Raw genomic sequence first — 72089 nt, 5'->3', positions numbered from 1 at the left:
CAGTAGGCTTCTACCAAAAGGTTCTTGATGTACTAGTCAGATTGGTAGTGTAGCCGTCAATCAAAGACCTCAGTGAGAAGCTGGGCCTGGACGCCCCCAGTACCGACTTCCTAGGGGTGCTGTGCACCAGGCCCTGCGTGTTGCCAGGAACTGGGGTGGTTGTGTTGCCCCAGGAAAGTGGCTCAACCTGTCTCTGGTCTTTGCCCACTTCCTGTCCCTGGCCCACTTCCAGGCCCTCTCTCTGGCTAGCTGGGACTCCGGGAGTGGGGTGAAGACCTGACCGGATGTGTTCTCAGTGGGGTGGGGGTCAGGAGGGGAGAGTGAGGGGAAGGGGAGATGGGGAGGTGGGGAGCGGCCAGACCAAAGGGGCAGGTGGGGCCGTTAGGAGCGCAGGGAGGTGCCCTGATGCAACTGAAGAAGCCCTTCAGTTGTCTACTGTGCCACCATGAAGTTCTTCGCCTCCTGGAAAAGGAAGGTTGAGCCCCACATCCCACCCGCTGGCTGGGCCAGTACCCGTCACCCCACCCAGCCAGGCTACGATCTCCGAGATAAGGATTTAAAGAAACTTCACAAAGCTGCCTCAGTGGGGCATTTGGAGAAGGTGAAGGAGCACCTTCAGCTCAAGAAACATGATGTGAATGTACGGGACAGAGAATACAGGTGACCAGATGCATGAAGGCCACCGTGGAGTGGAGGCTGGCTCAGCAGGAGCAGGATTTGTCTGGGCCACTTCATCGGCTGTCCCTCCAGGTTTCCCATAATGGGGACAGAGGTCTGGTAACCACTGGCAGAGGGTCACACTCCCAACTTCCAGCATGTTCTTTTTAAAAATGTTTAAAAATGGTATTTGAGGTCATTGGTGTCCTCCCTGATTGCCTCCTCTCCTCTCACCACATTAATCTCCACCTGGCACTTCACTCTTTACCCAAACTGCCGTTGTTGTTTTTGTTTTTAATTTGCTATATATATTGTCCCTATCCACCCAAGATGTACCATACTACTCATGTGCTAATAGGAAAAAAGTAGAGGAGACTTCCCAGGGTAGTGGTTATTAAGATTTTAAGACATTGAGACAGCAAAACAATTGACTTTTTAATGTGGATCTTCTATGATTTTTTTTTTATTTTTGCCAATTGCTGAGTATCTTCAAAAAAGCCCAAAAGCAATCACTTACTGCAAAAACAAAATTAATTTTATACATTAAGAAATGAAGACGTTACGTGTTTGGCGTTAATAACAGAAAATATGTACTGTCTATGCCTACCTTAAAATCTTTTGGGGAGTTTGAAAGTCATAGGGTATGAAAAACATCATTTTTCACCATAATTGGGTAACTGGAAGCTATGGTTATAGAGAAGGTTCATGCCAGTTTGCTAATAGTTCTATGTCCTTCCCTTTGACAAAAACACAGTTATCTAAATGTATCTGACTTTTATCCTACACCACCCCATTGACTTACTTTCCAAGGTCATGTGTAACCTCAACACCACTTCATTCAGTGGTCAATTCTCAGTCTTACCCAGTGGGCATCCCGGCCCAATATCTTACTCGCCCTGTCAGTAGTATTTGAAATACTGTCTTGTCTTTCAGGACACTTGGTGTCTTCACCTGGCATCTCCTCTACTTCTGTGGGTGCTTCTTTCCAGACTTCTTGGCTGATTTCTTTTCCTGTCTGGTAAATATTTGAGGGCTCAGAACTTGAAATGATTCTCTGTGTCTTACTCTTCACTTGCCCTGTGAAGAGAGATTATCTATAAATGTCTATATTCCAGTGCCTTCCAACAGCTTCTCTCCAGCAAGCTCTCTCCCCTGAACTGCAGACTCCTATATGTAAATACCTACACTTGAACGTGTATATCGGATAGACTATGTGTCCTGGCAAATGTTTAATAGCAGCCTCTTAGTTGACGGTGGGGGTAAAGCGAAGGGAGGAGAAGCCCTGATTTCAAGCTACCAGTGTGATGTCATTTGGGTTGAACCGTTCCTGCAAATTTAACACTTGGCTTGTGAGAGCCACTAGCGCCATCACATCACTCTTTAGACATCTCAAACATCCCCAAACTGTGCTCTTGTTTTTCCTCCTCAGACCTACATCTCTCTCTCTAGAAATACCAAATTATGTCTTTCAGTTGTTAGGTCAGAAACCCTAGAGTCATTCTTGACTCCACTCTTTCTTTCATATCACCCATCTTGGGAATATTTTGGTTCCACCTTCAAAATATCTCTAAAATCCAACTATTTCTTTTTTTTTTTTAAGATTTTAAAAATTTATTTCTTTGAGAGAATAAATAGAGCAGAGCACAAGCAGAGGGAGAGGCAGAGGAAGAGGGAGAAGTAGACTCCCCTCTGAGCGGGGAACTCGACAAAGGGCTCCATCCCAGGACCCCAGGATCCTGACCTAAGCCACCCGGGTGCCCCTAAAATCCAACTATTTCTTGCCAAGCTCACAAGTTACCTTTCTAGTCGAAGCTTCTATCATATCTTAATCAAAATTCCTGCAGTGGCCTCCTAACTAGTTTTCTGTCTTTTAACCTTTTCTGTTTATTCTAAATGCAGTAGCCAGAATGATCCTATAAAGTGTATGTGAAATGCGTCGTCGTTCCTTGCCTTAGCAACTTCCACTGGCTTTCCATTTCATTAGGGTGAAGGCCAAAGCCCTTCCAATGGCTCGTTCGGCCTTACAGGACATTTACCCCCCACCCTGCTATCTCTAGGATCTTGAGACCCACTCCTTTCCCTTTCACTCATCTCTAGCTTCCCTGGCCTCCTCAGTGTTCCACAGAAATCCAGAAATGTATGAGGGCATTTGGCCCTGCTACTCCCTTTGCCTGAAGTGCTTTCCCCCCAGATATCTACATGGCTCCCCCCCTCCCTTCCTTCCTGCGTGTATTTAATTATATCCCCTTATCAGCAAGGGCTTCCTTGGCTTCCCTATGTACAGTTGCGTGTTCTCTCCTTGCTGACATTTCCTACTTGGCACACTGTCTGGCATGCTTTCTGTTTTAAGCTTTTTGTTTACTTCTTCTTACTCCATAAAAGCAGATATTTTTGTCTATTTTGTTGCTGCTGTCTCCTCATCACCTAGAATCCTGCCTAGCCCTCATAAATGCTTACTAGACACTTTTTTTTATAAATGCGTACACAGGTATTTTTTGACTCATTATAAACTTACTTTGAAGTGAAACCAGTTCAGCATTTGATCTTAAGGGCATTTGCATGGCCCTTTTAATACAGTAAAAAACAATTGTAATTAATATAACTTGTATATGAATATCAGTAAGCACACGAAGCAAATATCTTAACAATATATGATCTGGCATGTTCTTGGGTATTGTAACTTCTCAAACTAAGACTTCTAACTTTGTGTTTTGTTATATTGATGTAGAACACCCTTGCACCTGGCCTGTGCTAATGGATATTCAAATATTGTCTCTCTCTTAATTGAGCAACAGCGCAAAATAAATGTCTGTGATAGTGAAAACCGATCTCCATTGACTAAGGTGTGTTAATTTTTCCTTTTCAGTTGGAATGCATCTGAGTTCTTCTGGTTAACTTTTGTTGGATTTCATAGTTTAAAACATAGTATTAAACAGTTTTAATATGTCATATCCTGAGTAATGGGTTGGTTGCTCATCTGTTCTTGTTGTCTTGACAGGCAGTACAGTGTACTAAGGAGGACTGTGCTACCATTCTTCTAGGACATGGTGCAGACCCGAATCTGGCAGATTTAGACGGCAATACTGCACTCCATTATACCATCTGTGGCCAAAGTGTCTCCTTAGTTGAAAAATTTCTTGAACACAAAGCTAATCTTGAAGATCAAAATAATGTAGTCTATTGAAAATAACATATTTTAGAGAAAGCAGTGGAAGAAGGTATTTATTACAGATAATTCATATCTGATGAAACACATGTTGTATGAAGCATGAATTTTCCAAAATGAAATTGGGGAAAAGGAGAAGAAGAATGAGATTGTAAAATACTGGTAAGGTTTTCCTTTTTTTAAAAGTCTTGGTCCAGGGACTCCTGGGTGGCTCAGTGGTTGAGCGTCTGCCTTCTGCTCAGGGCATGATCCCACGTCCTGGGATCGAGTTCCTCATCGGGGTCCCCACAAGGAGCCTGCTTCTCCCTCTGCCTATGTCCCTGCCTCTCTCTCTGTGTCTCTCATGAATAAATACATAACATCTTAAAAAAAAAGTCTTGGTCCATTTCATTTCAGACTGTAACACTGAACCCCAAAACAATGCTATACTTAACAATGATAAGTGTTCAAAGGCCCATATCAAATGGGAAATATCTGATTTCCCTATAAGTTGATATCAGTTAAAAACCATAAGTCTGCATTTTTTCCTGTCTTAACTTATATACTCACAGATAATGATAATAGGGTTAAATTGGAAAATCACTGTCCTAAAAGGAATCCAACTCTCCTATTGAGATGAGTTGTTGTTATTTTCTTGTTTAAGTGTCCTAACACTTAAGGTCACTGAAATTTTCTCTCTATGACAGCCCAAAATAAATGCCAACCTTGGAGGTCTAAATGCAATTGATGGTTTGTAATACTTGCATGAAGCGTGTGATGTGTGTTGCTTAAATACTCCAGGCTGCTCTTGTCTACAATTCGAGTTAGGCCTAAAGTAAAAACGTTAATTTTATTTTTGAATGACCCAACTCCAGTTTATTTTCTTAGTCTCTGAAATCATATTTTGTTATATATCAAAACTTTTTAAAAATTAGAGTGTCTTTTAGATTGAACTTAAATCTAAAAGGCCTATAATGTACGTACAGTATTTTAAGTAATCATTTTGAAATCTTTTTTTCAGGATGGGTATACTCCACTGTTACTTGCCATTATGGAAAATAATGCAAAAATGGTACAGTATCTTCTGAAAAGAGGAGCAGATGTGAATGATTCAGATAACAATCAAAGGTATAATACATGCCAAATAAGAGCATTTAACAATAGCAAGTTAAATTAAGCTATAACTGTAGCTTCCTAACAAGACAATGTGTGTGTGTGTGTTTGTGTATATTTGTAAATATATTTTGTGATATTGATAAAAGATCTGGCCATATATTTCGGCCAAACTACCTAGATTCCCAGGATGTATTTTTCTGTAAAATCAAACAGTTGGACCAGATTGGTAGGTCATTAATAGTAATAGTAGTATTTATAACCTTAGAATTTGAATCTTACACAGAAAATCTCTAAATCCCACTTGCTATAGTTAAATGGGGGTAGGGGACCCAGAGCCCCAGGTATGCCCTTCCCAGTATTTTGAGACATCTTGAAAACACCAGGGTTCCAGGGAACAAGGATTGAAAACCATTGAGCGAGCAGCTTCCTAGAGACTCTTTTATTTTTAAACTCCATGATAATCTGTGATTGGTGCACCTTTTTTTTTTAGCAAATCTGCCCCACCTTTTAATCCTTGCCCTAACTCTTTCCCTGTTAGAGATTCCACATTTGAATAGTAAATTTAGAAGACTTTTTTTTAAAAAGTATAAGATATGTCTAAGATCCATAAATACACATTCATGTGTCTCTCTTGCTCCAGAACAGCCCTTATGATTGCTCTAAGTGATGAACCAACAAATTTAGTCGGTCTTCTTCCTCGGCAAGAAGTGGATCTATCTTGCCAAGATATTTATGGATTCACAGCTGAGGAATATGCCTCTTTTAATGGTCTTACTGTGTAAGTGATACTGCATATCTTTTAACAATTGCATGGGATTTGATCATAAGGAAAGAACCATGAGCCTCAAAGTGCAACCACAGCTGAAATAGACACCACAGTAGGGCGAGCCGTATTATGGATTCTGATCCCATGGGTCCAGGGATCCTTGATTTCACTTGTTTGTAGGGTCCAATCGATATAAGAACTGCAGGTAGGCTGAGTGTACAGATGAACTCCCGGTGGCACTGGAATTTGAAGTATTTCAGGACAGTGATTTCAGCAAATAGTGACATAGCCAATAACAAAACATCTGGGTAATAGCGTTGGGCTAAAGATGATTCATCTTTACAAGACTCTTTCATTTTTTTTAAGTATTAGTAATGTAAAAATTTTATTCAAATTTTGAATATTGTTATTGTTTTGTTAGCTGTTTTAGTCTGATAAGTTTTCAGAATTCTTAAGTATATTCTTATTAAACTAAATGGCAAAACTTTTCACATATAAATATGCATTTCTAATTTTAATAGTCAATGAGAAAGTAAGATGCAATGAACAGAAATTTACATTACAGCTAATGAAGTCAAAACAACATAAAGGTATTTTCCTTATAATTTCATTTTAAGGCAAAATTTTAATTATACATAGGTACTTTTCTAGTTTTTTGTTTTCCTATTCTTCTTCCACCTACTTTATTCACATTTTAGTAATATATTTTAATCACTAATTCCATATGAATACTATGGGGTGAGGGAGAGAAGAGAAAGAAGAGAGAGAAATAATTTGTATACATACATTCAGGTGTTTATTTTTAAAGTCTAAATTGAACTTTATAAACTAAAGGATTCATAATCCATTAAATATATGAACCATAGTTGAATACAATATTTTCTTTGCAATACTGGACATATGTACCTTGCTCTATCTTGGTTTAAGCAAACCATGTGTATAAAAATTTAAAGACATAAATTACTGATGAATATCTATGCTCTGAAAGGATCCTTCATTTTATAAAATGAGTTCCTGTTCCTTTAAATTTTCTTCATCATTTAAAAAGTTTGGATACAGGGGCTCAGTTGATTAAGCAGGCCAATTCTTGATTTTAGCTCAGGTCATGATCTCAGAGTCCTGAGATGGAGCCCCATGCCAGGCTCTGTGCTCAGAGGGAGTCTACTTGAAGATTCTCTTTCTCCCTCTCTCCCTGCCCCTCCCCCGACTCTCTCTTTCTCAAATAAATAAATAAATTTTTAAAAAAAGTTTGGGTATATGCAACTAGGAGATACATATATATATGCTTAAAATATCCATTGGTCTAAAAACAACACTGTATATCTAAAATAACTTGTTTACATTTATAAATCTTGTGAAGCTACTTTTGGCTAGTTCGATGGGAAGGAAATCTCACCGTCTTCTTTCATCTCCCCCAAATGACTTTTTAGAACCTTCTTTTTTGTAGTTTGCTCGATCATTAATTTGAGAAGAAATAGAATCGTGTTGACCACGGACTGTTTATCCTCTCAGTATTATTTTAATGTTTTCAATATTGAAAATTCTAAGAGCATTACATTTCTTTTTTTCAAAGAGGTAAAAGCGAAGAGAGGTAAGTAACTTCCTCACGATCAAGCAATAATACCTTTAGGATGTGGGAACTATGAACATTTAATAAAAATTGCAAATAACTCTAAGCTCAATCTAATTCTTCCTGTTCTTTTTTCTGTTTTTGTCTCTCTTTTGTGATGGGAATGAAGCTTCTGTCTGTAATTGCGACTCTTGTGGCTTGAGTAGCTGTGGCCTATCTACCACATTGAGCACATAGCCTCTGCTTATCAGCACCACCTGTTAGCTCTCTTCTTTGGTGAATGGGTTCTATAACTTAGTAAAAGTGGGTTTAGTAAATAAAAATATTTATTTACTATATTTTAGTAAATAAAAATGTTTATTTCCACTTATTTAAAAAAATAAGTGAAACTGTGTTAAATGAGAGAACTATATTTAGATATTTATTTTACATTTAGCTTTAACTTGCACATTGCCTCATTCCTCTCACTGAAATTCTGAAACCATTTGTCTATTAATAAGTGATGGGCTCTTTCAGGCATGGGGAAAAGATCTATTATTCTTTACTGGATATGTTTCAGTCCCTGAGTTAATTGTCTTCACTTTGCCAATTTGCTGTTAAACCCAACTGTTATGAGCCGAATTGTCTGCTATTCCTCCCTCCTCAAAACTATATGTTAACATTCTAACCCCCAGTACCTCAGAATTGGGATGATTGTATTTGGAGAGAGGGCTTTGAAAGAGATGTTAAATTAAAATATGCAGTAGAGTAGGTCCTAATCCAGGTTGACTAAGATTAGGGCATAGAGACACCACAGGTGCTTGTTGCCAGAGGGGCAACTTTTAGGTGAAGAGTCAGCAAAGCACTGTCATCTCCTAGCCAGGGAGAGAGCCCTGGAACAGATCCAACCCTTACGGGCCTCAGAGGAAACCAACCCTCTTGGCACCTTGATCTTGGACTTCCAGGTTCCATAACTGTGAGAAAAATAAATGTCTGTTGCTTAAGCCGTGCAGTCTGTGGTATTTTGTTACAGCAAACCTACCAAACTAATACACCAGCGATAACCTAAAGCAACTTTTTCTCCCTCTCTAGTTGTTTACTTGTGATAGCAGGAAGAAAAGCACTGAGAATGGGAGTATGTGAAACGAAAATGGGGTCTGTAGTGGAATTGGCTTGAAAGGAGGCTTGAAGTCAGCAGCCAGTGTGTGGCAAACTTAGGAAGGTATTAGCTAATGTCTAAGGTTTTGACTTGATGATTATGTGTTATGAATATAACTATTTGTAATGCTGGAACTCATATACATTTTCTCTTTTTCTCATTATGGACAGATATCATCCATTAATTGCCACTTATGGAAGAGGGAAGGACGTTGAGCAGATATCTAACTCTGAAGATACAACCTCCAGCTCTACATTTGATACAGAAGAACTGCAGGGATGGTAAGAAGATACAAAACTGAACAAGTAGTTTTAATGTTTTTTATTTGTTTGCTTTTTAGGAAGGGACACAGTTTTCTCAAATAATATTTAAATTTGAAATATAAATTTTTCTCCTATTTGAAATGCTAACTAGTCTTAAGAACTGTTCTTAGGAAAATTTGTATTTAAAATATTCTGACACTGTGTTGACTGAAAATGTAAAGAGATACTGAATGATTAAGATAATTTTTATCCATAGTCTAGTTATAAAAAAATAAAATATGACTAGTTATAATAATAATGACTCATTATAAAAACAAATTTTAAAAATAAATATAAAGCTATTAGTAAATTTTTAATTTTAGTCTACAAACATTTCAGGTAAGTACATTTGATGATTATTAATATAATATATACTTAATCATTATATAAAACTTAAGCCTAGATGCAATTTGTTAATTAAAAATACCATGCACTATTAAAATAATTTTTGGTATTTATTTTTTTAAAAATACCATATAGTTATTTAGGTCTGTAAAACATAGCTTTTTCTTTTGGGGGGGGGCAGATATTCTTACATTAACCTTTTTTTATTGGATGACATAAAAATTTTTACAGTTATTCTCTGTGAATATACCAGCAACCACCTTCCCCCCACACCCTTCAATTATAGCGTAAAAAAGAAGAGAAAGAAAACTTAAGGAAGAGAGGGAACCTGATGGCAATAGATCATATGACTGTCACAACTATTCAAATACTCTTCATCCCCTCAAATCTATCGTTAGAACAGTGCTTGGTTCTATGGCCTTTAGGTAAGTGGATTTAAGAGAGAATTTGCCTGAGTTTTCCTTTATAACTTAAGCTTACACACTCAAGAAATTTTGTTTTTTGCACTCTTGTTATTCGTCTTTATATGCTCCTCTCTCTATATGCTCTCATCTCTATAATCTTCATGTCCTATAAGCATAAAGAATTTCTGGGATTTATACTTCACTTCTTCGGGGAAAAAAAGCAGTAGAAACTTAAAACTACCTCTTTCATATTTTGAGTATCTCCTGAGGCTAAACAAATCAAAAATACCCCCAATCCTTTCACCCATGGCCATACATGTTGCAGCTTCTAGTGAAATGTTTATTTTTGTATATTTTGAAGCATAATAGAAATATTAGGTCAAGAAAATTGTCAAAACACATTGCAAAAGATGGTCAATGTTAAAGGTCAATGTTTTTGTCAGATTCCAAGGGGATAATTTAATTATTCATTTTTTTAAATCACCATAAAATGTAGAAATATCAATGCTAAATTATAATTGTTTTGTAGCTGAGGCATAGAATTTAAGAAATATACTTAGACATAAAAATATTTGAACATAAATAAAGGCATTACAAATATTACTTGTTTTCTAGTCATGTAACCTCATTTCTACAAGTACTTTGCTGCTGCCAACATAGTAAGAAAAAATGAGTATTACAAAAAAGAAAAAAGGAAATAAGAGAATGTATCACTCAGAGTCTCATATCACCCAAGCAAAACATACATTAAATTCCTGGCATGTTTTTGTAATCTTTTAAAATCTGCTTAACTTTTTTCTTTTCCTCAAAGGGAATTTACAATTTTGCATTTTTCTTTTTAAAAACATAATACAGATAGTTTTCACTGTGCTCCTTGCCATACCTTGACCACGTCTAGCATGGTCTAGCTTCAGGACTCTTCCCTGGAGGACTCTTCCTTTGGTTGTCTCCTGTCTCCCCTCATATGACACACCAGTGATGCCTTCTCTGGCTGCCCTGCCATCCTGTCCCTTATGATGCTCTATTGTCTATTCCTCCCCTCCTTGTCTTTTGAATAAGAAGATCCATGAGATTGAACTTTTTGTTCATAGTTAAATCCTCATCACTTGTAAAATGTCTGATGATACTAAATACTCAATTGCCAAATACGGACATAACTGATTTTACTGCACTTTGCTTCATTGTACTTTGAAGATATTGCTTTTTTTTTTTTTTTCACAAGTTGAAGGTTTGTGATAACTCTACGTCAAGCAATCCTATTGGCACCATTTTCCCCACAGCATTTGCTCACTCCATGTCTCTGTATCACATTTTGGCAATTCTCTGAATATTTACATTTTTTTTCATTATTATATCTGTTATGGTGATGTGATCAATGGTCTTCAATGTTGTATTATAATTATCTTGTGGGGCCAAGAACCATACCCATGTAGACAACAAGCTTAATCGATATAGGTGTATGTTCTGACTACTGACAACCTGCTGTTCCCCTTTTCTCTCCCTCTCCTCAGGCCTCTTTATTCCCTAAGACACCACAGTTGTGACATTAAGATGATTCATAACTGTACAATGGACTCTAAATATTCAAGTAAAAGGAAGAGTCTTAAGTCTTTCACTTTAAGTCAAACACTAGAAATGATTATGCTTATGAGGAAGGCATGTTATCAGCTGCGGTAGGCCAAAAACGAGGTCTCTCGTGCTAAAAAGTTAATCAAGTTGTGAAGGCAAAGGAAAAGTTCTGGAAGAAAAATTAAATGTGCTACTCCGGTGAACATATGAATGATACGAGCAAAATAGCCTTATTGCTGATGTGGAGACAGTTTTGGTAGTCTGAATAGAAGATCACACACACAACATCCCTTTAAATCAAAGCCTAATCCGAAGCAAGTCTCTAACTCTCTTCAATTCTATAAAGGCTGAGAGAAGGGAGGAAGCCTCAGAAGGTAAGTTTGAAGCTAGCAGAGATTGGCATAAGGCTTAAAGAAAAGAACACCATCTTTATAACATAAAAGTGCAAAATGAAGCAGCGGCGGGTGCTGATAGAGCAGCTCCAGCAACTTATCCAGAAGATCTAGCTAATGGTAATAATAATTAGGATAATTAGAGGATCCCTGGGTGGCTCAGTTGTTCAGCACCTGCCTTTAGCCCAAGGTGCGATCCTGGAGATCTGGGATCGAGTCCCACGTCGGGCTCCCTGCATGAAGCCTGCTTCTCCCTCTGCCTGTGTCTCTGCTTCTCTCTCTCTCTCTCTCTCTCTCTCTCTCTCTCTCTGTCTCTCATGAATAAATAAATAAAATCTTAAAAAAAAAAGATAATTAATGAGGGTGGCTACAGTAAACAATAGCTTCTCAATGCCGACAAAACAATCTTATCCTGGAAGGAGATGGCCATCTGGGATTTCCATAGCTAGAGAGGAGAAGTCAATGCCTTAGCTTCAAAGCTTCAAAAGATAGGCTGACTGTCTAGTTAGGGCTAACGCTGGTAACTTTAGGAGGAAGCCATTGCTCATTTACCATTCCAAAAATTGTAGGGCCCCTAAGAATAATGCTATATCTACTCAGCCCGTCCTCGGTACATGGAACAATAAAGCCTAAATGACAGAGCATCTCTTTGCTACGTAGTTTACAAGAAAATTTTAAGACCACTGTTGACACTGACTACTGAGGCAGAAAGATTCCTTTTAAGATAGATTGACTGCTCATTGACAATGCACCTGGTCACCCAAGAGTTCTGGTGGAAATCTGTAAGGAGATTAAGGCCTACTTTCTTTCTTTTTTTTTTTAACTTTAGTTATTTATTCATGAGAGACACACAGAGAGAGGCAGAGACAGAGGCAGAGGGAGAAGCAGGCTCCATGCGGGGAGCCTGATGTGGGACTCGATCCGGGGTCTCCAGGATCACGCCCTGGGCCAAAGGCAGACACTCAACCTCTGAGCCACCCAGACTTCCCTAATGCCTACTTTCATGCTAACAGCATCCACTCTGCAGCCCACGGATCAAGGAGTAATCTTGACTTTCAAGTCTTATTATTTAAGAAATACAATTGTTTTTGTACCATTTTGTAAGGCTCAAGGCCATTGATAGTGATTCATCTGAGCAAAGTAAATCGAAAACCTTCCTGAAAAGATTCACCATTTTAGATGCCATTAAAAATATTCACAATTCATGGGAAGAGGTCAAAATATCAACATTAACAGAAGTTTGGAAGTAGTTGATTCCAACCCTCGTGGATGACTTGGGGGAGAAGGAAGAAAGGAAGTAACTGCAGATATGGTGGAAATAAAACTAGAATGAGAAGTGGGGCCTGAAGATATGACTGATTTGCAACAATCTCATGATAATACTTTAATAGATGAGTTGTTGCTTCATATGGTTGAACCCCTCTATGTGGCAAATTTCATCACTGTTGTTCTATTTTAAGAAATTGCCATGGTCACCCTATCCTTCAACAACCACTACCCTAGGCAGTCAGGAGCCTTCAACATTGAGGCAAGACCCTCCACCAGCCAAAAGAATGTACTTGCTGAAATCCCAGATGATGGTTTTCATTTTTTAGCAAGAATGTATTTTTATTTATGTACATTATAATTTTAGATGCAATGCTATTGCACACTTAGTAGACTACAGTACAGTGTAAACCAAAATTTTATACTGAGAAATTAAAAAAATTCATTGAGTTTATTACCAAGTAGAGAACAAATTGCCCAGAAACTCAACATGAAGAGAGCAGAGTTCAGCTCGCTTCTTGTGTGGACATTATTATTGACCATATGCCCAATCAATGAAGTGAAGAAAAAGCTCGAGATGCATTTCCATAAACTTCCAAGCCTCCTCTCTTCCGATGATGTCAACATGAGAATAGCTGCTGGTGAATCTTTGGCACTTATGTTTGAATTGGCCAGAGGGATGGAGAGTGACTTTTTTTATGAAGACATGGAATCTTTGACTCAGATGCTTAGGGCTTTGGCTACAGATGGAAATAAGCACCGTGCCAAAGTGGACAAGAGAAAGCAGTGGTCAGTGTTCAGAGACATCCTGAGGGCAGTGGAGGAACGGGATTTTCCAACAGAAACTGTTAAATTTGGTCCTGAACGAATGTATATTGATTGCTGGGTCAAAAAACACACCTAAGACACCTTTAAGGAAGTTCTTGGATCAGGGATGCAGTAGCATTTGCAGTCCAATGAATTCCTTCGTAATGTATTTGAGGTTGCCCACCCCCCCCCCCCCATGATGCTTGATGCTGCAACACTTAAAACAATGAAGATCTCTTGTTTTGAAAGGCACCTGTATAACTCTGCAGCCTTCAAAGCTCGAACAAAAGCTCGAAGCAAATGTCGAGATAAGAGAGCAGATGTTGGAGAATTCTTCTAGATTTTCAGCACTTAAAGACCACTTTCTAATATATATATATTTTAATTTCTAATGTATTTAAACTAGAGACAGTTTTTATCTTGGGTCAACACAGATAGCTTTTGTAGCAGGGGTTATATTATAATTGAATGTACAATATTGCAAATGGTGAGTTCTGCTTATTAAATATTCTCTGTAAATCATTAAACATAAATAAAGTGTAAAAAAAAAAAACCTTTTTTTATACTGAGAAACTAAAAAAATTTTTATACTGAGAAACTAAAAAAATTCATTGAGTTTATTACCAAGTAGAGAATAAATTGCCCAGAAACTCAACATGAAGAGAGCAGAGTTCAGACCATCATAACTTTCTCTGTTAGCAAGGACTCAATAAGCCCCTGAAAGCAAAGGGGGTTGTCTCTGTGGGATTTGTACCCAGTTGAAATTGGGATCTGTAGTGGTAGGTGATGTAAATAAATCTTGTTGAGTGATCTAAGAAACTTGTGGAAATAAAGATAATCCAAATGGGGATAAATAGAAGCAGTTCAGAGATTGTTGCAAGGGAGTCAGCCATTATCACTTACATTTGACAGAGACTCCCAAGGAAAGCAGGAAAGTGGAAAAGCTCTAATATTCAAAAAGATGGAAGACTTCATCCTTGAAGTCTGCGGATAGTTGGCAGGGGAAGCTAGAGATTGGTTAATTAGAAGTGTTGCATCTTATGCGATTAAATTGAGGAGCATATTTGCCTTTCTCTGGCTTGTGCTGAGTTGGAAATAGAAGAAGGGAGGAATGGAAATATTGGGAAATTGGCAGTCATTGACAAGGTTTTGGTTAAAACCTTCACTCACTGAATTCTGGGCTGATTGCAGAGATTATGGGTCAGAGTTCTTTTTTCATATATGATCTGGCTACTGTCCATTTGTGTATTCACTTTTTCACAAATATTCTAGTATCAATTTCTTTATCTCCTGACTTCTAAGTCTTGACAAAATGTTAGTACTTGATCAACAAGTTATTATTAAGATTTCAAAATAATTTTTTCTGCCCTGTATAATCATTATAAGAGAAAAATTTGCCAACTTCTGTACCTCTTGTATATATTTAGGATTTCCACTGATGTTTTAAGTAGCAGAGTGGAAAATACATAGCAGACTCAAATTCCTACCTAGCCACTTAGAAGCAGAAGAATGCTCAAGCTTCTTAACTATAGCCTTGGCTCCTTTAATGTAATATAAAGATGATATGCTAATCGCTTCCCAAGATTGTTCTCATGAGGCAGATCTTTTCTCCTTTATGCCACATTTATACTACTGCAGCATCCTTGGAATCATGTCTCTTTGATATAAATCGTATTGATTGGCTATATGACACTCTAATTTACTCAGACATTCCCTTACTGTGAGGTCTTACATTTTTTTCCTCATTTTCTCCCCACTATTAAAGACTGAAAAGCTTGTTTTGCTATCCATGTTTTCTTCTTTGGAATTAACGTCCTTTGGATACAGAGTTCTACGACTGAGATTACTAGTTCACAACATACGAAAGTATGTTTCATAAAATACACCGCCAATGTTTCCCCCAGCGTCTTCTAGTGTTTTGAGATCCACTTGAATCAAAAGTTGACTGAAAAAAAAAAGATGACTCTATGAAAAAAACGAAAGACCAGAAACCATAAATGACCAAAACCACTTTCTTATTTGACCATCTCATTATATTTTATAAGAGGGGGAAGAGAGAAACACATTAAGTAGAGTCATATGAATAAGATTTATTTTGAATAATAAAATTTAAAATGGAAGTCCTTAATGTGAAACCATTTTGCATGTAATTAAGCTAGGTACAAAAGTAGCAGGTTGATGATGTTAACAATTCTTTAAGGCTGTATGAGGAGAAATTTCTTTAAATCCTGTCAGTGTCATTTATTTTTTATTTTAAATTTACTCATGAGAGACACAGAGAGAGAGGCAGAGACACAGGCAGAGGGAGAAGGGGCTCCCTGTAGGGACCCGATACAGGACTTGATCCCAGGACCCTGAGATCAGGAACCCTGAGATCACGACCTGAGCAGGCGCTCAACCGCTGAGCCACCCAGGTGTCCCTATTCAGATGCTTCTTATCCTCAGAATTGTATTTACTATAGGTTTGGATGAATATATAAGGAAATGCATCCACCACTACAGTATCCTACAGATGAGTTCCATTGCCATGAAAACCATCTGTGTTCTCCTATTCCTTCCACCCTCCCTCCAGTCCTTGACAACCTCTTTTTACTGTTTCCACAGTTTTGCCTTTGCCAGAATGACATCTAGCTGGAATCATATAGTATGTAGCCTTTTCACATTGGCTTCTTTCACTTAGTAATGTGCATTTCAGCTTCTTCCATGTCTTTTCACGGTTAATACGCATTTCTTTTTAGCACTGAACAATAGTCTGTGTGGACGTACCACAGTATCCATTTACCTACTGAAGGACATCTTGGTTGCTCCCAAGTTTTGGCAATTATGGATAAAGCTGCTATAAATGTTCATGTGCAAGATTTTTCATGGACATAAGTATTCAACTCCTTTACATAAATACCAAGGAGTGTGATTACCGGGTTATATGGTAAGAGTATGTTTAGTTTTGCAAGAAGCTGATAAACTGTCTTCCGGAGTGGCTATGCTGCTCTGCCTTCCCATTGGCAATAAATGAGAATTTCTTTTGCTCCACATCCTCACCTGCGTTTGATCTTGTCAGTGTTCTGGGTTTGGTTCTAATAGGTGCTGATCTCTTTATTGTTTTCATCAACATACTTTAGGTAGGTAGATAGATAGGTATAAACTATATGCTTTCCTAAGGCATCTAAGAAAAACCCTTGGAGTGGAGAGGCGCTCCATGTTGTCAAACCAAGACTTATTTATCTAAAATGTGTAAACTTTTCTCTTAGTATTTTAGCAATTTCCTGTAGACCAAATCAAAGTATCAAGATTTAAAAAATTAGAAGTATTCTTGATGCTATTCTGGTAGACTTTTATGATGATATTAAGAAAAACTTTGAAAAAAGATGAAGAGATCTATACATTTCCACTAATTTTTTTTTAATGACAGCACAGAGTAGATGGACAAATGAATGGAATAGAATAGGAAGCTTAGAAACACATCCAAATATATATGAGAATCAGTATTGAATCATGATGAAAATCCAAATTACTAGGGAAAGCTCAATTGTCCGTAAGTGCTGGCCCCGATCTTTAGTAGTGAACCATGCCTGGACTCTTAGAGTATGGTTCTTTTAGTGTACAACGAAGTGTTCAGGTATTGTTTCCAAAGCATTCATTTATTTCAGTCAGAACTTTATGTGGAGCTCAGATCATCACCCAGACCTTCACGCTAGATTCCCTTTGGACACCTTTGTTCTTCTTGCTAAGAAATCAGGGCTGCGACTAGGATGAGGGAATTACAACACTTAGGGTGCAAATCCAAGGAGTTGCTAATAGGGCCCAGCTGAAGTGATCAGATTCAGATAGTATTGCAAAAAGGTATCAGTCTCTTTCTTTGCTCCTAGATGGCCTCCTAAGACCTAAGTCCTTTGTAGCTGTCTGTGTCAGACTGAAAATTCCTGTGTCATCTTCCTCCAGGGCAGTGGGGGATTACTACTTCCCTTAGGTCCCCACTACTAAGATCAGCTACTCAAGTTCTGAGTTTGATAAGTATTAAAAAACCCCATTTGGCTTCTTGATTCTGTACTTGTTTCAGGAGAGGCTGTCAAAATTTTCGAGGTTCAACAGGTTTCTCTGAATCTAGAGGACCTAAATCTCTTAGGGAAGGTTCATTCAAACCCACACATGTATCACAATCCAAGAATAAAAGGTGGTTTCCACCTTCCCGAACAATTGGGAGGATCAACCTGGGGACTGAGCATTATTCTCCCAAAGATCACCTGGTTTGGAATGTGAATGGACAGAGTGGGAATAGTTTTCCACATCAGTCTTGACCTCTGTTAGCTGTCTTCCATTAGCATGATGGCCACTGTTAACAGAGACCCTAAAGTTTCTTATATGCAATCACAAATCTATTATCTAATGACTTACAATATATGTAATTCTAGTTACAAGCAATGTACTAGTGGAGTGCAATTTGAGAAATGACAAAGCAATAAGCCATCTAATAAGTAATATTAGGATTTAAAACCTTGTGAAAATCTCACAAAAATATTTGTATATGTTATGTCATTAAATCCCTACGACAACACTTGGGAGTTAGGAAGGTCAGGCAAAAGTCACATCTTACAAAAGCCGAAGAGAAAATACTTGACCAAGAAAAAAATAGCTATATACGTAGACTAATCTTCAGGACTTCAGGATCTTTGCACCATATCATGTCACCCTGGTTAATTTAATGAAATGTACTGCCCTCAATTCAGGACTACTTGATGACAATTTTTCACTTAAATGCTAATATAAAGCTAGTGTAGCTCAGAAACTTGAAGTCTATAGAAATTATATGCCAATTTTATATACTTATTATTAATAGTTATGAGCTTCTGTCCTGTTATGAGAAATATGAGTGTTATGTATTATGGTTGGTACATTATATCAGGTTTAAAATAGCAATGCTATTTATGACATTTTTTCCTATGTGAAAATATCCCATGTGATATCCCAGAAAAAAATAATAAAGAAGACCCAAATATTTATTTCAAACATAGCTATCAGTAAACCTTCTGATAGTGGCCTTTCTCTTGTTGGTTCTGCCAAAGATCTAGAAAGTAAGATTATAAAAGTTTTCATAATAAAAGAGCTATTTAAAAATCAATATGTAAATTTCATTTGCTTAAAATTCTACAATTTATGATTATGTAAGATGTTCATTGTGAGATTCTGAAATAACAACGTCCGAAGAGAAATTTAGTTTCAGAAGTTCATTAAATCCACATGGTGTCTTTGTATAAATTAGAAAATAATTAAGTTTTATTTGTTTCTATGTAATTACACACAGTGGATTTGTTATAAAATGGGTTTGTTATTTTTAAAACAAATTCTTATAATAAATGATATCACCTTATTCATAATAAAAGCATCTGTCTATTTAAACTGAAACTGTAAACAAACACAAAGCAATATGAACTTCAATAACAAAATGTCAGGATATGAGGATGTGTGTATATATATATGAAATGCTTCACTTCACGAATTTGCATGTCATCTTTGCACATGCAAAGATGGGGCAAAGCTAATCTCTCCACATCATTCCAATTTTAGTATATGTGCTGCCAAAGCGAGCACTGTCAGGTTACATTTTTAATTTACCTTAGGTTGGAAAAGCAATTCCATACTGAGAATCACAAGTTCTTTTGTATATTGTTACATTAACAATCTTTTAACCTTTCTCTTTCATAAGTTGGAGAGAATGAGTTGTTTTCATTAGAACAAAATATTTGTCTTCCATTTGTTGGCTAATTGTCTTAATCCATTTAATCTTAATCCATTCGGGTTGCTATAACAAATTACTATAGATGAGGTGGCTTAAACAATAAACATTTATCTCCCACAATTCTGGAGTCTGAAAGTCTGAAATTAGGGTGCTAGCATGGTCTGGTTCTTGAGGAGAGCCCTCTTCTTGGTTTGGTTTCTGTGTCCTCAGATGGCTGAATGAGCTACTAGCTAGATCTCTGGTCTCTTATGGGGCCACTCACTATTCCCATTCATGAGGGTTTCTGTGACTTGATTACCTCCTAAAGGCCCTACCTCCAAATGCCATCACATTGGAATTAGGGCCTCAACCTGTCAATTTTGGGGGAGGGGCATGAACATTTAGTTCACAACATTCATTAATGTTGTTAGAAAAAGATATTTTATTACCTGTAGTTAGATTTGTATTTGTAGAATAAATAGACAAAACATCCCATCTCTGGACTTAACTTGAAGTTTTAACAGAAGTACAAAAATATGTCAGAGGAACAAAATTACTGCAATGAAAATTGTACCCTTAGGTGTGGTGACTTGTTCAGTGCAGACCTAAACAACTGTATGAAGCCATCCTAGTTTAGTCTAAATTGGTAGGTGTTCTATGAATCTATAAGCTATGTCAGAAGGTCAAACATGAAACAGATGTAGTTCTAATCTTCCAGGTAGTCACTATAGAGCAGAATTAATTTCTATAGTTTTTTGAGAATCTTTTCTAGGGAAAACATTGTTTTCCTTCATTCACTTACTCAACAAATAATTGTCCTAAAGGTGTGGTAGTATGTCTCTAATATTGGGGAACGAAAAGTATTTTTCCTACCTCAATATACATTAAAAATTACTGGCTTTGTGTGTTTCCATATGCTTTTGAGAGTAATACCTATATTGTCTTACTTTGATCTTTATATTCAATTTTCTCAGATGCTAAGTCATGCAGCTGACCGCCTGAATGGGTAAAAAATGAAAATGCCAAGTTAATGGAAAAGGTCTTTCTTGTCCTTTGGTGTAGGGCCTATTGTAAGAAAATGACATCGCACAACACTAACTCTTTGGACCATCCTGTTATGCAATAGTTAAGTCTCCAGCACTAAAGGACAGAATCTCAAGAGGTCATCTTAAAAAACTAGAATCACAGACTCTTCCATGACCATCTCTTTATGGGGAAAATATACATGCAGAAGGGATCTTCTTGAGGGATGATCTGAAAACAGCCTGTCCCACACCATATGGCTTGCTTTCTACTAGTTTCTCTGTCATGAAAAGTACTTTGTTTTAAATGACACTGTTTTGGCTTACATGGTATGAACAAGAATCCTCCCAGTAGAGACAGGGACACCTAATGTCACCCTCTGGCAGCTTGGCTGTGTTGATGAAATTGTTATTTACATATCTGGCAGGTTCCACTCTGGAAAAGTTCCACCTAACCTGCTCAATGGCTGGTCTATCTATCTATCTATCTATCTATCTATCTATCTATCTATCTATCTATCTATCATCTATTTTTTTTAAAGAAGGCTCCACGTCCAGCATGGAACCCAGTGTGGGGCTCAACTCATGACTCTGAAATCAAGACCTGCCTGAGCTGAGGTGAAGAGTTGACTTAACCGACTGAGCCATCCAGGTGCCCCCAAATTGTTGATCTTAAACTTACTGAGTAGAACCTCCACGTAGTCTAGAGTAGGTAAGTTCTTAGCATTGGACTTTTCCATGTATTCTTCCAAGGAATAGCCCATGTTTGCAGGACTCTCCTCACAGGGTACATAAAATGCCTAGGACTAAATGAGTTTATTGCCATCTCTCTGAGAAGAGGGAGCAAATACACTTGTCTCTTTTGTACTCATCTCCCTGGGCCACTGGAACGTTTTTGCAAGGATCATTGTCTCTTACCTGTTTTTTAATGTGGCAAATCAGTGCCTCTAGACCTTATGATGGGTTCCTCCTGCTGAACTGAACAGTCTCTACCGACATTCCCTCCTTGAACTGAAGAACCAGCTAAGTAGGTATGCTGTCTCCTTACTGCCCCTAATGGAAGAGGTCTAGAGAAATCGTGCTATTCAAATCTGTTATTCTCTAGCTGTAATACCAATTCTGCTCATGATGCTATTTCTGTTGATTTTATTGGGGTAGGCCAGCATTGTAACTCACTTGTATCATATTTTGATAAATCATATCCCCCCTTGCATATGATTTGTGATGGTGAGGAAGATCGTAATGCATCACTTGCCTACCACGAGTATAATTAATACTTACTCTGGAATATTCTCCAGTTGTGTTCCTTAGGGATACTTTGCAGTGAAGCATAAGAGTATTGTACTCATAATATTATTGCATATTTTTTCTATTGCTGATTCAAATTCATTTTTACTTCTTAGTTATGGATGAGAGTTCTAAAGAAGGCTCATTAGCAGGTAGGATTTTTATAGATTTTTATAGATTCACTTATTACCTCTTAAATAGGGGAAAGAAGAGAAATGGAATAGACATTTATTCGGTGTTTTATTCTGGGCTAGATAGGACATTATGTGCTTAACACGTGTTCTCTGTTTAACATCATATTAGCTCTGCAAAGTTGGCATGCTATCATTTTATTAATTACAAAATTGATTTAGAGGGCTTGGTTAATTGACCCATGATTCCGTAGCTACTCTGTGCTGAACTATAATTCAACTCCAGTTTTGCCAGACTCCAACCCAATCTCTGCCCCCCACCCCCACCCCCTGGTACCTTTGTACCCACAGTATCAAGATAAGGGATGCAGTTAAGATCTTGGATCTTCAAGAAATGAGATTTAACTGTGTTTCCTTTGGTTTAATATTTTTCTTTTTCTGAGAAGCCTGATTAGGCCTAGAGTTTATTTGCTCTAATATGTTTGATAGTTAATGTAGTAACCCAAGTTTGTTTTCACCCATCAAGGGTTTGAGGGCAGATCTCAGCTGTAGTCTCAAGACTACAGATTATTAGATTGTTTTCCCTTTTCTCGGATTAAAATCAGCAAGGAAAAAGATATTTAGGGTGAAATCCCAGAAAAAAAAAAAAAACCCAGGTATACTCTTCCACTAGTCCTCTCCCAGTGGAGCTGCACAGAGAGCACCTAATTTTCCCAGTGATATTTGATGACACATGCCAAGTCTTGCCAACCAGAGTTCACTCAAGTCTTAGTGCTCGAGGGTTTTTATCAGGGCTCTGTAAACAATGAATAGATATGTAGATGGGTGTGTAGCTCCCACAGGACTAGCCTTCCTTACTGCAACTCCAACCCTCAGAAACTAAACAGAAACTAAACAGGCATGGCCCAGGGCTTCAGGCATACAAAAGCTCTCTTATCGGGAAGGATATTCCAAAGGCTCAGAGGTTATCCCCCAGAAGATACAAGGTCAAGGCCTTTAGCGTATAGATAAATCAGTCTACTACTCAAGGAATTCTTACACATCTTGCTCATTCTTGCCTTTGTTGTCTACCAACGTGGAAAGCCTCCTCAACCATTTGGGCAAAGCCTTACTCTCCTTAAGGACCCAGCACAAATCCGTTTCTTTGAATTCTCCTCCGTGCTCCCTAACATCTCTGCACGTAGAAGCATTGGCAAACTCTGCCATACACTGGGCACATTTATAATATCGCCTTCAAATGTCACTTTATGGGTCATGTCATGTCATCTCTCAGTGAAGGTTCTCATATAGTAAATTCTCAGAAAATGAAGTATTATTGATAAATTGCTTAGATTTATTATTCATTCTTTAATGTAGAATTTTATTTGCCCTAAACTATCCTTCCACTCTTAATACTTATTTTTAATATACAGAATAAAACATGCAAGTTCTTATTCATTCTCAATTTCAGACTTCTAGAATATTTTCATTTCTCATTGATCTTTTCACACTGAAGAGATCTAATCCTTTTAGGACTTCTAATCACTGACTTTGCTTTTCTCTGTACTCTCCCTACCTCTGGCACTTAAAAAAAAGTGGTAATCAAAACTTCACATCACCTTTTGCACAAGGGAAAGATACTCATTTCCAATAAACTTACAAGCTCTGTAGACATTTTACTAATATTTTTCCATCAAAGGGTTTTATCAAGGAATGCTCTTAGTTACTTTTGAGGATTTTTCCTAGGTAACAACAGATAACGTGGAGTCTTTCATTCAGTATTTGAATATATGTTAGCTATTATTAACATTGACACATTACTCCAGTGTTCTAAGTGTTTATCTTAATCTTCCTAACAACTCACTGAGGGTTGTCTCCCATTTTTGTTGGAGCATCGCAGACATGGAAAGATTCATTTGCTAAAACTACAAGCTGAGTCTGATTCCCTTCATCGCTATGCTGCACTGGCCTTGCCAGACTCTAATTTAAAAATTCCTAAAAATTATACCTCCTACTTTAGTTTCTCTGGTCCTTTTCTACATAACTACGGTAAAGTTACCCAAATCAGGTTGAAAGATCTAAACACTTTTTTTTTTTTTTTTAAGATTTTGTTTATTTATGAAAGACACAGAGAGTGGCAGAGACACAGGCAGAGGGAGAAGCAGAATCCATGCAGGGAGCCCGACTCAGGACTCTATCCCGGGACCCCGGGATCATGCCCTGAGCCACAGGCAGATGCTCAACCACTGAGCCACCCAGTATTTGATATTTATAAAGCCAGTATATAGGGAAAACAAAAACCAGAGGTTTACAGTACAATTGAAAATCACCCTAATGAGAAGAGAGAAGCTTTAGTTGAAAGAACACTAGGGTAGAAATAATAGGGTGGGATTTGGATCCTAGTGTTAGCAATACTTGACCTGTGCCACTTTTGACAAGTAATACATCTATAAGATAAAAGGATGTTTGAAAAAAGAAACGTGTACAAAAAGGATGGAAATAAAAGGTTATAACAAAAAATCAATAAAGATGTTTAAAATTGTTTAATGCTATACCTAGGATCTGAACGGTGTCTCACAGAATAGTTCTCAACTCTCTATTCACCAGATAACGCCAGTGGGCAGCGGATGGTATTCTGTTACCTAATGAGAGAAAACTGCTGGTGAATTCCTCTTTTGCCTTTATCCTTAGTGTTACACAACCTACACAGACTCTGCAATCTTAAAACAGGAAAAAGGTTGGGAAAATGATTAATGCGAATTATATCCACTTAAAAAGCAGTTCTAGTCCTTTAAATGAATCCAAGCCCTAGAAGTTACATCCCTGAGTACTTAAGGAAATTGACAAAATAACTCATGAGCTTGGACAGTAAACCTTTGAGTCAAGATGATTTGGTTGAGGTGCTAAGGACAGATACATGCCTCACAAGGACAACCTGTTACTGTCGTTCCCTGGAATATCCACAGTTGCAAGCGTGGTACCTAGTAGACCTTAATGGCTTTACGAACGTCTCTGACAAAATTCCAAAATATACTTTTTTCTTTTGTGGAAACAGAAAAGGAAGCAGTGATCACTAGGAGGCAGCATTGATTCATGAAGAATATGCCCACGTCACGTAATTTCCCTGCTAAACGAGGAATAAAGATCACAGCAAAACATCTGACCAAATTTCACACAAATAATCCCTGCAGACAAGATGGAGAAAAAGGACCATGGATCTTGTAACTAAGCAAATCTGTTGCTGGTTGAATGGGAATTCTATGCTATTTAATGGATCAGCATCAACCTTGCCTTGTCAACTTTGGTTTTTTCAGTCTTACATGTAAACAAATTTTTTTTACTAAATTTGCCAATGACTTAAAAGCTAAGAATAACAGCTCAAGCTAAAAGGAAAAAAAAAAAAAAAGCTCCAAATTCGTAAAATAAAATATAAAAGTGAGTGAAAGTAAATTTATAAAATGAGATCTAGAACATGTAAATTCAGAATGGAGAGATCATAGTTCACAAGTGAAATACCTGTTCTCATTTTTAAACCCCTTAAATCAAGAGTATAGGATTGCTAGAAGACAAATGTAATCATACTGTATGTTTGTTAAATAACGTATACCTCTAACACATTATCTTCCACTTAACCTTAATCCTCATAATGGACATGCTCCATCCAGGTCTTTTACAGAGATGTACGGTAGCCAGAGGCACTCTGAAAAATGAAAGTGGCAAGACCCACATCTGCAAATTTTCCACTTCGGCCTTAGAATACCTAGAACTATTTACTGTGAAATCCCATAAATCATCTCAAAATTTTTAAATGTTGTCTAATTTCATTTGTCACAACATCTAAAACACATGTTGTATTCATGTCTTGAAGGTAAGGATTCTGAAACATAGGTAGGAGTCATCCAGCCATATGATCGGTCTTTTAATAATTGTACCAATTTCCTTACTTAGCTATTTGCTACGTATTCCTTTGTGCCCCATTCCAGGTCTACTGAACCACATCAGCGAGAGAGGGCCCAAGAATGTCTAAAGCAGCTCAGGTAATGATGATAACGACCCGCAACACAGCTTTGCAAACTGCCTTGGATCATGTAAATATTTCTTTCACTCAGACTTCTAATAGATATTTGACAGCAGGAATTTGACACTATACTTTCTGATACGCAGTTTATAAAAATACAAAGACTTGGTCTGATTAGAGCCCTGTTACTTGTGTGACCTCTCATTAAGGCACTAACCCTGCTGAGCCTCAATTTCCCACGTAAAATGGTCACTGTTGAAAGCATCGAGCATCATGCTTGGCACACGGTATCACTCAATCAATAAATGCTACCTGCTAACTTTTGAAGGTGAAGCCCCCGAACACACTATATTGCGGTTAAGGATTGCTTTAGAATTCCGGCTACTACCCAAGTAGGTTCACAGGAAGGTACCGTATCCTTTCTCATCCACATGGGGACTCCTATGTTGCATGTCTGAGAAACACATGGACACAGTCTAGATTTACATTAAATACTAAAGTTTTTATCCTATCTCGTATTAGGTTAAAAATTCTGAATGATTTTATAAAGGTGTTAAGCTGGATACTTAAGTGAAGCAAATTATGGGGATCCCTGGGTGGCTCAGCGGTTTAGCATCTGCCTTCGGCCCAGGGTGTGATCCTGGAGTCCTGGGATCGAGTCCCACATCGGGCTTCTGCACGGAGCCTGCTTCTCCCTCTGCCTGTCTCTCTCATGAATAAATAAAAACTTAAAAAAAAAATTTTTTTTAAACCTGAGGAAGCAGTAATAAAAATTTTTTTTAAAAAACATAAGCAAATATTAATAAAGTTTATCTTTAGGTATCTTATTCTTCTGGCATCAAGATTTGTAATATTTAAGCCAAAACCATCAGCACATAAGGCCACTTGACTTAGCAGAGTGCTTTAGCCTAAAAGCAATGCTTTCACCTCTCTAGAAATGTTTTCTATTTAAAAGAAACAATCGAAGTCCTTTTTGCAGTTAATTGCCCTTTACAAAAAAGTTTAGTGAAAATATCTTGCCAAGAAAAATTTCTTTGATTCATTATTAAGCTAGGCTTAGACAGTGCCTGAATCACAGAACATGGAGGTAATTACAGGTTAAAATTGATTTGAAGCTCTTTATAAATAAAAAGTGATTACAGAGTTAAGTCTCATTAAAGAACCTAAAAAGCCTGACACTGCCTGTTAGTCAAGTTACCACTCATAGTTGTTCCTTTTTAATGCTCATGAAAAAAGAAATCCAATTTGAATTGGTTACAAACACAAAAAGCCTACCCTGTGAACCCAGGAATAAAGAACTACGTATACCATTCGGTGTGTTTTCATTCACTTTCCCCTTAGCAACCATTAATGATAAAAACATCCAATTCATATTTGGGGAATGATTTTCCTGACATCAGTCAGGTAAACGCATCATAAGATTTCAGAGGCTACATCATATTAGAAACTCATTACCACGTGTGGTTGGGGGAGTAGTTTGTCTACTGGTTCATGTGTTCTATCAAGTATGTTGGCAAAATATCTGAGTTGGACTTCATTAGTATTTGAAAACATTTCACTTAGCAAATGAATGACCAGTATTCCCTATTTGATTTTCGGAAATAGTTCACCCATTTAAAATACCATTATTTACTTAAATACACTTGGTTTATAGTCCCTGATTAAATTGCCTGTTTGCTTTACTCACTTTGCATTATTTTCATTTTATTACTGATTATAAGACCTTATACTACAGAACCCAAATATTTATGGTCTCCAACAGTAACTAAACTTCGTCTCATCCTGGGGCAGGCCTGAACATCAGAACGTTAACCAGGTTATGCTAGGAGAGGGTGCCTGGTGACCAGTGAAGAAAATTCTCTCAACAGTTCTCTCCTTACAAGTCTTATTTCTATGAAGGTATTTTCCTCTGGAAAATGTTTTATTTGTGAACCAAAAAAACTATCATATCTAATAGAGTTTTAAAAATTTAAAAATATGAATGAAATCTACCTCTAAACTCTGAAAGGGTCTACTCCAGAAGCCTTTTTCAAATTCCATACAAATTAGCCCTCATCTTTTCTTATTGAGCTTGTATTACTTTTAGGCCAAAGGTCAGCCAACTATGGCCTACAGGCCAAATCCAGCCTGCCACCTGTTACTATAAATGGAGTTTATTGGAACACCGCCACAACCATTCATTTATGTATTATCTATGCTTGTTTTCATAGCAGAACAACAGAGTTGAGTAGCTGTGACAGAGACCATATGGCCCTCAAAGCTTAAAATATATACTATCTGCATTTTTTACAAAAAAGCCTGCCAACCCCTATTGCCAAACACTTTCATAAAGAAAAAAAGAAAAAACTATTTAAATTTTGCTTGAATTACAAGATTGCAAAATATCCTTCTATTTTCTACTCACCACAAAGTTACACACTTTGGCCCCCAGTGAGTTGATGAGAATTTCTGAGGACTAGTCTGGATATCTCAACATTATTTTTACCATGGTTTCTATGGATTCTTTAAAAAGTCCAAACAACTGTACAAGGAGTTTTAGAAAACAGCCTACTTGTAGATGAGGGACATTAGCCACTTAATTGATTCACTCAAGTAATGAACCTATTCTTCTTGATTACTGCTCTAGGAAACCATGTTTATTTCTTTGGTAACAGGTTTATGGAACTAAGGGGTCATGTGAAGTTGCTGACAATAACAGCAGGCACTGCCTCAATAAAAACAAGGTTTATTTACTCATATTTATAAACAACAACAACAAACTCCTTTAATACTAGAAATTCCCCAATTTTTGAGATTAAAAGCTAAGATGGCTTTTAAGACTACATGGAATCCATTTTTTCAGATAATATTCAAGTTTGTTAGCATTTTTCCTTTTCTCAACCAAACACATTTGTACTTACATTCCTAAGGTGCTAGACAGCAACCAACCACCAGGGCAGTGTGACTAATGGGGATGGTTCAAATTACAAGACTTACCTTCCTTAAGACTATCTCTTAAAAATCTGAAAACACATGTATTCTGCACTATTGACGGTATTTGAATGCTTGACTTACATAGCACACAAATTTCTCTTTTTAACTAGTTTTCCATAAATATTAAAATATGAAATTTTTTTCTAAAAGTTTTCAAAGTAAAGAGTAGAGATTTTCATACTATTTAAGAGAAAAATAAAACCAAGCTACCAAACCTAGGATTTAGGGGAAAAAAATGTTTTTCAAGGAAATGTAGAAATATTTTAATTTACATATCATATTACAATGAATCAATATGAAGTCAAAAGTCCAAAATTACATTCATAAAAATTCCATACATCATCCTCAGAATAATCAGTTTCTATACAAAGATTTACAGATGTCCAATGTATCTAATTCTTCCTCAGTGTGCTACTGAGTTTAGAGGTTCTGCTCGAATATTCCCCAAATCAAGCGCAGAATCTGTCTCTTCATCAATTTCTCCAATGACTGCACTGTAGTTATTTAAGGAGAAAAAAAACATCAGTTAAAAAAATGCATTTCTAAATAAAACTGAAAGGACACAGTAAAAACTACTTAAGGCGAAAGCAAATATCATCACTTTTATAAAGCAGTGAATGTGATTTAAGTCACAAATTACTTCAAGAAGTAATTCGAAGGCAACACTGTAAGAGCCGATGTAAAGGACAGATTGCATACAGTGTGATTCTATCAGGAGTCTCTAAAGGAAAAAGACACATATCAGATAGATAACCCCACAGCTTCCAATCCTGTAATTTCATCTCAATCCAGGAACTGTGTTACTACTGTGTTGGGGTTGATCACAAAAGCAAAAAAAAACAAAAACAAAAACAAAAAACCACACAAACAAAAGCAGTATTAGATACGAACATGAAGTGTCCACTATTTGAGTAACTTAGTCACTTCCATGAACCAAATCCATCAGTATTTATATATAACATCCATTAGTTTCCCTTCTAGGATTTCTCAGTTCATTCAATTTAAATCCAACACCAAAAAGTACAAGAAAATAATAGCAATGAGTCCTCAGGTGCCCTAACAGATGGTTTTTCGATGTGACTGGCTAGGTTTAAAGCCAGCAAATCTTTCCTTGATTCAACACTACCGTAACATTAACCTCATGAAGACTATGCTAGGTACCAAGCCATGGCTCTCCAGCTGGATAGTCATGGTCATATCCAGACCATCATGAAACATTATTCCATAAGAAAGTGGTTGTTTAAATTAGTTTGGCTCTATAGATGAAAACTTGTGATAGAGAATTTGCCCAATTTTGCTTTACACTATATAAAGCCTTCAGCTCTCTAATAGAAGTACTAAGCTCTGGGAAAATATATGATCTTTTCTTAATATAAAACACCCATCAAAGATCTCAATTCCACCTTAAAAAATTTAGTATCATTTAAAATCCTTATGGAAGACAGTAAGGTCTGGTACACGTTTTAAAACTAGCTCTCCAAAGGAAAACGGGGAGGCAGCTCTGCAGTGTTTACTCCTATCTGTAGTGCAAATACTCCCACTATGGTCAATTTCAAGCTACACCAACAAGCATCAATCAATTGGCTTGCAAAATTCCTGAAAATATAACAATCAGCTTCCTTGAGCCAGTCAAGCTGGCTCCAGCACACCACTGAATTCATAACAAAGTTTACAATTTTTTAAATTGAAGTTCAAAACAGAAAGGTTTCTTCTTCTTTTTTTTTTTAAATCAAAGTAGGAGAAGGCTTCTTAAAATCAATTAGTGTGTGGGGTGTGTGGGGGTGCCTGTGTGACTCAGTTAAGCACCTGCCTTCGGCCAGGTCATGATCCCAGAGGCCTGGGATGGAGCCCCGCATCCGCTCCCTGCTCAGCGGGGAGTCTGCTTCTCCCTCTCTGTGTGCTCTCAAGCTCTCTTAAATAAATATTTTTAAAAAATCAATTATTAGGCAGAGCCCTAATATAATCATTATTATTCTGGTCAGGGGACCTGGTCCCCATTAAATGCTTTGCCTTTCTTGTGTGTTTTTGTTTTTTTTTTTTACAGCTCACTTTTTAACACCTAAAATTCACCTCTTTTATAAACCCCCGATTTTTTGATTAATCATCAAATAATTTATCCATCTAAAGGTGATTTTAAGATAAATAATTTAAGGGCAGCCTGGGTGGCTCAGCGGTTTAGCGCCGCCTTCAGCCCAGGATCTGATCCTGGAGTCCTGGGATCAAGTCCCATGTCAGGCTCCCAGCATGGAGCCTGCTTCTCCCTCTGCCTGTGTCTCTGCCTCTCTCTCTCTCTGTGTGTGTGTGTGTGTGTGTGTGTGTGTCTCTCATGGGTAGATAAATAAAATCTTTAAAAAAAGAATTCTCAAAAAAAAGATAAATAACTTAAATGAATAAAATATTCTCTCATTTTCTATATCCTATTTGTCTTCCAAAATAATACAAGATGGGCAGCCCTGGTGGCTCAGCGGTTTAGCGCCGCCTTCGGCCCAGGGTGTGATCCTGGAGACCCGGGATGGAGTCCCACATCGGGCTCCCTGCATGGAGCCTGCCTCTCCCTCTGCCTGTGTCTCTGGTGAATAAATAAATAAAATCTTAAATAATAATACGAGATGTGTAATATATCTTTTGCTTCCTTCCAGCCATGTTTTAATTCTATGCTCCCTAGAAAATCGATTCAACAAGCTTCTAGTCCAACTACACTAGCCACATGAGACTATTAAAGGTAATTAAATTAAATAAAATTTAATTTCTTAGTCATACCAGCTTAGTACTCAATAGCCACATGTGGCTAGTACCTTACCAGAGTGGACAACGCAGATAGACATTTCCATCATCACCACGAGTTCTAATGGACAGTAGTACTCTCTGCTGTTGCAGACTTCTCTTAAATTGCTACCACTAAAGTGTATCTTCTCAAACTGCCATAATTGGTATGTCATGTTCACTGAGGCTACACCATAAACATAGGGCATCTTAAGTGTTCCAATTACACAAAGAACTTAATAATGGATAAATATTTATAAATTCAATGCACTGAACATGAATTATTTAGAATTGTTCACACAAGAGATTTTGAAGGCATCCTCAAACCCTAGCCTTGGACCCTAGAAGTGTCTTTACGTTCCTCTAAAATCAGGGGGTATTTTGGAAGAACATTTTAAGAAGCCTCTAAGTAGATAAAAACCTCTTTTCCATATAGCAAACAGTATACACCTCTAATATATTTAACCTGCCTTAAAAAAAAAAAAAAAAAAAGACATATTTTACTTACACATTGTCACCTCTTACGATGTATAACCCTAGCACCACTTGTTCTACTCCCTGTGAAGAGCTGAACACTCGTTCATGGCTTTCATCCAAAATCAAATTAATGGTCTGGTCAAACCCTTTCAGTGTTCCCTGTAAAAACATTCAGGAGAAAAAGACAAACATTCTGGTTTACCTCAGTGTGTAAATTCAAGGACATAAAAATTTTGTAGTGGCCAGCTGTACCAACAGAATATTTGTATTTTTAATTAATTTATTATTTTAGAAGTACTGCTTTTAAATATAAATCCACCGTAAAATAGAATACCTCTTTATAACCAACAGTATCCAGGGACACAAAACTTACCTCTTGGTTTTTTAAGATGGGGAAAAAAAAGCCCACCACACATCTGACCAGTGGATAGAATTGTTCAGTTACAAAGGACACCTATGTCCCAGTGTAAGGAAGGAGCATTAAAGTCCACATAGTCCAGGAGCTAATTTCAGACAAAGACTAAAACAGATGAGATTTAAGGAAAACCATGTAAATATGTGAAGGTGGGAGGCCTACATACCAGCCATAGCAACGTAACAGTATCCCTTCACGCTGCACACTAGCACTAGGCCCCGTGCTATTAAATGCACCGCACACATTATCTCAAATTTTCATCCTTTGAGGCACATACTAGTTACTCTCACTTCAGAGGAGAAAAATTAAGGCCCACAGAGGTTACATAATCTCTCAAGATTTCAGGAGTATAAAGTAGCAAAGCCAGAAAAGGCTAGCTTCAGGGCCAGACCACTGAACCACATTTTACTCCTATGAACAAACAAACATTATTTCATCGTTCTTCAGAAATTCACATCAGTCCCGTTAAGTATATGCAAACTTTCAGACTTCAACTGGTAGTAACAGCTCACACCTAATGAGGACTTACTAGCGGCCAGCGCTCTATGAGCCTCGCAACATGACCATTTCTCCCTTGGTCCTACTACCCAGAATCAAGTCCAACCCAACATCATCCCTCGCTGGCATTTTTGCAGTAGCCTTCTAGCCAATATTCCTGGTTCTACTCAGGACTCCCCGCAGCCTACTCTCAACACAGAAACCATGTATTTACTTACTTAATTTTCCCCAAATCCAGTAAGGTAGATACAAATAGGATTGTAATTATTAGAACCAGAACTTGAAGGAAATATTCAGAGGAAATTTTATGGGAGATCTTTGTTCTGAATAAAGGAAGGTACGGGTCTAGCACAACACAGTAGCTCAGATTCTCTTCAAGTTTCTAAAGAAATATCAACCGTGTTAGTTTTGGTTGGTTAATTCTCTCAAGCTCACTTATTAAACGTTTCATGTTTTGAAAATCAAAATATGTAAAGTCAATACGATAAGTCAATGTAGTTAACACACCTGGTCGCAGCCTCTTAATGTCATTTTACTTGTAAGCCATGTGTCAATAACATACAGGACTACTGAACTTTGGTACTCAAAATGCTCTTTTAAAATATTTTTCTGGGATCCCTGGGTGGCGCAGCGGTTTGGCGCCTGCCTTTGGCCCAGGGCGCGATCCTGGAGACCCGGGATCGAATCCCACGTCAGGCTCCCGGTGCATGGAGCCTGCCTCTCCCTCTATCTCTCTGTGACTATCATAAATAAATGAAAATTAAAAAAAAAAAATAATAAATAAATAAATAAATAAAATATTTTTCTTTCTATAAAATTAAAGTAATTCTCAAAGTTATAATCTATTCTGTTAAAAATAGGAAAATTTGAGATTTCCACCAAGTAAAAAACTATTTCTATTTGCAAATATTTATTAGTATAATAGATGCCTTGAAGCGTTAAGATGAGATAAAAAAAAGTTTCAAACTGTCCTTATTTGACAAAACCCACTAAGGTGCCTTAAAGGAAAAGACCGTTCTCTTGATTAAGAAGGGAGCAAGGCAACTAGCCTCAGCCTTGGAGTCAAGCTGGATTTAAATCCCAGTTTGGTCCTGCCAGTTATTATCCAGGTGGCTCTAGGAAAGGGACTCACTTTTTCTGAACCTGGTTCCTAACCTCGAATTCAAGGATAATTCTTTACAGAGTTGTATCATAGATATTAATACCTGTAAAGTGCCTGGTACATGACTTATATTTATTTTTTTAAAAGATTTTATTTATTTATTCATGAGAAACACAGAGAGAGAGAGAGGGAGAGGCAGAGACACAGGCAGAGGGAGAAGCAGGCTCCATGCAGGGAGCCCGACGTGGGACTCGATCCGGGATCTCCAGGATCAGGCCCTGGGCCAAAGGGGGCACTAAACCGCTGAGCCACCCGGGCTGCCCCATGACTTATTTAATAAATGGTGAAGGCTAACACTTTAATAATAGTCATGGACCCACTGATAAAAATCACAAGGATTAAAAAAAAAACCTGCAGAAAAGGAAAGAGATTAAAACATATGAATTAGATGCAGTTAGAAAACAGAGAAAATTTAACAGCTTTAACTTTTTTGAGGGCAGCCCGGGTGGCTCAGCGGTTTAGCGCCGCCTTCAGCCCAGGGCATGATCCCGGGGTGCCGGGATTGAGTCCCACGTCGGGCTCCCTGCATGGAGCCTGCCTCTCTCTCTATCTCTCTCTGTGACTATCATGAGTAAATAAATAAAATCTTTTAAAAAAGCGGATCATAATTTGTCCTGCAGAAAACAGGTCATACAACCTGCAGATACTGAAAGTGCATTAACACCATACAAGCCTTAACCGTCCTTTGCTGTATACACGTCGTATCGAAATCATAAGGAAGTTTCTAAGAGGCAGACTCAAAATCTCAAAAAAAAAAAAAAAAAAAAAATCCCTATGATTCCTGTAGTGAATGTCAGCCTGGATGGGGAAGGAAACAAGACAATAGGAGGGGAAGAGGAGCATGAAACACGGGCAGATGCCGGAACAGCGGTGAGGGTAGGATCTCCAATTCATCCCGGCTCCCGGAGGCCGTGCAGGTGCCTCGGCTCCTGGAGGCCGTGCAGGTGCATTGGGCTCCTGGAGGCCACACAGATGCCTCGGCTCCTGAAGGCCATGGAGGTGCATTGGGCTCCTGGAGGCCGTGCAGGTGCATTGGGCTCCTGGAGGCCGTGCAGATGCCTCGGCTCCTGAAGGCCGTGCAGGTGCATTGGGCTCCTGGAGGCCGCACAGATGCCTCGGCTCCTGAAGGCCGTGCAGGTGCATTGGGCTCCTGGAGGCCGCACAGATGCCTCGGCTCCTGAAGGCCGTGCAGGTGCATTGGGCTCCTGGAGGCCGCGCAGATGCCTCGGCTCCTGAAGGCCGTGCAGGTGCATTGGGCTCCTGGAGGCCGCACAGATGCCTCGGCTCCTGGAGGCCGTGCAGGTACATTGGGCTCCTGGAGGCCACACAGATGCCTCGGCTCCTGAAGGCCGTGCAGGTGCATTGGGCTCCTGGAGGCCGCACAGATGCCTCGGCTCCTGGAGGCCGTGCAGGTGCAGCAGGGTCCTGGAGGCCGCGCAGATGCCTCGGCTCCTGAAGGCCGTGCAGGTGCAACAGGCTCCTGGCGGCCACGCAGGTGCATTGGGCTCCTGGAGGCCTCGCAGGTGCATTGATTGGCTCCTGGGGGCCGCGCAGCTGCACCGATTGGCTCCTGGAAGCCGCGCAGGTGCAGCAGGTGCCTCGCAGCCCACGTTTCTGGGTGGAAAGCGCGGGTCGGCGGGCGGGCACCGGTCTGCGGGCTGGATGGGAACAGAGCCGCGGCGGAGACCCCGCGGTCAGAAGCCCGCCCTGCGGACGTACGACCCGAGAGCGTGCGGGGACACAGAGCGCCTCGGGACTTACCACGATCATCCTCCCATCGGAAGTGATCACTGCCACGGTTCCTGGGAAGCCGAGTCAAGGAAAGCGCGCTCGGAGCACGGAGACCAACACCGGGCAGCCGCCGGCCGGGGGGCTGCGGGGGGCTGCGGGGCCCAGACCCGGGGGCGGCGGGAAGACGGGGCCGGCCCCGCCCTCGCCCTCGCCCCGGGGACCGCCGCCCGCCGCCCGCGGCCGCCCCGCCGCCTCCGGAAGCAAAACCCAAACCGCGGGCAGCGCCGCACGGGCCCCCCCCAGGCGCATCCGGGCGCATCGGGCGTGCTCGCGCCGCAGCCCCCCCCCCCCCCGCCGAGCGCAGGCTCCCGCGGCCCCGGGGCCCGAGCGCATCACGGCTGTTGGCGGGGGGGGGGGGGGGTTCAGGTAACTAGAGAAGGCGCCGCGCGCCCAGGCCCGAGCGCCCCGCCCCCGCCCCCGTCCCCGCCCGCGGCAGCCGGGCCCCGAGGATACGGTTGATGTAGTTCTCCAGGGCGGACGTCATGATGCTCCGGCCGCCGCGCCGCACAGCCACCCGGGCGACCGCCGCAGCGGGAAAGGCCCGCCAGGCCCCGGTCGCGCCTCCCGCCCACCAGCTATCGCGAGACTGACCGCGCCGGGGCCTGCGCGCGCCGGAACCGGAAGGAGCGCGGCCGACCACGCGGGGGGAGGGGGGCTTAGTGCGCGTGCGCAGCGGGCCTCCGCCGCGTTTCCGGCCGGCGACCAAAGCGAGCGGCGGGCGGAAGGAAGGAAGGAGGCGGCTTCCCGAAGGCGGGGTAGGGAGGAGTCGGGAGAGCGAGGGTCGTAGGGCAGCAACGAGGGAGAAGTCCTGGCGGAGGACGCGAAGCCGGCTGTTCTCACGCCAAGGAGGGGGAGAGATGCGTGTTGCTGTGAAGCGCGGGTGCGGGGAGGCGGAACGACCCTTGGGGGTCGCCCCCACGGGCCGGGAGGTGATGCTGCGGAAGTGAAGCGGTGGCGAGGGCGCATGCGCGGCTGCTCCCGGGGGAGGCCGCGGGGCCGCCTCCAGCGCCCGGGGCTCCAGCACGCATGCGCGGCTGTTCTCGGGAGAGGCCGCAGGGCCGCCTCCAGCGCCCGGGGCTCCAGCACGCATGCGCGGCTGCTCTCGGGAGAGGCCGCAGGGCCGCCTCCAGCGCCCGGGGCCCCAGCACGCATGCGCGGCTGCTCGGGGGACGTGGGCGTCCTTGCAGGGGGTAGCCTTGGCCCACCTGGGTACGCCCGCGTGCCCCGGGGAGTCCTCGCCCGTCCCACTTGGCCCGCCCTCGGGTGACTTCGAAAAGGGTCCCCGTGCAAAATGGCGGGAGCCTTGGGGTTTACAGGATCCTTTTTATGGTTATTAGTTAGGCTTCTGATCTCTTAGGTGGAGAACGGTGAGTTTGAAGTAGCCTGCAGTGTCGGCCGTTTCTTCTTTTTTTTTTTTTTTTTTAAGATTTTAGTTATTTATTCATGATAGAGACACAGAGAGAGGGAGAAGCAGGCTCCATGCAGGGAGCCCGACGTGGGACTCGAACCCGGGACCCCGGGGTCGCGCCCCGTGCCGAAGGCAGGTGCTAAACCGCTGAGCTCCTCGGGGATCCCCCTGTTTCTAAACAGCCGCCCGGCTGTTTGTTCTGAAAAGCCACACCCCTGTTGTCATTAGAGCACACCACGAAGTTACCTGCAGCTCGCTCCCAAAGGGTTGGTGCCTTGTATACTGAAAGCTACTCTGTCCCGTTGGGAACCACAGAGTCGGGAACAAGGTGGGGAGAGTCCCGTTGTTCTTAGGGGGCAGAAGTGAAGGTATCTTCCATAAAGGGGGAAAAATGTAGATACCGTATGATTTGCAGACGTTAGACATTGGGATAAAAGCAAAGCAAAGTACTCCTTAGTGATAAATGAGGTATCGTTAGTAAGGAGGGTTTTTTTTGTTTTTTGTTTTTTTACGATTTTATTTATTTATTCACGGGAGACAGAGAGGCAGAGACACAGGCAGAGGGAGAAGCAGGCTCCATCCCAGGAGCCGGACGTGGGGCTCAATCCCGGGACTGCGGGTCACACCCTGGGCTGCAGGCGGCACTAAACCCCTGAGCCACTCGGGGATCCCCTGTGCAATGTTTTTAAGATGAATAATAGTCCGTGTAGTTTTTCATCCCTTAGACTGCTTTATGTTTCAAAGGGTCTGTTGATGTTATATATGTAAACTTAAGGAACTAATTTTATCAGGAATACATCCCAAGTGTATGACCATGTGTAGTTTCCATTAAACTAACCTGCCAGATAAATAGCAGATGTGTAGTGTTTATGGAGCATCACAAAATCTCTGGTTTGAAATTTTTTTTTACGCGTCTTAAAGCTGCTATGTTTCCTGCAGTCCCGGAGGATCACAGATGCTGAGAGAAAGCCTCTAGATAAAAGTCCAGTTAGACCAAAAAATGAGTCCCACACAGATAACCTTGGGGGTGCGTGGACATGAAGAGTTCAACACCTCACATAGGAAAATTAAATTATAGCAGAGGGAGAGGACGTAAGCATCTGACAACTAAAAAACTAGGGGGCACAGTGAGGCCTTTAGTTTCAGTCCAAACCTCTCAAAGTGCTACTCATTTACATGATCCTCTATTACTGTGAAAGAGTCACCCAGCGGATGCTAGAATAGATACTTCTTTGATCCCATTAGTTCTGAATCTAAACCCTAAGGAGAAAAGTAAGTTTTGCTTTCATATTGAGTTCATTAAAGACTAGCCTCATAGGGTATCTGTCTCCCAGCCCGAGTGCAAGCCTCCCCCTCATTAGTCATCCAGTTGCCTGTATCTAGAAAGACAGTCAAGATTTATCAAGAACAGGACAGAAAAGCTAGAAAGGAGAATCCCTAGACCTTTAACATTCTGGGAATTCCTCTCAGTAGAAATCAGTGTCCATAATATGGCCTCTGGATGTACTGCTTAGGAGGATCTTACCTGAGAAGCAGGACCTACTTCATCCCTTTGTATCCTGTGTTCTTTGGTTAAGCTGAAAAATCAGACTCCTACTAGGGTCTGGGGAGACTGAATTTGTGCTTTCCTATGAATGGCCCATGGAAAATACTACTTTTAGCCCTAATATAATACGGACTTTCATTTTTATTTTTTTATTGATTTCCATTCCTACGAGTTCCGAAAGTGTCAACCAGTTGTGTCATCCAGTTAGCAATATGTACTGAATAGCTTTTTCTAGGGTTTTCCAATTCAGAAAAGGACATAAATCATGGTCTCTCCTTCCAAGGAAATTCCTGAATAAGTACAGAACTTTAATTATAAATGTGAAACCGTTATTAATGGAAAAACAATAGGTCAAATTATAGGGAAAGATAATAGATGTGGGAATATTAGCTCATTTAACAGTATAAATTCCAAAATGTTTTTCATATTTCGACTTTTGTCTTTTAAGGTATTAAGGTAGTCACTTTAAACTCCCATTTGTTAAGGGATGGAAAAAAGAATCAAATTCAACTGACATGGTAATTGAAAGGCAGGATAGAGGGCAGCCCGGGTGGCTCAGTGGTTTAGCACCGCCTTCAGCCCAGGGTACGATCCTGGAGACCTGGGATCGAGTCCCATGTTGGGCTCCTCGTAGGGAGCCTGCTTCTCCCTCTGCTTGTGTCTCTGCCTCTCTCTGTCTCTCTCATGAATAAATAAATAAAATCTTTAAAAAAAAAAAAAAAAAGAAGCAGGATAGAGTCATGAATAAGAACACTAACTCCGGAACTAGCAAGCCTGTCTAGATTTGGATTCTGTGTGATTCTGAGGGGATTACTTAACCCTCTTGCCTCAGTTTCCCCAACTGTAAAATGAAGATATTGATACTTACCTCATCAAATTGTTGAGGGACTAAAAGTAATTTTGCTTAAAGTTTGGCATATAATAAGCACTTAATAAATGTTAGGATTACCGAAGGACATACAGCCCAGGTAATAACCTTTCTCCCAGTCCCAGAGCTTATTCCCCTACAATACTCTGTTCACAGCTTTTTTCCTAATTGGTCAAATTGGATGTTTACACATTTTAAGTGCTAAAGGAAGGGCAAGAGGCATATGTGTTAGAATCTTGGATGGTTTTAGGAGTAGCATAAGCATAAGGACTTGAGGAACCCCGGGGGGCTCCGTGGTTGAGCGTCTGCCTTCAGCTCAAGTAATGATCCCGGGGTCCTGGGATCGAGCCCTGCATCGGGCTCCCCACATGGTGCCTGCTTCTCCCTCTGCCTGTGCCTCTGCCTCTCTCTGTATCTTCTGTGAATAAGTAAATAAATCTTAAAAAAAAAATGACATTCATTTTATCTTAAAGGTCTGAAAAGCCAGTCTATCTCAGGAGGTCCACTGGTTCACTTTATAAAGGTAATGCATATTATTATAAATTATCAATAAAATACTTTTATAAGTATCTTATAAAATACTTGGATTACAGTACACATAAAATATATATACTTCCATTCATCTTTTACATTATTTTTATTTTGGAAACCCTCACAGTGATACAAACATTTTAGCTACAGGTGCTGTGTACATTCCTGTAAATACTACATTAAAAAAAAAATAGCTCAGTTAAAATAACAGCTGAAGGGAAAAAATAGATCTGGAAGGGACCACTCAAAGCCTGAACTGACCTAGAGTAGTTCTCTGACTTTGCTCTCTTTGAAATCTCCTGGAGATCTTAGAAAACTGATGCTCTGGTCCCCACCCCCAGACGTTCTGAATTAAATGGTATCAGGAGAGAGGCTGGGCATCTCAGAAGCTCCCCAGGGGACTAACGGGAAGCACGGTGTGGGAACCACTGAACGGCATCCTTAACAGGGACAATCCCCCAAAAAACAGAAAAGTTATCGTTACTTATTCACCCTTTAATACGAGTCGAAGGTAGCCTGAAAAATGAGTTCATAGGAAAGTTGATACTGCCGAGTGACGGAAGCAAGAGCAGGACATTTCATCAGCCGTTGCAGGAGGAGAGAAGCTGTTGCAGACCTTGCACCGAATGTAGAGATGCTGGAGATGGCTCTCTGCATGATTGTCTGCTACGGCTTTTGCACAAAGATTTAAGAGACCTGCACACTACGCCCTATCAAAGTGGAGCACCGGGCTGAGCTGGGCCAAAGGAAGAATGGGGTGCCTGCCACGCGACGGGAGATGTCATCTGGGGACTGTCTTCCCCCAGGCCTGGTGCAGTCATGTGCTCAGCTGCTTGCTTTACATTCAACTGTTGTTTCTTGGTAGCACAAGACCGGAAGTACTAGAAAAATTAAGCATAAACCAGCTCGCCTTCCATGTTATTCTAACATCACTCTCCTATTATCACCTGAGCTGATTTGTATTCTACAGAACAGTGCTGTAGGGCAACAGGCTGTCACTGTTCCACAGAGAATCTAGGCCTTCTATATGGTTAATCTGCCCCTGTCTACTTCTCTCCTCCTGTGGTCATCCTCGGCACCAGGTTGGTTTTTTGGTTTTGGTTTTGGTTTTGTTTTTTGGCAGGCAGGTCTTCAGCCTCTGCATCTGCCCTAAGAGGATGCTTGATTTCGTACGGAATGGGGTGGCTTTATTCAAATAACAAGTAAAGAGGACGTCTAATCCAGATGGAGCACTCAGGCCTGAGCCTTTTGATCTCTTTTAAATAAAAATTATCATGAATGTGTTTCACTATTACAAAGCAAATTAAGAAACATCATTTTAAGCTGAGTGCATGTACTTGTATTTTGTTATTTTTGCTGGCATTTAAAGCTTAGTGTCTAGTGGCTTGGATTATTACACAGGTAAAATTGTCCTTTTCACAGTGATTTTGGCACAACAAAGTGGGAAAATAATACTGAACACAAATTACTTCTAAAGAAAAAAAAATATATATATACACACACAAACACACAATGGGATATTACTCAGCTATCAGAAAAGACTGAATAGCTACCATTTATATCGACGTGAATGGAAGTGGAAGGTATTATGCTGGGTGAAATTAGTCAGAGATAGACAATTACATGGTTTTACTCATGTGGAATATAAGAAATACTGAAAAGGACCATAAGGGAGAGTGGGGGGGAAATAAGAGACAAACCATGAGAGACTCCTAACTCTGGGAAACAAAGGATTGCAAAAGGGGAGGGAGGTGGGGGGATGGAGTGACTGAGTAACGGGCACATGATAGTTTGAGCACTGGATGTTGTACTGTGTGTTGGCAAATTGAATTTAAATTTAAAAAATAAAGATACTTCTCCTATTAAAAAATTTACTTTGACTAGATCTCTGGACTTTAGCCTAAACTCATTGCTGAATAGTATAGTCCACACTAAAGAAATAGATTGATTTAGACTTGTGACATTATATTAAGAGGGATCAATTTAGAAGTGCCTACCTGACTCTGTAGAGCATGTGACGCTTGATCTCAGAGTTGTGAGTTTGAGTCCCACGTTGGATATAAAGATTACTGAAAAATTAAATCTTAAAAAAGAAGAGAGAAAATGTATTGGTATCCTTGGGGGAAAATACTGAAGTTAGGCTATGAAGGATGAATAATGTAAGAATGTACAGAAAGATAAATGGAGTGGTAGAGTGAAATACATGAGTTATATTGACAAAAGCTAACTTTTAAAGATTTTATTTATTTATTCATGAGAGACACAGAGAGAAAGAGACAGAGACACAGGCAGAGGGAGAAGCAGGCTCCATGCAGGGAGCCCGACGTGGGATTCGATCCCGGGTCTCCAGGATCGCGCCCTGGGCCAAAGGCAGGTGCTAAACCACTGCGCCACCCAGGGATCCTGACCTTTAATTTTTTAAAAAAGATTTTGTTTATTCATGAGAGAGAGAGAGAAACAGAGACATAGGTAGAGGGAGAAGCAGGCTCCCTGCAGGAAGCCCAATGCAGGACTTGATCCAAGGACCCTGGGATCATACCTTGAGTCTAAGGCAGAAGCTCAGCCACTGAGCCACCCGGGCATCCTTTTACGTGGACTTCTGTTAAAGATCAGAAGGAACTGATATCCAAGAATACACTCAGGCAGACTGACATTTTTGAGGTATCAGTACCACTGGGAAGACTAGAAGAAGCAAAGTTGGTATTGTGTTAGAAAAAATCATCCCCATCCCGCCTCAAAGATGTCCACATCCTAATTTCTGGAACCTATGAGAATGTTACTTTGTATGACAAATGTCTCTTCAGATGTGATTAAGGTTAAGGACCTTGCGATGGGGTGAATCACCTGGATTATCCAGGTTGGTCCACTCTATTCACTTGAGTCCTTAAAAGTGAAAGAACGAGGCGAAGGGGTGGGTCTGAGAGATGTATGTGAAAAGGACTGGTTCCACTGTTCATGGTTATGAAGTTGGAGAAAGGGGCCCATGATCCAAGGAATGAGGTCGTCTTTAGCTGGGAACAGCCCTTAGTTAAGCCAGCAGGAAAGCAGGGACCTGGTCCCACTGAGGCTAGGGACTGCGATCTGCCGGGAGGCCTAGTGGGAAGGAGAGGGATTGTCCTCAGAGCCTCCAGAAAGGAGCACCTTCCGCCAACACCTTGATTGTAGTCCAGTCCGCTCCATGCCAGACTTCTGGCCTATAGAACAGTGAATAGCTTTGTTGTTTAAGCCTTTAGGTTTGTGGTAATTATTATATCAGCAGTAGAAACTAATGGAGATAGTCAATGTCTTAATTTATTATCTTCCTGGATGTTGACTAAAGAAAGTCATTTGGAAAATCAACTGTACTGTACCTGAGAAATTGGAGCATATTTGATTTTGGACCACATATACGCAACTTAAGTACTATTGCTCCTGGCCCTCTCTCTCTGGTACAGAGTCCCCCTAAATTCTAAGCTTGCCCCCAGAATTTCCTCCACAGTGGAATTAAGTAAAACATGGATTTCTTCAGCCCAAATTACTGTTTACTTCATGTGTGTGTTTCTGACTCGTCATCCTGTCCTCACGATAAGGTGGGGGGCAAGGAGTGGTACATGCTCAGCCTTTACTGAAATGTTCAGTGTTCTTGATCAAGCACCCACAGTCTTCTCAGGCTCCATCTCTCCTGTGAACATGGTCCATGGTTCCAGTGTCTTTGGGTTTTGTCTCGATCACAGAGCCAGTTTTTGAACCTGGGACGTCAGGCTCCGCTGTACTACACTGCAGTTTTGTTGTTGTCCAAGGAAAATGCCCAAGAGAGTGAAGGAATAAAGACTATGGTATAAACAAAAGGTCATTTAAGGTTAATGGCCCAGATGTGGGCACTTGTAACTCTTCAGATTTCTGGTTAGGACACTTTAAAAAAAAACTTAATAACAAGTTCCTCTGCTGCATTAATTCTGGTTTTTCTTCTATATTAGGCATCATCTGTATTATTAATATTCAACTTTTCTCACAGTGGTTGGCAAACTGTAGCTCTCAGACCAAATGTTTTGTAGGAACACAGCCACACCTACTAATTTATATATTGTCTGTGGCTGCTCTTGGGGGACAGTGGCAGAGTTGTTGTGACAGAGGCCATATGGCCCACAAAGCCCTAAAATATTTACTGTCTGGCTGTTTGCAGAAAGTTTGCAGACCTTTGTTTTCCAGTGTGAACAAATGAGATTCTAAAGTTTTTTGTTTTTTTTTTTAAGATTTTATTCATTTATTCATGAGAGACACAGAGAGAGAGAGAGGCAGACACAGAGGGAGAAGCAGGCTCCATGCAGGGAGCCCGATGCAGGACTTGATCCTAGGACTCGATCTGGGGACTTCTCCCGGGACTTCCAGGATCACGCCCTGGGCTGAAGGCAGGTGCTAAACTGCTGAGCCACCCAGGGATCCTCTGAAGTTTTAATATCAATATGAACAAATTGTCCTTTATAACGTTTGCACAACTTCCACCAGGAAAATGAGATAATTCATCATCCTGATAAGCCTTAGGTATTACCATAATGCCCATTTTGACCAGCTTTGGGATATGAGTCTTCCATTTTTCTGAATTTAATAATTTGTACCATGAATAACAAAAAACAAAAGATTAGACTTCAGAAGTATGTGTTGTCTGCCTGCCTGCCTTCTTTCCTTCCTTCCTTCCAATTGTTGGCATTTTAGTCCAGAATGGCAGAAACGTTTTCCAAGTCATTACCCCCTGTGAGCATGACTCACGTAATGGGATTTTTCATGCATAAAAATAATAGAAAATAAATAATTGTCTGCCTTTTAACATACACATCAGAAACTAAAACCCACAGACATGTCATGATGCAGTAGAATAAAGGAAATCAGCGGAGAGTTTTTTTGGAAACAAAAAGTGGTAATTTGAATTAAACACACTTTGTCAGGGATGTTAATCATTGCTTTTCGGCTATTCAACGTCAGAAGGTCTGAGGTAGAGCTCAGTACATCAGGTACTCTTGTTTCCTGGTCTTTCAGGAGGAGAGCACCAGGCTCTGCTTCTGACTGTCAGACTTTGAATTGGGACCTACAGCGAATGCAGTCTTGTGGTCACAGCAAGAGCGAGTCCACTAAGGAGCCATACTACTGATGCCCCTGGTGGCCTCCGCTTGCTCGGTCGGCACTGGGGTCCACACGATCCTAACTGACCCAGCTTCAGCTTCGCTGTGTGTTCTGGGCATGCTGCAGGGCTCCGTACCTTCTGACTCCTATTTCTCCAGCCTGTCTCACAATTACAGAGCTACTGAATATCCTGTAATAACTAACCCTTTCCCGGTTAAATCAGCTCAAGTGCATTTCTGGTTTCAAACTGACAACTGAGAATGCTGACTGTAGAAATGCTCTAGCAGTGAGCTACAGTGATCTTCAGACTTTTTTTTTTTTTTTTTTGCTTATTTCTTATACATTTTTATGCATTTTTTTTTTTTTAGTAATGTCTATATCCAAAATAGGACTTGAACCCATGACCCCGAGTTCAAGAGTCCCATACTCCACCGACTTAGCCAGCCAGGCATCCATCTTCTACGTTTTTTCAAACTTTAAAAAAAAAAAAAAACAAGCTACCTTATCCAAGCTTACTTTAAAACTCTACATTTTAATATCATAGATTTATGAATTACAAAGAATGTTATTTCTACCATATAGTATTTTGTGTATGTGTTTTAAATATGTTTTCATTAAAAGCTTGACGCTGCAGATTTGACTTGTAAGTTTATGGCAAAGCCATTATCAGACCCATGAGCTGACATTCTTTTCAGTGTAAGGTGTTAGGAATTCTGTGAGAACTGAATTTCCCTGCCCATCCTTTCTAGGTACGTTGTGGATATAAGGCCCCAATCAATCTCATGTCCCTTCTAACTTAATTTCTAGATACATAGGTTCCTTGACAGCCATTTTCCGGTTCTCTCAAAACTATTTCAGGGTGGGCAGCCCGGGTGGCTCAGCGGTTTAGCACTGCCTTTGGCCCAGGGCATGATCCTAGAGAGCCGGGATCCAGTCCCACGTCGGGGTCCCCGCATGGAGCCTGCTTCTCCCTCTGCCTGTGTCTCTGCCTCTCTCTCTCTCTCTGTGCCTCTCATGAATAAAGAAATAAAATCTCAAAAAAAAAAACTATTTCAGGGTGCTCCAGTGATTTTCACTTGTTGACATGGGCCTCTGGGTTTGAGGGCTTTTTCTGGAACCCTGTCTGTGTAGGGATAGGTTGGAAATGCTAGGAGCTTAGCACCCTCAGAGAGTGGTCTTCAGTCAGTGACTGACAAGCTGGGTTTACAAATACCCCCTCATCCAGGTGGGATAATTCAGTTGGGGTCTCTCCAGTTATTCAGTCCCGTGGCCGCAGTAATAGTGCACCTTTCATTGGCTGCCTTCCTTTTCCTGTGACACTTCTCTCCCCCTTTAATGGTTTCCCCTAAATAAACTACTTGCACTTGAATTCCTGCCTCAGGATCTGTATCTGGGAAAACCCCAACTGAGAGATCATAAATACTTGGGTCTGCATCTCACTTGAGTTTGAGGATAGCTGCAGCCTAACCACAGCCCTTGTCGTCATCTGATTTCTCCTGATCATCTTGTACATGATGCAAAGGACAGGATGGGGCTTCTAGGCAGGCCCCCTCGGCAAACAACCCCTGCTGCCACCAAAGTTGCTCTGAAGTGGGATATTCACTCAAAAATGAGAGACCTGTGCATGGTACCTTAATGAGGCTGCTGCACTGAAATTTCAGTTAGGCTCAATGACGTAGCAAGAAATGAGGGCAGAAATTACTCCATTGTCTGACTAGGACATAGAAAACTTTATGGAATAGACTCTTGACTTCAGGTTGTTCCTTCAAAAGTCTGAAATGGTAGAAAAGGTGAGAGTGAGCCCACAGTTCAGCGCTGCTCTGACCTGCTGACTCCTTCCTCTGGGAGGGTGAGATCCCCAGACTCCAGATGAGCCTCCTGGTGGCCACAGTGACTGATCTGTGTCCTAACCTCCTGTGTAGCCTTTGCTCCATTTGCTTACTGCTTCAAAGGCCAAGTGAAAGCACCATTGAATCAATCGGAGTGGCCGTTCTGGCCCATCGGCCCGTGGTCTGGCCTCAGGTAGGTGCCAACAGTAAGCCTGTGCATCTCCCAAACGTCGGGCTCTTCGGGTAGACATTTGGCCAAGTCTGAGCTCACCTTCCTCCTCAATACCACAGCGAAGTAGTTAGGACATCCAGAAGCCCGCGCCAAACTCAGTGCGGTGATCTGGTGGTGGAAATGAAGGTCTGAGCCACCCCGTGCCTCTTTCCCGGAGTAACTGGGGGTGGGGCGTTGAGTTTGCAAAGGCTTCTTCGGTTTTCCTACTCATTCTAGTAGGCTCAGTCGGTTAGGCGTCTGACTCTTGATTTTGGCTCAGGTCATGATCTCACGGTCATGAGATCGAGCCCCACGTCTGGTTCTGCATTCACCGTGGAGTCTGCTTGTCTCTCTCCCACTATTCGTTTCCCTGTTTATGCTCTTTGTCTGTGTGTGTCTCTCAAATAAATAAAATCCGTAAAAATAAATAAATAAAAATCATACTGAGATGTCGACAGTGCACTCCACCTTTCCGTGAGACTGGCCTTGTTATATTCCCCCCCCCCCTTAGTCCTGGGGTCTCTGCAGACCTTTCTATATAGAAGAATGTCTTCTGTAGTTCTTAGGAAGGGGCTGCCTGGGTTGGGGGCAGCAGGCTCCCAGCTCAGTGTAAGTGAGGGCAAAACCCAGCCAACCCACGGGTAGACAGTATTCTGGAAAAGAGTGCAGGTCTAGCCTCTGGAAGTAAACGCATGTGAAGCCAGGAGAGCGGTCCCCCAAAACTATTAAAGCAGTCTTAGGGGACCTGAGTGGAGCCCGGAGTGTCCACTCTAGTAGGTGATTCAGGTTTTTTGTCCGCTTAAGTTTTGGGACTATTTGAAGTGGGAAAATATTAGGAGGATCAGAAGATAATTACAGTTTGGCAAAAGAGATTTTAAAAGTACGTTTCTACTTGTTAGCGAGTTCTACAGCCCCGGAGCACATTCACTTGCGATCACGGCGATCTTCTGTCACACCGGGATTATAAAGAAGAAGAACTTGTAGAGAAAATTATGCACTACATAGAATACATCTTTTCGTGACATCATTAACAAAGTCTTATATCTGAAACATCTGTTGGCAAACTTGACCGTTGGATTGCTCTTTAAAATAACATGTATCCGGGTTTGCGGTGAGTTCTCCTAGCTTGAGGACACGGACGTCATACCAAGAACAACTCAGATTTCTCTAGTTATGCCTAAGGTGTCTCATGCAGGATTTCCATCTCCCATTCACAGTCTTCCGGTCATTCTGGGAGTCCGTCTCGGGTGTTTTGCAATAATTCACCAGGGGTCTTGTCTTTTCTTTCAGATTTCTTACTGATCATGGAGGCTGAAGAATTTTCTTCAAGGTGACCCTTTCCACCCGTGACTCATGCCTTCAGTGACAAGATGAACGCCTCTGGGAGACTGGGGAAAAGGGGGACTTTTCCCCCAAAACTTCTAGAGCTTCAGATTGTCAAGGTTGCCGAAACGGTAGTCTGTTCTCAGTGTCTTTCCTGAGCTAAAACTGTATCATATTCAGATTGTAAGCGTTTCTGTAGCGGGGCCTGTCACTGGTTTCTGAAGGAGGGCCGCATGGGTACCGAGTCAGAGAATCTTTGTGAAAACAGCTGTTTCTAGCTTCCGTCTGTTCCTGCCTCCATGCTCCCAGGGTTTAGACATTACCGTGGGGAAGGGTGAAAAAAAAAAAAAAGATTGTCTTCTTTTCTTCCCCTCATCACACAAAGGAACTTAGGCAAATAGATGATGGCAAACACTTGAGAAATTCTCAGCCTGACCTGATTTCTAGCAGTTGATACAGCTTAATCTTAAATGTGTTTCCCTGACACCTCTCCAAAGAAACACACACACAACAGAAAACTGTAAATGTAATTTTGCAGTGGGATTTAACTAGTCCTTAATTCACTTACCTAAAAATCTTTAGTTTGACCTGCCCCCCCCCAAAAAAGAAGAAAAAGTTATTTGATACAGAGTATCGAATGAATAAGACAGGTTTTTTTTTTTTTTTTTAAGAATTTTACCATTCTTCTGGAGGATACGGATGGATGTATAGATAGATACACACCTACATACATATCTACAAACAAGGATTAAAGGTTTTTGGTTAAACAGCCCACTTAAGATCACACAAACACGTGTGATGTTGAACTAAACCAGAACTCCGACCCCTGAGCACAGTACTTTCCTCCAGGGTTCCAAATTAGCTCCTTACATTGGCTGAGAGTCTTTTGGTTGCAAATAATGGAAAATGTGAACCAAAGCGGAGCAGCAAAGGGGAAAAAAAAAAAAAGGTAAGGTATTTATAGATTCATGCAACCAAACTGTCCAGACTGTACTGATTTGAGGCCTTCAGGGGAGTCTTGATTCATGGGTTCATGATGCTGTCAAGATACCAACTCCCCTCTGATCCCTACAGCTGTCTTCCTCCAGGTGCTGGACTGTGTTAGGCTAGCACCCCTCCTGGTGGCATTAATGGGCCTCCCCTTGTTTGGGTCAGATCCCTGAATCTTTCCCAGAAGAGCAAGGAAACTTCATAGGAGGAGTCTTTATTAAGTCACATATCATTGGTCAAAATCTGACACATGCCCCTCCCTGAACCAGTCAGTGCAGGATGTTCTGCTGGACTCACCTGGGGGTGGGATCAGCACTCAGACCACACAGCTGCTTTGTGCTGGAATAGGGTGAGTCCTGTGATAGAAAACGTTTGGACAAAAAAGGAAGTGAATCCTGAGGAAGCAGCCAACAGATACCCACTTTTCCCTAAGAGCTGTTTGAAACCAATGCAGCAAAGCTCCAAAGCTCTGAGTAGCTCATAAATTCAGTTCTATTGAGCTGAGTCATGTTCCCTATATGTATGTAATACCTGTAGTATCTAAAATATTAAAATGTCTATTTTTTCCTTTTGCATTTGCTTGAGGTTTTTAATATAACCATGAATCTAAGTTTGGAAATAAAGATTTAAACATATATGGCATTTACAATTGCTGTCCTTAGTGAGAAATCCTAAGAATCTTACAGCTTAGTATACATTTTTTTCCTAGGGACTCATGGTCACAAACTTCCTGGACAGTGAACATAACCTAAGGCTGCTGCTAACTCAGGATAGAGAAGTTTTTTTGAGGCTTTTCTTTCTGCGTTGCCTGCACCTAATCAGCTCTCCTATATATTTTCAAGCAACCTCTGAAAATACACTCTGTATCTTTCCCAACAAACCCCATAATTCCTTATTCTGTTTTCCTGAATAATTACTTTCAAACGTTTTTCCATGTCTTAAGAGTGCACAGTGAATGAACCGAGCTGTGCGAAATAAACATTTTGTTGTTAAGTCCAAAAGAACTATACCTTTATGTCTAAGAAAATACTTCAAAACTTGCCACCTACACAGCAGTAAATCGTTTAACGATACAGCCCTTTATTGCACCATTAGAACTCTTCTAGAATTCCACGAAAGACTTGCCAGATTATTTCCATGGAAATTAGTCTCATTTTAGGGAGGTTATCCTAAGGAACATTCCATATTGTTAAAAAAACAAAAAACAAAAGAAGTTCAACTGAGTAAGCTGTATTGGCTTTATTCCATGATTCATGAATCAGGCACCATCCCATCTAGGAATTGCACAAAATGGAAAGTTTTTATAGGTGGGAAGGTGAGACAAGAAAGTCAAAAGAGTGTTTTATTTCAGGAAAAATTACCTTCCCTTTGGGGAAGGCCAGGGGGTCTTATCAGGCTGATTACCTCACTAGTGCTGACCAGGAAATTCCAAACTGCTCTAAAATCCCACTCCTGGAGGAGGCCGAAGGTTAGATAGTAAGTTGGTGGGGCTTAGCAAGTGACTCTGTTTGGGGCTTATTGTTCCTTTTAACAACATAAGCAATTTGTATTTTCTACAACTTTTTAAAAGTTTTTTAAGAACGTGGAACCAGCATTCACATCAGGGTCTGATGAATCTGAGCAGTGCTGGTGTTCTGTGTGGGCCGACCAGAATGTCCTGTTTTAGCAGCTGCGATAACCAGTGGTGGCATATACAGATGGACAGTAGTCGTGAAACAAACTATTGAAGCCTGTTATTTCTATTATTCTCTTATTATTTTTCCTTCTGCCAAGGATAGCCTGGGTTGCTAAGTAATGGTAGGTAATATAAAAATATCTTTTACAAATAAATTTAGGTCACAAGGTGAGTTTATTTGAATAAAAATGACCTAACGAAATTCTATGTCCTGTATTATATATTGAGGTGTCCTCAGGTTAAGTCACAGTCATGAAGATGGTGTAGGCATGACTGGGAGGGATTCAGGGAGCGCGGACTTTGCCCTTCAGCATGTGCTAATGGACTCGTATCTGCAAATGAAGTGTTACCTTCCATGGGGAGGTGATCCTAGGCCCCTCCAAGAACTCTGAAAGCTGGAACCAGTGGCAAGTGCAGTGCATGCAGCGCAAAGAAAAGCAGAATAAGCTTACGGAGGTTGTTTTCTATCCCTACATCTGTGCAAGCTGATTTCTGCCGGGCAGAAAGGTATTAACACTGTAAGGAATGGTTGTATGTACCTTAGGAGAAGGGTGTTTAGAAATAAAGGTGCAGAAAAAGGAAATTTGCAAGAAGAGCAGCCTTCACCTAGAGCAAGCAAGGGTGTTCCGTGAGGCTGGATTAAGAAGCCACTTGACAGGGATATTGCTATCGTCACATGGAAGCCAGATTTCATTACACATTCCAGCAAACCTCAATCCTCCTTCTGCTTCCTCGTTTCCCCAACTTCCTCGTGATACTTGGGCTCGGTGGTCAGACTGCTCTATCTAGACTGCTTGGCACTTACACTCCTTATAAATAAGTAAAGTGGCTCAAACAGCAGTCTGTGATGAGCTTTGGCAGCGTGGATCTGCTTCTGGAGAAGCTAATTGTATGATGGGATCAAGTCTCTACATCTGAAAGCCTGAAGGCCGCCTCCTGGACTGGGTGATTGCATGAACATAGGTGCTTGCTTTGTGGGAATCTGGGTGAGCTGCACACCTGGAAAACCCCGACGTCTCAAGGCTCCCCTTTTCTTTTCCAACTCCCCTGTTCACGTTATTTGTGGTTTGAACCAAGTTCTTAATGTCATTTTATTGCCACATTAACATGTGAGATGGTTTGCAGGTATTCTCTTAAGGAAAAAAAAAAAGATACTTATTTCTGTCTTTTATTTTTGAAAATGTAAGGACTCAATGTTTTGCAAAAAAATGTTGAGTTATTTGAGTACCCACCTGCCTGAAATTGAAGCATCAGACACGTTAAATATTTCTCATTCAAACTGCTGTATTATATCTTTCTCTTTTCTTCCTTGCCAACTTTTTTTGAATGAGCCATTTGCTCTCACTGCCTCCACTTCTTTGGTGCCAAGTCTCCCCTCTCCACCCCCCACCATCTGGCTCCCACCTCCATTATTCTGCTGAAACTCCGTTGGGCTTCTGACTGATAATAGAGTTTCTTAATCCTCATTTCGCTTGACTTGTCTCTAGAGTTGGATGGCCTGTCTTACGTCGTTCTTTTGAAAACATATCTCCTTCCTTTTCTGATGTCCAGGACCTACTGTCTCCTCTTAATTTTTCTCCTGGCAATGCACACACCCCTTTCTCTGTTTTGGTGTATTTTACTGCAAGCTTTCTTCGAAAAAGAAATATAACATAGCAAATAAAGCTAATCTCCTATTCTTTCCCTCCCATTGATTCTCCTATTCTAAACTTGTATTATCATTGATCTACTTTTCCGCATTTTATATCCATATACAGTGTGTTATTCTATGTTTTAAAACTTCACAATTATGGAATCATAGCATTCTTTGTAGCTTGCCTTTACTGTACATTATTTGAGATTTACCTGTTTTGATATATCTAGATTCAGCTAATCGATGTTAACTTCTCGCTAATCTTTTGTGTATAATGACAGTTTTAACTACCTTTTAAATACAGACTCTTAGAATTAAATCTTGATTGTTTAGCGCCGTTTTAGGTTCACAGCAAAGTTGAGGGGAGTGTACAGAGATCTCCCATATACTCTCCACTCCCACACTTGTATAACCTCCCTCATTCTCAACGTCCCCACCAGAGCGTACATTTGTTACAATTGATGAACCTGTATTGACACATCATAACCACCCCAAATCCACAGCTTACATTACAAGTTCATTTTTTTTTTAATTTTTATTTATTTATGATAGTCACACAGAGAGAGAGAAAGATAGAGAGGCAGAGACATAGGCAGAGAGAGAAGCAGGCTCCATGCAGGGAGCCCGACGTGGGATTCGATCCCAGGTCTCCAGGATCGCGCCCTGGGCCAAAGGCAGGCGCCAAACCGCTGCGCCACCCAGGGATCCCTACAAGTTCATTTCTGATGCTGTTTGTGCTATGAGTTCGGACAGACGTATACTGACTTGTATCTACCACACCGTATCATATAGAATATTTCCACAGCCCTAAAAGCCCTCTGTGTTCTGTTTATTCCTTCCTCTCCCACCAACCCCTACCAACCATGGACCTTTTTATTGCCTCCATAGATTTGTCTTTGCTGGGATGTTATAGTTGGAATCATATGGTGGTGTAGCCTTTCCAGACTGGCTTCTTTCACTCAGTAATATGTATTTAAGGTTCCTCCGTGTCTCTGTTGGTTTAACATCTCATTCTGATTTAGTGCTGAATAATATTCACCATTTTCGTGGTGTACCACAGTTTATCATTTTCACTTACTGAAGGGCATACTGCTTGCAAGTGTTGGCGGTTGTAAATAAACCTGCTATAAACATCTGTGTGCAAATTTTTTGTGTGGACCTAAGTTTTCAGTTCCTGAATACAAGCTTTTAAGAGACTTTTGTTGTTATTTTTTTTTTCCAAAGTGATTTCATCAATTGCCATTGCACCAGCTACCAGTTATAGACCAGTGACCTCCATAACTCCATTAGCCTTCGAGATCAGATTGGGGATAATTTCGGCAAGCTCTATGTATATATTTTTTGTAGGTATTGAACTTGTCTAAATTGACCATTGTTATTTCTCCTGGAAATTTTCATTTCTCTTGCCTCTTTTCACCACAGTTGAAAACACTACCACTGTCCCCATCACTGAAAATAGAAAATGTGGGTTCACTTTTTTTTAACCTCTTTCTGTCTTAATTTATCCCCTGTTTATCTAATCCTGATTCTACACGCAAAATGTCTGTCTCTTTTTTTCTTTTCTGTGTCCACGTCCATTGGCCTACACCAAGTCTTTTTCATTCTTACTGAACTGATACAATTTCCTTCCAAATATTTGCCATGCTCCTAATCACCCCCCCCCATTACTATTTATTCTTCATCCCACTGCCAGAGTTATCCTTCTAGAAAGGACCTGGTAAATTTCTAGAGAAGCATAGTAAATATTTTAGGCTTTGTGGGTTATACGGTCTCTGTGGCAACTGGCAACTATTCAGCTGTGCCATTGTCATATGGTTACAGACAAGAACACAAATGACGAGATAGGACTGTGTTCGAACTGAACTCTACTTATAGAAATAGTGGCCTAGATTTGGCCCACGGCTATAGTTTGCTGACCCCTAACCTACAACATAACTTGGATCATGTATCACCCCACCGAAGCCTTTCCATTTTGTACAGATCATGAGTTCACCATCCTCCTTTTTTTTTTTTTAATTTTTATTTATTTATGATAGTCACAGAGAGAGAGAGGCAGAGACACAGGCAGAGGGAGAAGGCAGGCTCCATGCACCGGGAACCTGATGTGGGATTCGATCTGGGGTCTCCAGGATCGTGCCCTGGGCCAAAGGCCGGCGCCAAACCGCTGCGCCACCCAGGGATCCCTACCATCCTCCTAACTGGCATTACTAACTTACCCCTTACGGCCAGTGGCCTCAAACTCTGAAATTTCCACCCATAGTTTGATATGTTCCTTGATCTCTCCTAGTTTAATGGCGATGGGAAAGGTGATGGTTCAGTGGCAGGTGGACTTGGGGATTTAGTTATGGGAGGATGAGAACACGTCCATCTGATAGTTCAGTATTCTCAGTAGGTTATTAGCAAGGATACCTGCTGAGAGATAAAGGTGGAAGAGGTGGAGAAGAAGGTCAGTGGAAGAGGATCCAGATCAATATGATCATCCTGGGGAGCAGAAAAGCAAAATTATTAGAGAAATATAGCAAGATTTCTGGTTCATAGCAAGATTCAAATTGTGGCCTGAGATTATGAGAGCGAAACTAGTTACGTGATGATGTGATCTGTGGTCACTAACACTACTGTGTAAACCAGGAGAAAGTCTGCAACAAGAGGATTTCATACATGGATTGGGGTTTTGTAGCGTGAGCTCAACTGAGGGAGAGACAGAACTGAGAGTTGGAAGTATTTGCAAAGAGGCAGCAGGTTGATGGTAACGGAATCTGCCAAACAAGATGGGAAGTGATGACAGGAGGGGACTGGTGGATAATAAGAAAGTGGGAGGAGGAGAGGATCAGATGTCCACACATCACTGAAGAACTGTGTGGTCGTAGGGAAGTAATTGTGCCCACTGAATACATAGGAAGCTGCCATAGTTGAGTTAAATGCTTCAGTAGGAAATTTTCAAAAAGATTTGTATTTTTTAAGAGATGTGAAAGTTGAGGGTGTGACTGTAAAATAAGTGACTGAAGTAGACCAAAATGGCAATGGAATACAGAGATCAAGAAATTGAGGAAGCTGTTTTTTTTTTTTAATTTTTATTTATTTATGATAGTCACAGAGAGAGAGAGAGAGGGGCAGAGACACAGGCAGAGGGAGAAGGCAGGCTCCATGCACCGGGAGCCCAATGTGGGATTCGATCCGGGGTCTCCAGAAGCTGGGGTTTTTTGATGGGGCATCCACTTAGGTATTGAAACCACCAGGGATAAAGAAAGGAAATCAGAATGGAAGACTGCTGGGAACAGAAGACTAGTGAAAGCGGAAGTATGACCAGGAGGTTGGGAAAAGAGTGTAAGTAGGTGTAGGAAACAGTCATCTATCCAAATGACATTAGCGTTAAAAGAACTGATTTTTTTTTTTTTTCAGGAGGGAAGGAGTGAGATAATTTGGAAGTATCAAGGAGGAGCAAGGAGTACACTTACCTCCATCAACTCAATATAATTGACTCTTGGCCCTAATGTTTGTTCAGGGCTCAGGTAGGTTTCAAGTAAGCCAAGGAGGTGAAGGGAATAAATATTTGAAGAAACAGGAATTGCTTATTCAGATTAGGGTCACAGGAGACACACTGGAAGGGTTTGGCAAGAGAGGGGAGTGGAGAGGATATACAGTTTGTGGATTAAGAGTTTGTGACAGAAAGAATGACTTAGGCTGGGACTCCTGCAAATTAGTGATGCATCATGGCCTCGGTCCTGAGAGGCTTACCTTGCAATTCTCTTCATGGTGTGTTGGCCTTGGGGCTAGTGGTTATTCTTTCAGAAACTGGGAGTTCTAGATCAATCTGCTACAATTAGCTCAGTTAGTTTGGGGGAGGCTCAGAGCCTCCCCAAACCTCAGTTTTTCCATCTATACAGTGAAGAATGGTCTAAGTAATCTCGTGAACTTCAGACATTTAAAATTTATCTGAGAGGAAAGAGATAGGGTCATGCCACACATGAGTTTGCAGTACTGGAAATAAATATTTTATCTTGCAAATCAATGATGTATCAAGGGTTAATATTAGGAATAAAGAGATTATCTGAGAGTTTATACATATGCCTCATTGGCTTCAAAGTATGTTAGTGATTTCAACAAAATAGAGATATGTGACAAAACAATCCAGCAGAGTTTAGAGATACTTGATAATGCCTTCCTGCTAAAGCAAATATACTTTGTTAACTCGCAAATATGAAATAGTAATAGGTTTATGATATCTTAAATATTAAGTAATAAAGTTGAAACTGAATTGCCAACCCTTATCCCTCATCCTCTTTCCATTCTTATTCTCCTCCCCATTCAGTTTGTGTTATTAGTTAACTGTATTATCGTTACTATAACAGTAGAATAATGCATAAAGGAGACACTTGAAAGTATCCAATCATAATTGGTGAAGGCAATGAGTTAGGAGGTTCATTCAATCAAGAATGAAAATGCTTCTTCATAATAAAATGTTAAATATTTTAATATTTAGACTAATTTTCTACCAACTTACTTAGTTGAATTGATGGATTGATTCGACTGAATCAGTCAACCCTGTAACCAAACTAATAACCTACTGGTTAAAAACTTTATTTCAGTCCAAATTGCGGAACAGCTTTGGGTCCCATCAGATGATGGATCTTATCAGCTGATAAGGAATTTGTCCTGATGTCTTGATTTTAGCCAACTTTGGTGTCCTGGTAGGTGTTTTGTTGAATGGCTTAGACTCTTCTTCAAAGAGAGAGATGTCTAAGAGAAAAAGCAGGAATTTGAGCTTTGTTGGGAAAGAATATTGCATAAAATCAAAGCAGGGTAATGTGGACATTACAGATTCCTTATTTGCAAATAAAAATTGTATATATGTAATATACATAATTATATATATAACTATATATGTAATATAAATATAATATATAAAAAATATAATATATAAAATAATATAAAATTACATATATATATAATTTAGCTCCAATATATATTATATGTAATAATATATAATATATATATATATATAATTTTTAACGTTTTGCTCCAATTGGAGCTAAAACCTTATACATGTGAATTAATTTCACTAACTTAGAGCAAAACGTTAAAAATTGGAAAATTGTATTAGTTTAAAAGTGTATATGTGTAAAAGTAGTTTAGAAGTTTCTTTACCTTACGATTTCGAATGGAATTTAAATGTTTGAGAAACCCCGCATATTGGTTTATTCCATGCTAGGTATTGCAACTACAGTTTGGGTAATTGGCCACTAGGTGGCAGGACTGTGATGTGCATGTAGGTCAGAAGACCCCATAAAGGGACATTCTGTAGGCATAGATCATTTAAAATGTCAGTACATGGAATTCCTTGCAATACAGTTTGAATGAACAAGTTAAGCAAATGCATATATGATAGGGTTTTTTGTAAACGCTGGAGACACAAAATGAATGTTATATAACCTATGTCACCAAAGAGATGATAGTTGGAGATAGATGTGTGGGGTTTTTTGTTTTCGTTTTTGTCTTTGAAGGCCCTAATAGACTGTGGTAAACACTACTACAGGTTTTTTATTTCAAAATATAATGGGACTAGGGACTAAAGAAATTAATTCTGCCTGGGGTGATGATGTTGAAACAAGGAGTTCTTGGAAAGTTACAGAGAATGTAACTTGTCTTCTGAAAAGCAAAACAAAAAACAATCTAAAAAAGTACAAAAATAAATTATCTTTTGTTATGGATAAAGTGGCAGTGCAAAACTTTAAATAAAATTTAAAGAAATGAAACTAATTCCTATGTAATCTTTACTTCTAATACAGTGGTTCACAACCAGGGACGGTTTTGCCTCCCACAGCACATTTGGCAATATTTGGAGACAGGTTTTTTTTTTAAAAAAAAGCAAACACACACATCACTTTATTTTTAACTTCTCTCTACACCCAGTGAACGGCTTGAACTCACAACCTCAATACCAAGAGTCACACACTCTACCACCTGAGCCCGCCAGGTGCCCCGATGTGGAGATATTTTTGGTTGTCACAGTTGGGGAGAGGGTGCTAATGGCATCATAAGTACATAAAGGTCAGGGATGCTCCTAAACAGCCTGCTATGCACAGGACCAGCCTCCACAAGAAAAAAATTACCTGGCCCCAAATGTCAACAGCACCAAGGTATTGTAAAGACGGAGGAATGAATCTAGAGGTTTAAAATTGGACGGGAGAACACAGGTAAAATTCAGCATTTGGAACATGACAACTATAACCTTTGTCTCAAGATTAGGAGCAGATGAGGTCTGGTGTCTGGGGGGGAAGAAAGGCCAGAAACAGCACCTTAGATTAAAGCTCTTTGGGCGAGCCCACTCCGCGGCATTCAAATATGTGCAGTTGGAGCCAGGACAAGGCAAGCTTGATGTTGGCTTGGCTGGGAAGGGCCAGAGGGCGGAGCGGCCGGAGTCAGCCCTGGGGAACCTGCAGACCAGGGTTTGGATCTCAGCTTTGGTGTTTGTTAGCTGGGGGACTCATTTTACCTTCTAAGTTTCCATTCCTTTAAAATGAGGAAACTTGTGGAAAGGATTAGAGATGTATGTTAGGTACCTGGGGCGTCAAAAGGTGCTGCATAGATGGTATCTAACATTACTGAGATATTGCGAAGCCTCCAGTTATATCTCTCCCTCCACGGTTGTCTTCGCCCCTTTTGGGAAATTAGTCACAATACAACTGTATTTCATAACATCGAAAACAGAAAAACATATGAATTGTGGGATGGGAAGAAGAAAAGTAAGTGACAAAAACACAAAACTTTTGCAAGACATCATTGGGAGAAGTATTGAAAGCTGAGTCAGAATCACCAAGCCCTCTGAACAGTATCTGTTAGGGAGAAAATAGCTAATATTTCCATGAGGAGGCAAGGGGGTGGGGTGGGGGTAGGGTGGGGGGCGATGACGCTGCGATTAGCCGAACACACCCTGGCTAAACCCAACTCTGCTGTTCCTGCACCTCCGCAGCTGAAGGGAAGGGAAGCCCACGGCCAGCGCCGACTGTTCCCACTTGCCGTCACTGCCACTGCTCCTCAAGTAGGTGACATTGTCCCTCTGCGATAATACTGTATATCCCAGGTGGCTCAGGGGTTTAGCACCACCTTCAGCCCAGGGTGTGATCCTGGAGACCTGGGATCGAGTCCCACGTCAGGCTCCCTGCATGGAGCCTGCTTCTCCCTCTGCTGGTGTCTCTGCCTCTCTCTCTCTGTGTGTATTCTCATGAATAAATAAAATCTTTAAAAAAAAAAATACTGTATATCCCCCGACCGTACTTTCCTTGGTGACTACTTCATACTTTCTGAGCCTCAAGCCTCCAAGGAAGGTCTTCTCTACCATAATCACTCTTAGCTCATGACCTTGGTTCCTATGTCATTAGCAAAGTAGAAGCCTTCAGAGGACTCTGATGGACTCTCCCACCTCATGCACATGTCTCCATTCGCTCTACTGGCTCTCTCCAAGGATGCACTTGCACGTCCGGACTCTCAGCTGGGGCCAGCCTCTCACTGACACGCTCCCTTTCATCCCCTTTCACCACTAAAAGCATGATACCAGCAGTCCTCACCCATTCTCTTGGATCATAACTATTCCCTCGCTTTTGGACCATTCCCATCACCATACCAACTACTACTATTTCGCCCATTATTATTATTATTATTTTTAACTGCGACGGCCTCATTTTGCTTCTTTTATAAAACAAAACTTTTTATAGTTCTCTAGGTTGACTTTCTCTGCTTCCATTTTCTCTTGAACTCCATCCAGTAGGTCTCTACCGTCGCTGCTCCACGAAAACTATGATTTTTACCAGTGCAATTCATATTGCTAAATTCAATAACCGTCTCTCCTGCCTCATCTTCCCTGAATTCTTAGCAGTATTTGATAGGGTCAGTTACATTTTCCTCCTTGAAACATTTTCTTGGTTTCCTAGCTCCCCTGCACCTTGTGGGTTTGTTTTTTGCTTTGCTTGTTCCTTCTCAATCTCTTTCCCTCTACATGCTCCCTCTCCCAATCTCTATATTCTGGAATGCCCTGTAGTTAGTCTTAAGAACACTTCCTTTTCTATCTATATGCAGTTTCTTCATAATTTTTTTATCCAATGTCACCCTATGCTGATGACTCCCATATTTATATCTCTGGCTTAAACCTCTATCCTGAATTCCAGGCTTGTTGCCTAAAATTCCTCAACCTCTTTAGTTCCCTCTCAAAATTAATGTGTCTAACACTAAACTCTATATGCAAACTCTCACACTTCCTTGTCTCAGTCAATGGAAATGTAAGTCTTCATTTGCCAAGCCCAAAACTTTGGAGTAATGCTTCATACCCCTCTCTTGTATTAAAAACATCTCACATTTGAAGTGTCGGCAAATTCCGTTGTCTGACTCGCTTTTCAATAATAGCCCAAATCTGTCTAATCGATCCATTTCTCACCCCTCATGCTATTACCAGTCTGGAATAAGTCTGCCTCCTCTCAGCTGGTATTGGCGTGATGGGTCGGTTGGTTTTCTTGAGGCTTCTTGGGTCCTCTTTCCCATTCTACTTTTATTTATTTATTTATGTTTTTTTATTTTTTTTCCCATTCTACTTTTAATACAGAAGCCGGAATAATCCTCTGCAACTTAGATCATATCCATCCTCTGCTCAATTTCTCCACTGACTTCTGAAAGATTCTATGTGTTCCAGGCCTGCATTAGCTCCTAGACCTTCTTCACTACTATTCTCTTGCTCATCCAGCTCCAGCCACAATGACCTCATGACTGTTTCTTGCATACTTCAGGAACAGTCTTGCCTCAGGTTTGTACTTGCTGTTCTGTCTGCTTTTCCCCTGGATTCCTTTGTGGTTCCCTCTTCCTAAGGGCTTTTGCTCAAGTGCCACCGTCTCAGTGAGGCCGCCTTTTGGTCACTCAATCTAAAATTTTAACAACTATTTTTAAACATTTTCTCTATTCTCCTTTCTTCCTTCAGTTTTTTTCAACACTTAACCCTATCTAGATATTATATATTTATATTCCGTGTATTAATTCTCATTGTCAATCTCCCCTCTCCAAGAGGATAGGGATCTTTGTCTGTTTTGTCCATTATTATAATAGCAGTGCCTCCAACAGGGCTTGCCACACAGTAAGTATTCAATAAATATTTGTTCCGTGAATTTTATTTATTTTTTATTATTTTTTAAAGATTTTATTTATTCATGAGAGACACACAGAGAGAGGCAGAGACACAGGCAGAGGGAGAAGCAGGCTCCATCCAGGGAGCCCCATGTGGGACTCAATCCCGGGACCCCAGGGTCATGACCTGAGCCAAAGGCAGCCGCTCAACCATTGAGCCACCCAGGAATCCCAGTTCAGTGAATTTTAAATGACTATTTTGTTGAGTGAGCATCGCATAAATCTGGTAACCCCATAACCAATCACACTGGGAAGGAAGCTTAGAGTAGACATGAAGATTTCTCACACTATATTACTCAGCAATATCATTTGGCAAAAGATATCAAAAACATTTCCTGTCAGCAGCATTAGAATTACTTGAAATCCTTCAGAGCCATGACCAATGGTCAGGGATATGATAGGGTTGCCATGTGGCTTGGTGAGGAGTAGGCAAAGCTAGGAAAATTCAGTTCTCTTATGGATATGTCATGGAAAACAAAGCTATCCTTCTTAGGGACTTTGACAACCCTATTTGTTTTAAGGTTTCTTGACTGGTATCTTAATTATTGATTGCTGTGAACAAAGTAAGTAACCCAAAATGTTAGAACAAAAACTAATTTTTTGTGTGTGGCTTCTAATTCCGTGGCTTCCCTGGGTAGTTCTTCCCAACATGGTGTTGTCCAGGGTCACTGGGACAGCCTCAGTAATCTGCAGGCTTGACCAGGAGCTCAGCCAGACCTCTCAGCCAGATATCAGTTCCTGCCACATGGTCCTTACATTGAGCTCTAAGTTATTGTGACTGCGTTCCAGAAAGTAGGAAGCAGAAGCTGCTGGGTCGTTTGAGGGCTAGTCCCAGAACAAGCATAGTATCAGTTCTGTTTTATTCTATCAGAGGAGTCATAAGCTCAGCCCAAAGACTGTGGAAGGGGCACTGCACAAGAAGTGTGGTTCATTTGGGTAGTTTTATTAGATACCTCCAGCACACTCCAGAACACATTCCTCTGGTTTCAGCTGAAGCCAAAGTGTATACTTCTGTGCAAACTGAGGCTGAATTTGCACTTCTCATTTCAAGTCAGAGCCAGATTTTTCATCTTTCTGCCTGAAATCCTTCTCTCATACCAGGGAACCCAAAAATACAGGTGAGTTCACTTCTAGGACAACCTTACATTGGTGGGAGGTGGAAGCTCCAGCCCCCTGTCCCTTGGGAAAATAATTCTGAGAAGCATGATCTATGCATGATGCTTCCCAGGACTCAATATGTCCTGATGAATTGAGCTCCTCTTGCCATGGTGAGAACTTTGGTTATGAACACTGGATTTTTCTGCTTTTTGAACTCATATGCCTTGGTCCCTTGTTCCTATGTCCTAGGATCTCCACCCAAATAAGCTGCCTGCATTCAAGATCTTCTTTCTGACTCTTCTTTCTTGGGGAAACAAACTTAGGTGTTTTATCTAATAATGAGAAAAATCCTTTCATGTTTCATTTAAAGAACAAAGTTGGGACTTGTGAAAATGGTTGAACCTGTGCCCATAAGTTCCAATCTTACCATTTCGGTGAGAAGAGTTTATAATCTAAGAGCGGAAAATGTGTTTTCGTGTATAAAGCTGATTGAAGTGATGAGGGAAGTTTAATCCTTTGTTAAATGGAAACCAACTGGAGAGGATGACTCATTCTGTCTTGGCCATTCCTGCAAAGAAGTTGGATATCCCTGGATTTAGAAATAGTGCATTTAAAATGCTCATGCAACTTTCTTTTTTCAAGATAGATTAAACCTTACTGGCAAGGTGATACTGTCTCCTCAGGAAAGGTGACTGTTGCAAAATTTTCCTGTTTTCGGAGAAGAAAATATTCAGTGCAAAGGCTTTAAATGTGGTTTTTAAGTTAAGAGCTGGCACCTTCATCGGTAGTAATTCAGTTGTTCAATGGAAAGAAATTTTTACGCAAACTTTGGAAGTTTCAGTGGGTCTATGTGAGTATTTACACTACTAATTGGATTTATATTTGAAGATATGTATTTGAAGCAATGTACTTAAATTATATTTCTTTTACCATTTATTTGTGTATCATCTTCAAAAAAAGGATTGATAGCTGCTTACAATGATAGGATTGATAGCTACTTACAATGATACGTAAACGTGACCGTGTAGAATGTACTGGAATTTAAATAAAAGAAGAAAGAGTAACTGGGTGGGGCACAGAACAAATATACATCCAAATATATGTGCTCCTATGCTGGCCTTTGTCATCTTTGCTCCACTTGAGGTGAATATAGAAAAATACCTGCAGAAGGTCGAAGTTCTCCCCAAAATATAATTTTGGATCGATTCTAGCATACAGATGAACATAAAATGGAATCCAAAAGTTCTGCTCTGTGTAGCATGGCAACGATTGATTGAGCTTCAAAACAATGTCAAGCAGTTAGAATCAGATACTCGCTTCAGGTGAAAAACCACAAAAACAGTTCTTAAAAACCCTCCTTTTCGCACCTATAGAATACCTGACCTTGAAGGGCTGTTTCCTCACACATCTTCCAGGTTGTTGTTTCTTCCTTTTATCTGCTCAGCCCTACCCCCAACCCCCCAGCGCTGTCATTCCAACTCTGAAACGTTGGCCTTTCTCCAGGGTATGTCGTTGCAATAACAGTGTCTTCAGCTAAATCACTTAACCTTTCCAGGTCTCATGCCTCCGCTGAAAGCACCTACCTCATGGGGTTGTGGTGATTAAATGAGTTAATGTACACAAGCTGTAGGGGAGGGGGAAAAATTATTTTTTCTTCTGTTCTCCTAGGCCCTCTGGCTGGGGCCTGTGCATTGGCAGACAAGAAGATTAACTTGAAAACAGTCTCTCAGCATGTCCACCGCATACACGTGGAGCACCCTGAGATGAGGAACTCAAAGGAGTGGTTAGTATTTGAGGTCTCTGTACTCAACTGAGCAGGGGAAAGGATGGGAAAGGGCGTGTATGGAAGAACAAATGGCTTTTTGGAAAGATAAATGGGTCCTTGGAGGCATATATGGGAGATAGATAGTTTGGGACAATGTGTGTCTGGGTGTGGTGCCGACTTCTTGTCTCCCAGAAGCTATTAAAGTGACTCCCGGGAGGGGATTTGTGACAATTGAGTTCTTTTGGGAGGCCCTGCATTTAGGCAGATAAGGGATTTCAAGAAGTCAAATGCCTTTAGCTCAAAATAATCCTGTCAAAGAGGCATATTTTGGGATGGCATATGCTGATCCCCTTCAGCGTGTAAGACCGTGTAATACTCTTAGGACATTCCTGACAAACAGCGAACACTCTCTGAATGCGTGTTGTGTCACCGTGATGACTGCTGTGATGGAATTCTGTTTGGCCATCCGTAAGTGAAGATTTGGGTCGAAAAAAAAAAAAAAAAAAAAAGATTTGGGTTGAACTTTGCTTGTACCAGAGTCCACAGAGTTAAAGGTGAGGAAGATCTAGGGGCACCTGGGTGGCTTAGTCAGCTGTGTGTCCCACTCGTGGTTTCAGGTCAGGTCATGATCTCAGGGTTTGCGGATCGTGCCCCGCATGGGACCCCGTGCTCCATGAGGAGTCCGCTGGAGGTTCTTTCCATCTCCCTCTGCCCTTTCCCCTGCTCACACACTCCCTCTAAAATAAATAAATCCTAAAAAAAAAAAAAAAAAAAAGTTGAGCAGGATCAAATCCCTCACTTCTCCTCCTTCCGTCAAGATTCTGAACCAGTTGAAAACAGGAGACAGTAGTGCCGGATGGCACAGAGACAGCGTGGGGGGAAGCAGACCTCTGGGCCCCTGGGGGTGTCGGCGTGGTGGGCGCTCGGGGCAGCACCCGCCTGCCAGGAGCCAAGAACTGCGCGGGGCTGGTGCCTCTCTGAGGGTGCAGATGTCTGCTTCACACTCTAAAAATTAGAGCCAAACGTGCTCCCGCCGCCAGTGGAGAAGCTGGGCTTTCTCTTCCTGCTGACAATTAGAGTTCTCCTCTCCTCTGGCTAAGGAAAAATTGGGTGTGAGCTGATTGGACTTTGTTAACATGCTACTACTCCCCTTTTTCACTATTTTTTTTTAAAGATTGTTTTATTTATTCATGAAACACAGCAAGAGAGAGAGAGAGAGAGAGAGAGAGGCAGAGACACAGGCAGAGGGAGAAGCAGGCTCCATGCAGGGAGCCCGACGTGGGACTCGATCCCGGGACCCTGGGGTCATGGCCTGGGCTGAAAGCAAACGCTCAACTGCTGAGCCCCCCAGGCGTCCCCCCATTTTTCCTGATTGTATATGAGCTAGATGACATTACAGAAATACATGTGACAGAACTGTCCTATGAAGTTGTGTTTCCTCTTTGGCTTTAAGGTCAGATCTGAAGGCGAGTTGCTTAGCCCGGCCGGGCCAGGGCGGGTGGGGGGTGTCCGCCGCGGCCCCACCAGGGCTCAGGGCTTCAGCTGAGACACCCACGGAGCGAGCCCGTGTCTAGCACCGTCGCTCTCCTGGGCTCTCTGTGGTCGATCGTGCATTTTTCACGCGCTCCGTGGCCTCCTGGGCTGCGCTCAGCTGCTGGCCCGGAGCTAACGCAGCCAAGCACGGCGGCTGCCCCAGCAGAGCGCCCTCGCTCAGGACGTGCCAGTCGTTGTTCTTACTGCCCTGACCCACGGGGAAACGCGGCCACCTGGCCCCCCCCCCAGCCTGCCCCACCAGGTCAGGCGCTCCTCCTTGCACGAGCAGTTGCTAGTGATCGAGATCCGCTGAGAATGGGAGATCTTCTTTTCCCTTGGCATTTCTGAGAAGGCAGAAATGTTTGTCAAAGTCTCCAACACTTTGCTTAGAGAAAGGAAATGTTGATGGAAGTTCCTGCATTTTGAGCCAAGACAGAGACACACGGTGCGGATAATGAAGTTTCTATTTATAACGTGGATTCATACAGATTTCTCCACTGCAGGAACGCAGGCAGTTGGACCACAGATCCCACATGTGCCCAAATATACTTGGTGTGACTTAGCGAGTCTCAAGGCTCCCTTGGCCTGCAAACACAAGCAGATGGTCCTGGCAGGGGTGACACCGCAGCCCGTTTGCCGAAGGCGTCCTCTGGAAGCTTCCTTTGGGGGAGGGAATGTGCACGCTCAGCGGGTGACCGTGAGTGTGCATCTGGTTCGTCTAGACTGTCCAGTGTCCTTCTGTTGTGCTGGCGTCTCGAGCGGTTTAGCATTTGTCACTCTCAAAAACACGTTCCAGTTTAGGTGATAAATCATATGCTTACTCCAACACGAAGACACATCAGATATTCAGCTTGCCGGGGAACAAGCGCTACAATCACAGAAGATTTCTTCCCTAATGCATTAGACAATTTTCAACAGAAGCCACAAAACTGGTAGCGGTCAGGGTGATGGGTCTATCTGCATCTCCCTAAGAAGTGGCTAGAGAATTAAAAGCCCCAAAAGACTAAACATAGAGAAATTATTAAAGAAAAATCCAAAATCCTAGCTGGCAACGGACATCAAAAGCCCCCAATATTCTGTAGACGTTACTGCCGGGGTCCCAGCCAGCCAAAATGCAGACGAGGATTTCTGGAAAATGCAGGCCGTACGCCAGGACCACCACCACTCACCGGTGGTGCTGCGTAGCTCTGGCCCCTGGGTGCTAGGGTGCCATTTCCTGCAGAGAGGTCCCCTCCATATCCGGCCAGTTGAGTCAAGATTGGGGATGAGTCTGTAGGATTTCTGACTGACCGTTAGTCCCCACTGAGTTATGGGGTCGCTAGTGAAATGGCTGGAATCAGGCAGAGGGTGAGATCCCTCTATCTGGAGAAAGCTACGTTCCCTCCCACTTTCTGAATCTTTGCAGCATGGTCAAGGTGGCAGCGTGTGAGAGGTAGGGAGAAGACAGGAACAGTATTTAATACTGAGCAAGAATCCTTTCAGGGGAATATCATTCTCTCAGCTTGACGAAGCTGTCAAGGCAGTTTGGGGCAAAAAAGGGGAATTGTCAGAGTTACCAGTGTGGCTTAGATGCATATTTGATAAAGTATTCTTTGAGGGATTCCAGTTTTTGCAGGATAGCATCCTATACTCTCTAGGGACAAAGAAAAAAGCCTAGAAAAGCCCAGCCCAGCCATATCCCTGTACTCTCAGAATTTGGAAGAATGAGGGGTTTGGGGACAGGATGAGACATGTAGAGGGGAGACAAAGATCATCATCAGAGAGTGTGAAAAAAGATACAAAGCATATAAATATCCTATAACACACAAAACTATATATTGTTAGTAGGCACACGTAATAAAATTATACAAACTTGCATGGGATTGTCTGCATCCACTACAGGGAAACAGTTACCCTGGGGAGAAAATGAGGGGACAAAGATGGGCCACTGCCAGGCTTTTAGTTGTCTGTCATTATTCTCCCCAAAGTATATTGGAGGTGAATACATTGAAAGCAGTGACAGGACTCTGATTTCCAGATCCCTGGATTCTTGTGGGACCCCTGAGAGCCCCATTACTGTTGGCTTCCCACAAGGGTCAGGCCAGAACTGCATGTTCTTGGGTATGAGGTTCCCTTGTCTTCTCCCCTACAATGCAACTGCCAAGATTTCCCTAAAACCAATTATTATATATTTTGGTTACCATGGATACCGAGTTACAGATTTTCTCTAAAGGAGAATGGTGTGATGTATTTTTTTGGATATGATATTTTAATAAGCAAACTTTTCAGCCAATCAATGACCCATACCCAGAGGGAGGAGGGTATTGGCCCTGGAAAAAGTTCATATTGAGCAGGGAGTAGAAATGCATTGGAGAAAATCCAGTGAAGCATGTGAGTGCATGGCAAAAATGGGCTAGGATGCAGGGGAAGGGTTTTTCCTGATTATAATAAGGACTCTATCCCCTATTCATACTTGTCCAGACCAGTGGTTCTCAAAATGTGAACACCAACTCATAGCATTAGCATCATCTGGGTCCCACACCATACAGGCCCGCTGAACTAGAAACTTTGGGGCTGGTGCCATCAATCTGTGTTTTACAAGCCCTCTAGGTGATTCTAAGACACACTAAAGTTTGGTAACCACTTCTGTAGACTCGCTTCTTGTTGCCCATAATGAAGACAGGTCATTAAAAATCACCACTATTGACTTCAATCAAAAAGAAGAAACGGAAGGACAAAGAGGGTCAACAAAACCCAAATGAAGGATAGTCCTAAGTACTTGAAGTAAACTACTAGAGAATACTAACAGTAGACAAAATTAAATACAATGACTTAAGAAATTAAGAAAAATATCTAAGATAATGCCAACATTAAAGTGTAATAAGCTAAAAGTTAAAAATGAAAGAAGGAAAATAAGCAAAACTTATGATAAAAATAACATCTGCCACATATATTCTTCATATCAGGCACTGTCCTAAGAAAGGTGACTCTTCTAACTCATTTAATTCTCTCAATAACACATTAAGTGAGGACCATTGCTATTTCCATTTTATAGTAAGGAGAGGCAGGCACAGAGGAGTAGGTAATTTGCCCAAAGTCACACAGCTTGTTAGGTAAAATGAGCAGAAATCCAGCTAGGAGGGCAATAAAAAACATACCTATTAAGAGAGACCAGATTAAAAATAAAAGTAGAGGGACGCCTGGGTGGCTCAGTGGTTGAGCATCTGCCTTCGGCTCAGGTCCTGGCCCCGGAGTCCTGGGATCGAGACCCACTTCGGGCTCCCTGCAGGGAACCTGCTTCTCCCTCTGCCTGTGTGTCTGTCTCTCTCCATGTCTCTCATGAATCAATAAATAAAATCTTTAAAAAATAATAAAAATAAATAAAAACAGCCCGTGAGGTTGACGAATTTAAAATGAAAGGTCAAGGGGCTCCTGGGTGGCTCAGTTGGTTAAGTCTGACTCTTGACTTGAGCCCCGAGGCGGGCTCTACACTCACTCGGCATGGAGTCTGCTTGTCCCTCTCTCTCTGCTCCTCCACCACTCGTTCTCTCTTTTAAATAAATAAATAAATAAATAAATAAATAAACAAACAAACAAACAAACAAATAAATAAAATCTTAAAATAAAATGGAAGGTCAAGGACTAGAAGAGGAAAAATATACTGGTGGGGTGGGAAACAGCAAAGAGGCAAAGAGGAACAGGGCCCCTAACTGAGTGCGGAGATGGTTGCGCATTCCCGGGCCAAGGCAGAGGGCTGTGAAGAAGTGGAGGCTGGAGGCCTGGCACCCCGCATGGCTCCCCGTCACCCCGTCTCAGGATCTCTCAGCTCTCCACCCAGCTGGAAACAGATCTCAGACCAACAGACCTCCCTCCAGTACAAGGGCCATACCTGTTACTGCACGAGGACCTCATTTGGTTCTTTTTTTTAGCAAAGGTGGAAAACCTTTGATTTGCCCTGGCTGATTGGGAGTTAATTTGCTTTGTCTCAATCGAAAATGTTTGTTTTGTCTTGTCTGAGTGTCGGATGTGATGGCTTCAGCACGTCTGAAGATGCACAATTTCCACTCGCCACCCAGCAGAGATAAGAACCCGAAGCTCATTGAAAACTACGCTGATTATTTGGGTTTCAGGACGATTATAATGGCTTTTTCTATTTTAAGTTTTGTCAAGTGTGTCTCCCCCTCCTCATTCCTTATCCTGACTCTTCAGTGAAGAGGAACTATTGGGATGGTCCAAGGACGAGGACAGAGTATCAGAGGGCAGCTCACGTCCCAGCAAGCTGCCTATCTTGGAGGTGAAGAGAGAACAAGAATGCTTCTAGATGTGTCCTGGGTGCAAACCTAGGGCAAACGGCCTAACGCAATAGCTAATGAGAAATAGTTGGCTCGGGAGATGGTGGGAAGTCTCAGGGTTTACTCTCCTCTAGGAAAAGACCAAAGAGAGGTGGATTCCTTCCTCAGCACAGGTGATCGAAACTGGGTGAAATGTGCAGTCAAAATGGAAGTAAAACTGCAAGGGGGGGAAGCTGTCTCTATGGGGTATAAAACTGATACTTGTACTACTTTTTTTTTTTTTTTAAGATTTATTTATTTATTTATGATAAACAGAGAGAGAGAGAGAGAGGCAGAGACACAGGCAGAGGGAGAAGCAGGCTCCATGCAGGGAGCCCGACGTGGGACTCGATCCCGGGACTCCAGGATCGCACCCTGGGCCAAAGGCAGGCGCCCAACCGCTGAGCCACCCAGGGATCCCCTTGTACTACTTTTGAAAGAAAATGTTTGGAATTAATGTTCTCTTCTACTAAAATGGGAAAAAAATATTGGGAATAATAAAACTGAAGAGGAAAGATTAATTGTGCAATGTTCATATCATTCAGAGTGCATACATTTTAGTTAATAACACTTTGATTCAGTAATATTTATATATAGTACAAAGAATTTAAAGCTACCAACAAATATACTGTTAAGAGCAATTTTCCCTTTCCTTCCTATTCTCTGGTTCTCTGGTTTTTTCTACTCAGGAGGCAACCAAATATACATTGTTGAATTTTGTTCAAAGATTTTTGTAAAAATGTATATTTTAACTTTATTTATTTATGGATTTAGTACTCTCTACCTTTAGTAAACTCATGAACCCGAAATCAAGAGTCACATGCTCTTCCAGCTAAGCCAGCCAGGTGCCCCCTAGTTCAAAGATTTTTAGACGTTTTGAGTCATTGATCAATTATTTCATATTTAACTTTATTTTCACAGAGGGGCTGCCTTCTTGTGGGTCACCTTATGACAAATTTCCTGGACATTCCGCCTCTACTTTACTTGGCAAATGCCAACAAACAGCCTTTCCTCTGCATTAGCACCGAAGTAACAATATTTCTTCTGAAATAGAATTTTCTAGATCTTGGGATAAACATATGGGTGGGATCTGGAACGTCTTTTGCTGTTAAAAATAGCACACAGACGGATTTTTAATGAAATATATTGGAGGATACTGTAGGAGCAGTCTTAAAAACAATGAGAGCGGGAATAATAATAATAATAATGACTGTGACTTATCTAGTCCCTACTGTGTGCTTGGTCCCTCAGTGCATTGCTTCAAATCTTGAAGCTGGTAGATTCACGCCAACTCTGAAAGGTAAACGTTCGCAGCCTGCTTATAGATCCAGTAACTTACCCGAAGCTCTACAATCGGTAACAGAACTAAACTCAGACATTTCCGGTTCCAGCTTCTCTTTT

General features: G+C 41.1%; 2 protein-coding genes, 1 long non-coding RNA gene and 1 pseudogene across 3 annotated transcripts; 3 read left to right on the top strand and 1 right to left on the bottom strand.

The window, feature by feature from the left end:
* Positions 1-445: 445 nt before the first annotated feature.
* On the top strand, positions 446-5704 carry ANKRD7 (ankyrin repeat domain 7). Its single transcript, XM_041727514.1, is given in 6 exon segments — positions 446-660; positions 3386-3500; positions 3656-3829; positions 4824-4930; positions 5559-5649; positions 5651-5704. Coding segments are annotated over 6 exon segments (756 nt in total).
* A 7456-nt stretch (positions 5705-13160) lies between these two features.
* Positions 13161-13886, top strand: LOC121474584 (annotated as a pseudogene).
* Positions 13887-28335: 14449 nt separating this feature from the next.
* LSM8 (LSM8 homolog, U6 small nuclear RNA associated) lies at positions 28336-36312 on the bottom strand. The gene is made up of 4 exons (XM_041727867.1): positions 36160-36312; positions 35677-35717; positions 31872-31999; positions 28336-29094 (listed from the first exon to the last, which is right to left on the bottom strand). Exons 1-4 carry the CDS (start codon positions 36188-36190, stop codon positions 29004-29006), a joined length of 291 nt encoding a protein of 96 aa, XP_041583801.1. The 5' UTR covers positions 36191-36312; the 3' UTR covers positions 28336-29003.
* A 46-nt stretch (positions 36313-36358) lies between these two features.
* LOC121474765 lies at positions 36359-50144 on the top strand. Its single transcript, XR_005983519.1, has 3 exons — positions 36359-36461; positions 40002-40051; positions 48487-50144. It is a non-coding gene; the product is annotated as an uncharacterized LOC121474765 (long non-coding RNA).
* The last annotated feature ends 21945 nt before the right edge of the window (positions 50145-72089 follow it).

The sequence above is a fragment of the Vulpes lagopus genome, chromosome 13 (assembly GCF_018345385.1).
Source record: "Vulpes lagopus strain Blue_001 chromosome 13, ASM1834538v1, whole genome shotgun sequence".
NCBI lineage: Eukaryota > Metazoa > Chordata > Mammalia > Carnivora > Canidae > Vulpes > Vulpes lagopus.
The sequence above is the reverse complement of the archived record's forward strand: the minus strand, read 5'-3'. Positions and strand labels throughout refer to the sequence as shown.

Coding starts and splice junctions, on each gene's coding strand:
- LSM8 (XM_041727867.1), bottom strand. CDS start 36,190: ATGACGTCCGCCCTGGAGAACTACATCAACC. Junction 32,000..35,676: donor CCGATGGGAGGATGATCGTG/GTAAGTCCCGAG, acceptor ATGTTTTTACAG/GGAACACTGAAAGGGTTTGA. Junction 29,095..31,871: donor ATCGTAAGAGGTGACAATGT/GTAAGTAAAATA, acceptor AAATAACTACAG/TGCAGTCATTGGAGAAATTG.